Here is a 72,089-nt window from a genome sequence, read left to right as displayed (position 1 = left end):
GCAAGACCACAATCTCACAGTTCCCCATATAGTATTTCTCATGGGGGTCTTCATTTTAGGCCCATGAGGTATGGACGAATGTGAGCTGTACTCGCTTATACTGTACCTTGGGCTTGAGACTTAGGCTACGGCCCCGCTGCCTGCGCTGCGCGCGCTTCTGCGAGGCTGGCGGTGCGTGCAGCCGTGTCCCCCGGACTGCAGTGAGCTGCAGGGGAAAAGACAGGGGGGGGACGTGACGGGGGAGTGACGGGGGCACGGCCGTGACATCACCCGGCAGGTTCACCCTCATTGGTTGAATTGCCGGGGGGTGTGGCCTAGCGCTCCGTCGCGACTCCTGATCTCAATTTTCTTGAGAGCAGGAGTTTCCCCGCGCAGCGCGGCGGCCCCCCCTCCCAGCGGGCCCGGTCCCATTGTGGGGCGACTCTTGTCCCTGCAGCGTCCGCCACAGCGGGTGCTGCAGTAGCCAGAGGGGACCTGGCCTAATGGAGTCATATATGAATATATACTTACCAAGCTACAGGGCAAAAATCTTGCTAAAATCCATATATATCTCAGTCTTTCTAAATGCATGAGGACCTGCCGGAGATCAGTGTTCACTGTCTTGCAGGCCAGCCAGGTTGGCACTGAAAGGGTTGATTCACTGAGCCTGCTGAATAATGCGCTTCTCGTCGAATACCACAATGCTGTTGAAACGTTTTAACAATACACGCAGAGGAAATTCAGAAACAGCGGATGGAGCGGCATCGGCTTTTCAAGTGGGTTTCCGTACCAGTATGACTGGGGCCAATTCCCGTTTCTTCTCTGTGCCTCCTGCGCCAACAAATAGATTGCGAGCTCTATGGGGCAGGGACTTGTTCCTGAAACGTTCCCTGTACAGAGATATATTACGGTCATTTTTATATGAACTTGTTGTTTGTAAGTATAAAATCATGTACTGACCTTTGCTTTAAAAAAAAGAAGAAGAAAAGAACGTATTATGCTTTATTAATGTCAATATTTGCTTGTGGTATTCGACCTTGTGCAAACGTGTTTGCGTTCCTAGATCAAGGCAGGTATTGTAATGACGTGATAAAGCAAACACGGACAATCTGCAAAGCAGTAACGAAGACAGAGAAAAGAGGGTGTTGGTGGCCAGGAGTGTTTTGATTGGCTAAGCCTGCGGATGTAGTGTTTCCCTTTTGTGTCTTGTAATGTTGGATGCCAGGTTCTTATGTGCCAGACCGCAGCGCTTACTTTCCAAGACACTTAGTCACGCAGAGGGAGCCAACATTTCTACAACCGCTGGCAGGGCTGCAACGGGACTTAGGCTGCGTCCATAGAAGCACCGACAGCACTCCTCTGCGCTGAAGCTGAGGCTCGCCTGCTCAATCAGGAGCGATTGTATGGACTTGCAGGCGAGCCAGTGTGTGCGATCGGGAGGCGGAGCACTGATGTCATGGGGCCAATAGCCCGCGAAGCGTCAATGTCGCGGCACCGACGTCGTGACGCTGTGATTGGAGGTTTCAGCCGACAGCGCGCTCAGATACAATTGAAAATCCCTGCGCCTCAGCACGCCTGCGGAAGCTCGCGGGAGCCCCCTCTCAAGACATCCTCATTGAGGATGACGGGGCTCATCGCGGAGCGTCCGCACGGCTCAGCGCTGACTGTCCTTCTATGGACTCAGCCTTACACAATGAGCCAGTTGGAGAAGCGGCCATTGTATTGCTACAGCCGCGTGAGACAAGGGGATGGAGCTACTGCGCTATTTCAGCCGCGAGAATGCCCCAGTGGGTGCAATAATGTCGGCTACATCTGTATTCATGCGTTCTGCAGATTTCTTTCAGTTCTGTTATATCTTTCGATCCTTTACACAACTGGTCTCCACATACAATGAGTGCCACGTCTTGTTCCTACAGGGGGGTGAAGGGCAGGGGGTGGGGGGGTGAAAGGCAGGGGGTTGGGGGGGTGAAGGGCAGGGGGTGGGGGGGTGATGGGCAGGGGGTGAAAGGCAGGGGTAGGGGGGGTGAAGGGCAGGGGTAGGTGAAGGGCAGGGGTAGGTGAAGAGCAGGGGTAGAGGGGGGTGAAGGGCAGGGGTAGGGGGGGTGAGGGGTAGGGGGTGAAGGGCAGGGGTAGGGGGGGCAGGGGTTGGGGGGGTAGGGGTGAAGGGCAGGCGTGGGGGGGGTGAAGGGTAGGGGGGGTGAGGGGCAGGGATAGGGGTGAAGGGCAGGGGTAGGGGGGGTGAAGGACAGGGGTAGGGAGGGTGAAGGGCAGGGGTGGGGGGGTGAAGGGCAGGGGTATGGAGGGGTGTGAAGGGCAGGGGTGGGGGGTTAAGGGCAGGGGTAGGGAGGGGTGAAGAGCAGGGATAGGGAGGGGTGAAGGGCAGGGGTAGGGGGGGTGAAGGGCAGGGGTGGGGGGGGTGAAGGGCAGGGGGTGGGGGGGTGAAGGGCAGGGGGTGGGGGGGTGATGGGCAGGGGGTGAAGGGCAGGGATAGGGGGGCAGGGGTAGGTGAAGGGCAGGGGTAGGTGAAGGGCAGGGGTGGGGGGGGTGAAGGGCAGGGGTAGGGAGGGGTGAAGAGCAGGGATAGGGAGGGGTGAAGGGCAGGGGTAGGGGGGGTGAAGGGCAGGGGTGGGGGGGGTGAAGGGCAGGGGGTGGGGGGGTGAAGGGCAGGGGGTGGGGGTGATGGGCAGGGGGTGAAGGGCAGGGGTAGGGGGGGTGAAGGGCAGGGGTAGGTGAAGGGCAGGGGTAGGTGAAGGGCAGGGGTGGGGGGGGTGAAGGGCAGGGGTAGGGAGGGGTGAAGGGCAGGGGTAGGGGGGGTTAAGGGCAGGGGCAAGGGGGGGTGAAGGGCAGGGGTAGGGGTGAAAGTGAGGCACAAATTGTTGGCAGGAGTAAAATGTCCCTCTTCACACACACACACACGACGGGAGTGAGGGGTGGTGGAGAGTGGGACTAGCGCAGATCCGAGGAGACTGCTTGGCCCCCCAGCGGCCGGGGAGGTAGCGCTGGGGAGGTAAGGGAGCACCGGGGAGGTAAGGGAGTGCCGGGGAGGTAAGTGAGCATTGGCGGCTGGGTTAGGAGGGCCATGCCGCGGATCCCCTCCGTCCGGGAGCCGGTTGAGAGCGAGGGGGGAGGAGCCTGAAGTTGGCGGCTGTGGCAGGAGGGCCGCGCCGCGCTTCCCCTCCATCCGGGAGCCGGTGCAGGGCGGCGCACGTGATGGGGGGGAAGGGACAGAGGGGGGGAGAGAGAGTGAGAGTGTGTGTGTGTGTGTCCCTTTTGGCCCATCACTCCGTCCCAGGCCAATGAGAGGTGTGCGGGGGAGGGCAGGCCAAGAGAGCCATCTCATTGGCCTGAGGCGGAGTGACGGGCCAAAGGTCCAATGTGATTGCCCCTAGGGACAGGGAGACACAGGACAGACAGACAGGAATACAACGGTTTGAGAAAAATATATATAGATTCACAACCATCCTCACTCTTTTATTTACTGTACTCTGTTGCTTTTTATAGAGCTTTGGAGACCTCCTTGTTCTGCAGATGTTGTTCTCCGTTCATCTCAGTCATCGCTCGATTGATAAAGCCGGGTCGCCACCGTCAGCAAAGCAGCATATTTCTATGCCAGTGACAATGGGAAAAAGATGTCACCTGTCTGGAACTTATTCTACCCTGCACCCAGGCAACAAATACATGGCTTATATGCAGCGTGTGCAAGTGCAAAGTCAGCAGAGGCAGCAAACTCAATCACTTTGGGACTTCCCCGGTGCTATGCTACATGCAAAGATGTCATCCCGTTAATAGCCAGTGAGACCAAAAAGGGCCATAAACAGGTAGTACGGTAGTAGTGGCATTTCCAATTACTTTACATCATCATCATCATAATCCTCTACTAGAGACCAACCCACTGATTCTATAAAACAGGGGTGCTCAACTCCAGTCCTCAAGCCCCCCCCCCTCCCAACAGCAGGTTTCCAGAAAATCCCAGCTTCAGCACAGGTGCCTCAATCAGTCCATGCTTCAGCACAGCTGGTTCAATGAATCCCTGCTTCAGCACAGGTGGCTCAATCAGAGGCTCAGTCTTCATCCTCTGACTGAACCATCTGTGCTGATGCTGGGATATCCTAAAACATGACCTGTGGGGGGTGGGGGGTGGGGGGGGAGGTTTGAGGATTGAAGTTGAGCACCCCGGCCATAGAGAATGCTGTATACTCTCCTAGAGTTCATACTCATCTCTTTTAGACTCCTCGTCTCCTTAATAATGATACATTTCAAGAGATGGTAAAGAGAGAGCGTTTCCCTGGCCCATTGCACAAGCAGGTAACTGTCAGGGATCCCACACACCTTGTGTGCACAGGATATAACAAAGGCTATCACAGGTATGTAGTGTTCGATATGCGTCCTTATCTGTTATACGGATTCACTGGTTCAATAGCAACTCTATGCCCACACCACCAAATGACATCCGCAAGAAGTTTCTGCAGATAATCCATGTCAGAGCTATACAGGGAGATGTGTATCAAGGCCGTGAAGACTTCCATCTGTGCACTTCATCACAGATATTTGGGTAAATGAGCCCTGGCCAAAGTAAATACGACATGACCAGACAGTCACTGCCCATTTGGCTTTGTACTCAGAGTCTTGGTCAGAATACAATGTGGTTCCTGCTCCCAGGCAAACTGGTGTGTTTATCACTAGCTTCACCTGGTGTCAATCTCTTGGAATAAAAAAGAAAAATCGGTTGAAAAATGGCTGACCCACCCCCACATGGTCTTTCCCCAGGTTTTATCGGCGCCAACACTGGTCTTGGTGACTTTGTGAACACAACTTGTTTCACACGCACCATCAACCTGATTGAACAGAGTTTTCTAAACAAATACAGTTTAAGGTGGGCAAAGCCAATAAGGATCTGTGGCATCTTCCATCATTCTACGTCGGCATGCAGCAAGCCGAGGGACCCTCCAGAGACCCATTATTTGCCCTGTCAACAGCTCAAGCAAGAGCTTGCAACCAGGTGAAATTCAACTTTCAACTTTTTTAAGTGGTTTCTACAGCAGACGCAAGTAATATCTAGCAACGCTGCATCTCATGACGTAGGGAGAGGAAGGATAGCTTTCCTCACTCCATCACAATGGAAACTTATGACCCATGTGTGTTATTCCAACCATTTGAAGTAGCCACAAGGGAAGTGAGTTGTGAAAATGCTACCGTATGTCAAGTCATATCTCCACCCCCCTGCCACCCCCCTGCCACCCCCATCAAGATACTGCAAAAGAAAAGCTAACAGAGCAGATGGAGCATTTCCAACATGAATCTATAAGCTTTGTCAGCCTTGTCAACAACCTGTCAGCTGCTGCAGTATTCAGGAAGAACGAAGGGTCACTTGTATTTTAAAGTCTGAACACTATGTTATAGCTACAATCCTAGAGCCATAATTTAAAAAAAAAAAAGCTATTCTACTCTCCCCCAGAAGGCACAGGCATCAATGCCTAGAAAGAATGACTAAAATGCCTACTCAGCTTCCAGTATAGTGTAGGGCTATTTTAAAGGCAACAGAAGCCTTACCATCAGGAACAGGTCTTATCAATTCTAGCTTGAAAAGGGACTATCTGGAATTCTCTTTTCAGAATTAGTGTGTGCCGTTTAAGCTGCCCACTTACCAGAACACCAAATATCTGGGTTGAACTGAACGAGGCTTAGATATAATACAATATATTTATTCCTTAAAAAAGGTGAACACAGCAATATAGTACAATTAACAGGCAAGAAGGTAACACTTACTTAGGGTTGGGGGATGGAGAAGTATCAGCTAGCAATTCTCCAGCAATCCGGTGACATCCCAGGTGGAATCAGAAGAAGAACTAAAAACTGTAGGGTTGACACAGTTTATATACCTGTGTAACCCTATTCTTAACATTGAATATTATAGCTAGATTCTTGGACTCGTGCAAACTTCCGGAACTCACGGAAAGTAATCTCCTAGAACTAAATAAAGAAATCTCACAAGACGAACAATTAGAAGCCATCTCCCAACTAAAACCGAGCAAAACGCCAGGCCCGGATGGGTTCTCCAACCAGTACTATAAAAATTTAAACTGGTCCTAGCCCCATATCTTCTGGATATGTTTAATGAGTTTCTGAAGGGAACAGCCATCCCACCGTCCATGTCAAAAGCCAACCTAGCAGTCATTCCAAAGGAAGGGAGAGACCCACTCCAGTGTGGTAATTACCGCCCCATAGCCCTCCTTAATTCGGACTTAAAACTATTCAGTAAAATTCTGGCCAATAGACTAACCCCCATACTCCCAAGTCTAATACACATAGATCAAGTTGGGTTCATTTCCGACAGACAAGTCTCGGATAACACCAGGAAAATTATAAACATAATCGACCATGTACATCTCTCATCCACGAAGGCCATCCTGTTGAGTCTAGATGCGGAAAAAGCACTTGACAGGATCAGGTGGGATTTTTTAGATCAAACACTAGTTAAATTCGGATTTAGGGGCCAATACCTGGAGGGGATCAGAGCCCTGTATAAAACTCCCACGGCTGTAGTGAAGCTCCCAGGGGGAGACTCGAACCCTATAAACATAAGGAATGGTACCCGACAGGGATGCCCCTTGTCTCCGCTTCTATTTGCGCTCTCCATTGAACCCTTGGCATCGACAATTAGAGAGGACAAAAACATAAGTGGTATTGAAATTGGAGAGACAAAATACAAAATATCCCTCTTTGCTGACGACATTATCCTAACTCTAGCCAACCCCTTGACTTCACTCCCAAACTTACACTCACAATTAGACAAATTTAGTCAAATTTCGGGATACAAAACCAACATGGATAAGTCAGAAGCATTGAATATATCTTTACCTAATCCCGAGGTTAAATTGTTACAAGCAAACTTTAATTACAAATGGAGTTCCACAAAAATCAAATACTTGGGAATCCAGATAACAAGGGAGTATAAATCGTTGTTCCGACATAATTACCCGCCCCTATTCGAGAGGCTAAAAAAAGATCTCCAGAGCTGGAATGGATATCAGATATCTTGGTTGGGAAGAATAGCCACGGTCAAAATGAATATCCTACCAAGACTTCTATATTACTTCCAGACTCTCCCAATAGATATCCCAATGTCCGAACTGAAAAATATGCAAAATAGAATTTTCCAGTTTATCTGGCAAAATAAAAGACCAAGGATAGCTAGATCTATTCTACTAGCACCAAAAGAATGCGGAGGATTGGCAGTCCCGGATATCATTAAATACTATTTAGCGGCCCAACTCAAACAAGTGATAATGTGGAACACCGACCCAACTACAAGCTGTTGGATTGGGATAGAGTCTACCTACACGAGACCTCTCTCTCTACCGGCCATACTTTGGACTGAGAGGGGCAGAGAGACATTCTCAGAAGTACTAAAACTGGGAGCAATGAAATGTACATGGAGAGTATGGACTAAAAACAAAGAGAAATATGGCTTGACGGCTAGGCCCACACGATTAATGCCCATATTTAACAACCCAGAGTTCCCCCCAGGCTGGCTCCCACAGAGACTTAATAAATTTAAAAAGCTAGAGATGATGAGGGCAGATGATTTTATCGGAAAGGATAAGATCCTGTCGATTCAAGACCTAGAGAAGAAATATCAAACAGTAAACCTGCCAGTATTTGGCTTCCTCCAGATCAGACACTACTTACAAAAAATCTCTAAAGAAATGGCATTTCAGCCGTTAACAAATTTTGAAAGAATGTGTAGGAGAGGGTATTACTGCAAAGGACTGATTTCGGAGATATATCTGGGCCTGGCGAAGTTAGCAGGTTGTACCCATCACAATTATATGCTCAAATGGGCAGAGGATTTAAATATAGAAATTGATAGGGAAGACTGGGAGGATATCTGGGAGGCAGCTTCAAAAACATCAATTTGCACCACGATCAAAGAAAACATCTATAAAATCTTGTTTCACTGGTATCTTACCCCGAACAGGTTGAGCCAGATCTTCCCCGGGACCCCAGATTTGTGTTGGAGGGGATGCGGGCAAAGAGGAGATATGGTCCTCATCTGGTGGAATTGCCCGAAGATTCAGGTGTTCTGGATCATGATTCAAACATTGATCCGTGAATACCTGGGGGTAGGAATCGAGGTAGACCCACTGACCATGATGCTGGCTAAACCAATTGATGACCTGGACACTCCAGTAAGCAGAATGATAATATATGTTCTAACGGCAGCACGTTGCTCTATAGCTGCTGCCTGGAAAAAAATAAACGCTCCATCCAAACAGACAGTACTACGCAGGCTCCGAGAAATAAAAACCATGGAACTTCTTTCGGCAACACTGGCTCAAAAAATGGACAAATTTCATAAAATATGGGAAATATGGCCTGGCATATAACAGACTCAGTAAGACATAGATTGATAAACTACACAGGTGGATTACCCTCCCCCCCCCCCCCCGCTCCCCTCCCCTTCCCCCCTCTCCTCTTCTTTTCTGCCCTTCTCTTTCCTTTTCTATCATTAAGAGAGAAGCACGAGGGAGCGGCTGCTCCCCTGCAAAAAATCAAGCTGTAGGAACATTTGAAAAGATAAACGATTGATGATGTCTAATGTATCTGCTGTAAATGTTAATGTTTCTCCAGCACATGTCCAACAAAGTCCATGATATGTTGTTTATCTCTCTAAAAACAATAAAAAAATTGAAACAAAAAAAAAGATACCGATGCGACCGGCGCAGCACAGACGTGTATATTTAGAATATATTGAAATGATCTCAACGTGGGCATACACATGTTAATTATCACTGCCTTGTTTTAGCATGCAATTTAAAATTGAAAATAACGGCTTTTCCTCATTTAAGACCAACTTCTTGCGTTTGCAAATATAGGGATGAAGTGCTAATCAGACAACACTATTTATTTATGTAGCCCCCATTTCCCGTGACTAATGGGAACTACCCGTGCTGCCGTTACCTGTGGCTCACAGGAGGCCTAAGCCTCCGACGCTGGGAGTCTGGGCCGGTCTCGCTTCTCCGGTTTCAGCGCCTCCACCTGAGTGGGATCCTAGTGTAGCAGGATAACCCCTCACAGGAACCAATAGTCAGAAAGTACACACACGGAGTATATATATATAACAAGCGTATTTACTGACCACACGCAACAATATATAACACCACACAGTATAACACAGTAATACAGACTGAATAACCCCAAAGTGTTTAGGGTGCGGTGGCACCAATATCCCTGGTGTCTTTCCCCAATGAGTGTCAGTCCCACCAAAGTGTAGGGAGTAGCCCCTGTGGACCGTTGGTGCACTTTACTTCCCTGGGCACTCCTGTAACCAGGTACCACTGAATGAACAAAAGGATCCGTCTGATCCCACGACGTGGATACTCTAAATGTCCATCCGGTCCTCGTGTGTCCGGCCCACCTCTTGAGGGAGCTCCATCCAGAGTTTCTCCCTTAATGTCTCTTTAGAAGGCTGCTCATCGCGTGGCGTCTCGTCACTGGTGCTACGCCTGTCACTATAAGGCTATAGGGTAGCGTCCCTATCTGGGGCCTTCCCTTTAGCACCACAACCTGATACTGTCAGGGGCCTAGCTGGGACCTGGGGGGGGGAGTATCTGTTTTAGTCCAGGAGCCACTTGCACCCGGACACTACCTACTCCCTTGCAGTCCCTGCTCCGACTGGCGCGCAGTCCCAAATGTGCCAAAAGTATCTTTCTCCTGCTCCGAGAATACTAAGGCCCTATTGGCTATGCGTGCCCATGTGGTAGCAGCCGCAGAGGCTGCTGGGACTTGTAGTCCCATGCAGAGCAGCTTGTAATGGCTGCCACACTCTATAACTCCTGCGCATGCGCATCATGGCCATAGCGCATGCATGCCTATCTAAGATGGCGGCCCCTGCTTGCCGGGTGCGCCACTGAGCTCCGGCGATCCGGTCGCCAGCCTGCAGCCCTATCGCCACGCTCCCTGCTTCCTGCCGGGTCTGTCCGCAACTCCGGCGGCACCCGTGCGCCTCTGCAGCCATCCCCTCCCCACGGACCGGGAGGTAAGGGGATCTGGCTACATCTATAAAATGTTTCACCAGGAAGTAATACATCGAGCGTTAACTCTCGTTTTCAAGTATGTCCAGGACACAGATGATAACAATACATGGTTACATTAAATGAACAGGATTATACAGTACCTTATATTTAAAGGCATTTTATGAACAGTTATAGATCATGTATGTTATGGGTGTATGTAACAGTTACAGATATTAAAATGTGAGACAGCTGAAGTCTTGAAAGGACTTAAACTGGTTGAGTCTCTGGTGAAAATAAATGAGACGAATCTCACGTGTGTGCTCTAATATGGTGCAGAGTGTGTGAGTCCAGTGAATGAAATAGAGTATATTGGGAACTGATAAGGTATGTTGGTGGACAATCTTGAGCAGCCTGTATCTGTGTGTGGTGCCGACAACCTATATATGATAGCAAATCCAAGAAGCATATATGTGGGAGACGTGTGCAGTTGACCTGAACGAAGTGGAACTGAGCTCCGTATCTCTGATATCCTCCGCGTCGACTTCACGGTCTTAACCCGTCTTACGTGGGGCTTGTTGAACTCACCACAACCCGGAATCAAGGTAAGAGCATCCGTTCTCTCAGTCGAATATGGAAAGAGGTTCATAGCTACCAGGTCTCCCACGCTGTACCGCTACTCCCCACACTCCTGGGATACCAGCATATCACTGTACATCACTTTTACCTCTGTAAGAGGGGAAGAACCATTATAGGAGTGGCACCTCCCCCCAGAGCCACTCCTCCTCCATCACCTTTTTAACATGGGAGGTCTTTCCTTTTGCTGCAAGAACGGGACCTATAATGGTTTTTCCACTCTTACAGAGGTAAAAGGAAGGGTTCACAGTGTAGTGTAGGACCTGCATTCGTTTGGTTATACCTTGGCGTGGTATGCAGGCTTATGACGCTTTGGCCAAAGGGTTAACTAAATAACCAAGTATTTATTATTATTATTGAAGTATTTTACTTGATACTTTTTACCATATATGTTTTGTCAATGGGATGTAGCATTGGGCACCCCTCCCTCCTTAATTCGGACTTAAAACTATTCAGTAAAATTCTGGCCAATAGACTAACCCCCATACTCCCAAGTCTAATACACATAGATCAAGTTGGGTTCATTTCCGGCAGACAAGCCTCGGATAACACCAGGAAAATTATAAACATAATCGACCATGTACATCTCTCATCCACGAAGGCCATCCTGTTGAGTCTAGATGCGGAAAAAGCATTTGACAGGATCAGGTGGGATTTTTTAGATCAAACACTAGTTAAATTCGGATTTAGGGGCCAATACCTGGAGGGGATCAGAGCCCTGTATAAAACTCCCATGGCCGTAGTGAAGCTCCCAGGGGGAGACTCGAACCCTATAAACATAAAGAATGGTACCCGACAGGGATGCCCCTTGTCTCCGCTTCTATTTGCGCTCTCCATTGAACCTTTGGCATCGACAATTAGAGAGGACAAAAACATAAGTGGTATTGAAATTGGAGAGACAAAATACAAAATATCCCTCTTTGCTGACGACATTATCCTAACTCTAGCCAACCCCTTGACTTCACTCCCAAACTTACACTCACAATTAGACAAATTTAGTCAAATTTCGGGATACAAAACCAACATGGATAAGTCGGAAGCATTGAATATATCTTTACCTAATCCCGAGGTTAAATTGTTACAAGCAAACTTTCATTACAAATGGAGTTCCACAAAAATCAAATACTTGGGAATCCAGATAACAAGGGAGTATAAATCGTTGTTCCGACATAATTACCTGCCCCTATTCGAGAGGCTAAAAAAAGATCTCCAGAGCTGGAATGGATATCAGATATCTTGGTTGGGAAGAATAGCCACGGTCAAAATGAATATCCTACCAAGACTTCTATATTACTTCCAGACTCTCCCAATAGATATCCCAATGTCCGAACTGAAAAATATGCAAAATAGAATTTTCCAGTTTATCTGGCAAAATAAAAGACCAAGGATAGCTAGATCTATTCTACTAGCACCAAAAGAATGCGGAGGATTGGCAGTCCCGGATATCATTAAATACTATTTAGCGGCCCAACTCAAACAAGTGATAATGTGGAACACCGACCCAACTACAAGCTGTTGGATTGGGATAGAGTCTACCTACACGAGACCTCTCTCTCTCCCGGCCATACTTTGGACTGAGAGGGGCAGAGAGACATTCTCGGAAGTACTAAAACTGGGAGCAATGAAATGTACATGGAGAGTATGGACTAAAAACAAAGAGAAATATGGCTTGACGGCTAGGCCCACACGATTAACGTCCATATTTAACAACCCAGAGTTCCCCCCAGGCTGGCTCCCACAGAGACTTAATAAATTTAAAAAGCTAGAGATGATGAGGGCAGATGATTTTATCGGAAAGGATAAGATCCTGTCGATTCAAGACCTAGAGAAGAAATATCAAACAGTAAACCTGCCAGTATTTGGCTTCCTCCAGATCAGACACTACTTACAAAAAATCTCTAAAGAAATGGCATTTCAGCCGTTAACAAATTTTGAAAGAATGTGTAGGAGAGGGTATTACTGCAAAGGACTGATTTCGGAGATATATCTGGGCCTGGCGAAGTTAGCAGGTTGTACCCATCACAATTATATGCTCAAATGGGCAGAGGATTTAAACATAGAAATTGATAGGGAAGACTGGGAGGATATCTGGGAGGCAGCTTCAAAAACATCAATTTGCACCACGATCAAAGAAAACATCTATAAAATCTTGTTTCACTGGTACCTTACCCCGAACAGGTTGAGCCAGATCTTCCCCGGGACCCCAGATTTGTGTTGGAGGATATGCGGGCAAAGAGGAGATATGGTCCACATCTGGTGGAATTGCCCGAAGATTCAGGTGTTCTGGATCATGATTCAAACATTGATCCGTGAATACCTGGGGGTAGGAATCGAGGTAGACCCACTGACCATGATGCTGGCTAAACCAATTGATGACCTGGACACTCCAGTAAGCAGAATGATAATATATGTTCTAACGGCAGCACGTTGCTCTATAGCTGCTGCCTGGAAAAAAATAAACGCTCCATCCAAACAGACAGTACTACGCAGGCTCCGAGAAATAAAAACCATGGAACTTCTTTCGGCAACACTGGCTCAAAAAATGGACAAATTTCATAAAATATGGGAAATATGGCCTGGCATATAACAGACTCAGTAAGACATAGATTGATAAACTACACAGGTGGATTACCCCCCCCCCCCCCGCTCCCCTCCCCTTCCCCCCTCTCCTCTTCTTTTCTGCCCTTCTCTTTCCTTTTCTATCATTAAGAGAGAAGCACGAGGGAGCGGCTGCTCCCCTGCAAAAAAATCAAGCTGTAGGAACATTTGAAAAGATAAACGATTGATGATGTCTAATGTATCTGCTGTAAATGTTAATGTTTCTCCAGCACATGTCCAACAAAGTCCATGATATGTTGTTTATCTCTCTAAAAACAATAAAAAAATTGAAACAAAAAGAAAGATACCGATGCGACCGGCGCAGCACAGACGTGTATATTTAGAATATATTGAAATTGTCTCAACGTGGGCATACACATGTTAATCATCACTGCCTTGTTTTAGCATGCAATTTAAAATTGAAAATAACGGCTTTTCCTCATTTAAGACCAACTTCTTGCGTTTGCAAATATAGGGATGAAGTGCTAATCAGACAACACTATTTATTTATGTAGCCCCCATTTCCCGTGACTAATGGGAACTACCCGTGCTGCCGTTACCTGTGGCTCACAGGAGGCCTAAGCCTCCGACGCTGGGAGTCTGGGCAGGTCTCGCTTCTCCGGTTTCAGCGCCTCCACCTGAGTGGGATCCTAGTGTAGCAGGATAACCCCTCACAGGAAGCAATAGTCAGAAAGTACACACACGGAGTATATATATATAACAAGCGTATTTACTGACCACACGCAACAATATATAACACCACACAGTATAACACAGTAATACAGACTGAATAACCCCACAGCGTTTAAGGTGCGGTGGCACCAATATCCCTGGTGTCTTTCCCCAATGAGTGTCAGTCCCACCAAAGTGTAGGGAGTAGCCCCTGTGGACCGTTGGTGCACTTTACTTCCCTGGGCACTCCTGTAACCAGGTACCACTGAATGAACAAAAGGATCCGTCTGATCCCACGACGTGGATCCTCTAAGTGTCCATCCGGTCCTCGTGTGTCCGGCCCACCTCTTGAGGGAGCTCCATCCAGAGTATCTCCCTTAATGTCTCTTTAGAAGGCTGCTCATCGCGTGGCGTCTCGTCACTGGTGCTACGCCCGTTACTATAAGGCTATAGGGTAGCGTCCCTATCTGGGGCCTTCCCTTTAGCACCACAACCTGATACTGTCAGGGGCCTAGCTGGGATCTGGGGGGGGGTATCTGTTTTAGTCCAGGAGCCACTTGCACCCGGACACTACCTACTCCCTTGCAGTCCCTGCTCCGACTGGCGCGCAGTCCCAAATGTGCCAAAAGTATCTTTCTCCTGCTCCGAGAATACTAAGGCCCTATTGGCTATGCGTGCCCATGTGGTAGCAGCCGCAGAGGCTGCTGGGACTTGTAGTCCCATGCAGAGCAGCTTGTAATGGCTGCCACACTCTATAACTCCTGCGCATGCGCATCATGGCCATAGCGCATGCATGTCTATCTAAGATGGCGGCCCCCGCTTGCCGGGTGCGCCACTGAGCTCCGGCGATCCGGTCGCCAGCCTGCAGCCCTATCGCCGCGCTCCCTGCTTCCTGCTGGGTCTGTCCGCAACTCCGGCGGCACCCATGCGCCTCTGCAGCCATCCCCTCCCCACGGACCGGGAGGTAAGGGGATCTGGCTACATCTATAAAATGTTTCACCAGGAAGTAATACATCGAGCGTTAACTCTCGTTTTCAAGTATGTCCAGGACACAGATGATAACAATACATGGTTACATTAAATGAACAGGATTATACAGTACCTTATATTTAAAGGCATTTCATGAACAGTTAAAGATCATGTATGTTATGGGTGTATGTAACAGTTACAGATATTAAAATGTGAGACAGCTGAAGTCTTGAAAGGACTTAAACCGGTTGAGTCTCTGTTGAAAATAAATGAGACGAATCTCACGTGTGTGCTCTAATATGGTGCAGAGTGTGTGAGTCCAGTGAATGAAATAGAGTATATTGGGAACTGATAAGGTATGTTGGTGGACAATCTTGAGCAGCCTGTATCTGTGTGTGGTGCCGACAACCTATATATGATAGCAAATCCAAGAAGCATATATGTGGGAGACGTGTGCAGTTGACCTGAACGAAGTGGAACTGAGCTCCGTATCTCTGATATCCTCCGCGTCGACTTCACGGTCTTAACCCGTCTTACGTGGGGCTTGTTGAACTCACCACAACCTGGAATCAAGGTAAGAGCATCCGTTCTCTCAGTCGAATATGGAAAGAGGTTCATAGCTACCAGGTCTCCCACGCTGTACCGCTACTCCCCACACTCCTGGGATACTAGCATATCACTGTACATCACTTTTACCTCTGTAAGAGGGGAAGAACCATTATAGGAGTGGCACCTCCCCCCAGAGCCACTCCTCCTCCATCACCTTTTTAACTTGGGAGGTCTTTCCTTTTGCTGCAAGAACGGGACCTATAATGGTTTTTCCCCTCTTACAGAGGTAAAAGGAAGGGTTCACAGTGTAGTGTAGGACCTGCATTCGTTTGGTTATACCTTGGCGTTGGTATGCAGGCTTATGACGCTTTGGCCAAAGGGTTAACTAAATAACCAAGTATTTATTATTATTATTGAAGTATTTTACTTGATACTTTTTACCATATATGTTTTGTCAATGGGATGTAGCATTGGGCACCCCTGTCTCTTGTTATATACTATTGCCACGCTCAGTAGCTCTCTTCTTGACATAAACATATATTCATGATGTGGTGGGTGTGGGAGTTTGATCTAGCTGGGAATGTGTGTGGATTCTTTGTTGAACCTTGGAACCGTGAACAGTCTTTTGGAGTCAGATCTCAGGTGATAAGAGCAGTGTTTGGTAGGGGTGAGGAGCTTGTTCAGATAGATGGGTAGCTTGCCCAGAAAGTACTTGAAGGCAAGACAGGAGAGATGAACTTTGCGCCTAGACTCAAGTGATGACCAATCTAGTCCTTTGAGCATTTTGCAGTGATGTGTGTTGTAGTTACATTGTAGGACAAATCGGCATATTGAGTTGCAGAGGGTGTGTAGTTTGCCAAGGTGAGTTTGGGGTGCTATGCCATATACTATATCCCCATAGTCTATAATTGTCAATTGCATCTGCTGTGCGATGCGCTTTCTGACCAGCAGACTTAGGGAGGATTTGTTCCTATAAAGTACACCTAGTTTGGCATAGGTTTTGGATGTCAGAGTATCAAAATGCAACCCAAGTGTTAAGCGGGAGTGAAATGATATGCCCAGATATATAAAACTAGTAACAGGGGCTAGGGTGGTGTTAGAGTTGGTTTTGATCTGTAGCTCCGTCATAGGTAGCTTTAGAAATGCAGCCTTAATCCAAATACCACCGTTATAGTGTTGTCAGTGTTTTAAAACAGTTTGTTTTGGGAAATCCAGTTGTCAAGTCTTGAAAAATCAGATTGAAGTACGTGTCCAAGGTCAGAGAGGTTAGGGCTGTGAGCATATAAGGTTGTGTCAGCCGCATACATGTGCAATGAAGATCCCTTACAAGCTGTAGGAAGATCATTAATGAAGACTGAAAAGAGTCTGCTATAAAACTATCAAACCTATCATTTACAACATACATTTTCTGGAGCCATGGCTCTATTAAGGCACAGACTTTACCTGGCAATGTTTGCTATTCTTGTGAATAGACCAGTACGACAGAGAAGAAAGAAATAATTGATAGGGCTATAACTAATGTATTTGGCATGCCTGATGATAATGTACCCCAGAGGTACTGTACACCGAACACCTCACATCATCATGAACATTGTGACGCCAATTCAGACTGACTTAGAGCCTCAGCTATAGAGTACATTAAACTAGCTCTCTCTCCAATGATTGCCCCTACTGCATTTTTGTGCTGCAAGGTTATTTCAGGGTACAATACCTGTTTCTGTAGGCATTTTCCAATTTGCTTTTTCCCACGTTGTGAAGCAGGTTACTGAGGACTTTGCTCTCTAGAATTAAAATATTTATCAAATTCACTCAGGATCAACGGGCATCAAACACAAATGTTACCAGTTAGCTCACTTTTCACATGTTCTGGGAGCTGTGTACTGTATTAACATCGATCTGGGGCCTACACAGAGGGAAGAACATCTCCCATTCTATAAATGTCCTGATCATTTGTGATGATTTATTTATAATCACCAATTTAGTTGCTATATACGCTGGCTGCACCCATGACACGCGAAAGATGTTAAAATTAAGCATAGCCAATGGTGGTAATCTAAGATCTCATTATCATATTTTAAGACTAGCTGCTAATTACTCTATAACGCCTACGTGTAAATCAGCTCCTAATCCCAGAGAGAGCTAAAATGTTAACTCCATCGCTATTTTTGCAATTACAATACAGTATGTCTAAACTTTTAATCGGACCCAAAGAATGATATCCTGTATTTATGTCGCCATTTGTCCCATCTTTCAAGCTACGCTCGTGGAAACAAGAGTACTACATTTCTGAATTTTTGGTTTGGCTTATTGTTAGTTGCTTAGTTTACCCAACGGGGATAAGAGATATTAAGAAAGTACTGTAGGTGCGCATTTCAAGCAAAGTGTGAGGGGGGAGAATTACAGAACTTGTGAGCTCAGGTTCAGGTTCCTCAACAAAACATGCAGGGATGGATGCTGTACCAGCGCTAGCAGTTTTAGGTATTGCACGTGTAGCGGTCATGTAAAATGCCTACAGTCATCTCTCCTGCTGGCAGAAAGGCCTGGTAAGTGTGGGCATGCCAGCAGTAATCATGGAGGTTTCCCCTCACACCCTGGTGGGGTGCCCTGTGTATGGATGGGACTGGTCACATGCTCTGACTCCATGGTTAGTGATGTCAGAGGTGTGTCAGCCTCAGAAGTTACATAAGGCACAGCACTGTGTCTAAAAGTTAGTTGCTGGAAAGTTCTAGTTCAAGGCTAGTATAGTGGATGATTATGTTATAGTGGCTGATAGGAGTCTGTGTCCAGGGACCTGGCACAGAGGAGTGAATCCCTGATCAAGGAGACGTACCTGTCAAAGGGAAGCACGGGCACGATGACCGGCTAAAGATACCCCATTGTGGAGGGCAGCTATGCCCACCGTGGCAATAAAGATGGAGCTGATCAGAAAGACCCCTGTGTGTGAGAGTCAAATGATTACACAGGGAGTTGCACCACCGAGGAGTTCCTCACCAGGATCATCCCCATGCGGACGCAGGGACCCTGATGAGGTGGAGGCGCTGCACTGGAACTAGGTGAGACTCAGCACACTACCTCAGCTGCCTGTCTGACGGGTCCTCCCCATACACCATCATGTGGGAGACTCAGGAGTCCTGTAGCCAACAGGTGCACCACCCGACACTACCACACTGTAATGGGGACCGGTTAGACCACAGGGGCCAATGTGAGATTGGGTGGGTCAGGCCGGGCCAGAAATACCGTTACATTTGGAGGCGAGCTGCTGAGATCAGATCTGTCATCAGGACAGGCTCTAGCTAGGCACACTGGGAAACAGGGATAGAGTCTGCTGCCACTCTGTGCTGCGTAGGGACGGACCTAGGGGTGGTCAGGGGCTGACGGGATATTGTCAGTTCGCAGGGACAACCTAGGGGCCTGAAAGGAGTGAGGGGTTTGGAGCCGGGCTATAGCTGACCGAGTCACCTTGAGGCAGTGCTAGTTGGTAGGATGCCAGAAGGGATAGCCTGTTAACTTGGTCAGGAATCCTGTAGAGGGTCTGCGCTAGGCTGACCAAGAGAGGTAGACGCCCCAAGTACTGCATGGCAGAGCCAGAGTACCTAGCCCATTCCAGACACTCACCGTAGGGAGCACAGACTGGGAGGAAGGAGTCACAGCAGACACTGAGAGAGTGAGCCTAGCCTGAGGTAGTGCAACACTGGGTCACACCTAGATAAGGTACACATGTGGTGGTGCATCTGAAGCTAATCTTTATTGTACCGGTGTGGTGGCTGCCCCGCAGAGCGGAGCCCCATGTACGATAATTGGTACGAGAGTGAGACAACCCAAAGAATGGAGGATCCGCGTGGTGCGGAGAACCCAAAATGGCGACCAGAGGCTGATGGGGAGGGCACCCGTGGCGTGCACCCCACTGAAGAGCAAACAGTCGCCGAGTTATCGTTAACCAGTCTGCTCTGGAGCGGAGCGAAGGCTGTGGCTGCCCCGTTTTTATCCTGTTTGGGACAGCGAGGGGCCACCCTTGAAGAGTGTGAGGAAATTGTAATAATTGGGGGAGAACCCCGTGAGGAGAACAAACAAACGGACTTTTTGGGCTTAAAAGTCAATCAAAATGGCGGTTCCCGCTTGCTAGGGACACCGCATGGGACAGTCACAGAAAATGTGGCTGGTGCAGGACTTGCAAAAAGCTGGCCGGGAATGGCGCGAACAGCAGAGCCCCGCCCTGATGGGGGGCATGGCGCGAAAGCTATGGCTGCGCCTGCATGGACAGTGCCCCATGGGGGGCATGGCGCGAAAGCTATGGCTGCGCCTGCATGGACAGTGACTCACTCAGCCCCTGTGCTGAGTCAACCGCTTAGTCTATGGGACCCTCCCCTGATTTCTACCAGGGGGAGTGAATTTCAACTATGGCCTGTGGGAATGCACCCACTGGGCCCAGGGACTGATATCCAGACAGCGCCACTACAAAAAGTAGTTCCGGCCATGGAAGAGCCGTGCAAAAAGGATGGTTATCTTGCACGGAGGGCGGCTGCCAGGAGAAGGCGGGAACTAGCCGCGGGAAAAGACCCCCACCCTTGTGGGGAAATTGGCGCGAAAACGCTAACCGCGCCCACCAGGACTGAGAGAGGTGCGGCCTTAATTAAGGGGCATGATATTCCCCTGTGGGACCCGCCCATAATTGCAACCCCTGGGGGCGGGTTCCAGTTCTGTCAGAGAAGGGAGGAGCCGAAGCAGGGAGTGGCGGATCCAGCAACTTCCACCAGTCAGTTGCGAGGAACCACTGAGAAGAAGAGACCTGTACAGGAAGTGGCTCCTGTGCAAAGAATGGCCTGCTCCTCCACTGTGGGCACGATGGTTTCCACCCAGCCCTACTCAGTACCCGGCGGGTTGCTAGTAGTGAGGGTGGCCAACACCGAGACGGTGGTCGGGCTCTGCCTACAATGTGGGCTGCCCGGAGGCACGGTCAACACGGCGGCACGTTGCCCTCATTGCGGGACTTTATACCTGTGGCCTATGCCCACATTTATTCCAATCCAGCCTGCTGACCCCCCGGTGGACATGGCAAGGCGCTCCGCCGAGTCCCCGGGCGCGCTATGGATCAACCGCGCGAGTCCAGGAGACAAGGGACTGGAGCCGGTCAAGTCGGCTGGGTCAGTGGCGATCGAGGCGGTTGAATCACCCCCCGCAACCGGGGAAAAGAGACTTTCACTCCGCTCGGAGACCCCTAAGTCAGGGAAAGGGGATTACTCGGACGAGGACCTCCGTGAGCTGGCGGTGTTAAAAGCGGAGCCAAAAAGGCAGACCGGAAGGGCGACACCCCGTGGGGTGAGTGGTGGCCTTGAGAACAGGGCGTCCCCGCAGATCGGCGCGCCGACAGATGGAGTCCCGCCATCCCAGGACCTGATCTAGGAGACGGGAGAGAGACGCCTATACCCCTGCGGATGGGTAAGCCAAGCAGCCCTATTACTTACTTGGTTGCAGCAGACGGCGAAGCGCTTGAAGGGCCGCGCCAGGCCCCGAGCGCACGTGGAGTGGCGGCATCACTTCCGGCGGCGACGGCGGAGCAACCGGATGTCGTCGTGGAAGAAGAGATCCCGCATGGGGGTCCCACACAAGATGGCGACGCTTCCGGTTCCGGGGAAGACATCGCTTCCGGTGGTGACGGCGGAACCCATGGAGAAGATGCAGCGACGCTTCGGCGATTGGGGGAAGGTCTCCAATCACCTCAACGGCTCAGAAGCTGGACGGGCGATCTGAGGACTGAGGAGGGTGAAGTATCATCCTTTGAAATATCTACGGACAGCCAGGAACGGGTCGCAGCCCCGTGGCAATCACTGCCCCGTCCGTATGCCCAACCCCATGCCCTAGCTAAGACCCCTACCCCTGTCACACGGTCCCCGGGTTCCCCGCCTAGCCTGGAATCAGTGGACATTCCCTCAGAAGAGGAGGGGAGACGGACTGGGGAAAGACAGCGCAGTGGCGCTACGGAAGGTATCTCCAGGGGAGGGGGAGAATTGAGAGTGGCTGCGGCAGGCCGTTGGTTGCCCCCTGCAGTTCCGGCGCCGGTAAAAAAGGCCCCGGGGTCGTCTAGGTGGTCTGTACCGCGATCTGAGCGGTCATCAGGGGTATTTTCCATGGACGATGATAGGGAGTCAGGGAGGTTAAACAGGTTTCGGGAGAACCGTTGGTGGGCCCCATTATTTGAAGGGTACTCGGCCTGGATGGACCGCACTCGGTTCCTCATCCGACGAGAGGATGTAGTGGACTATTGGTGGGCGGTGGGAGAGTTTACCCCAGAACAGAGAGACAGGGAATTGCAGGAGCGCTGGCTTCAAATAGAGCATAGGGAAATAGAACCTATGGGTCCCAGCATCTTGTCAGACCCCGTGGACCCTGACGAACCCCTATCATGGGTGCTACCTGGGAGGGCAGGTAAGGCTGACCTGACTAGGATCAGTGGGGCCGAACGGGCCATAATGGCTCGTTACAAGTCATCCCACGGGTTGGAGTACCCGTATGTCCCTGAGCCATTAATGGACGAAATAGAGGAGAACAGGGATAGGTGGCTCCGGGAAAATATTGAGATGCACTTAGTCAGTAAGGGGAATGATGTGGTGGGGAAGAAGGCCGAGGAACGGATAGAGCATCTGATCCGTATATGGGCCATTGGTAGAAACATCCACAAACACAAGGTGACATATAGGCCCGAGAGGGGATTACCACGGCATTACTCAGTTACCGTTCTAGATATGGGGGGTAGGGAAGTAAAGAAACCGGACCCCTATCACTATTTTTAGGTGGTACTGCGCATTACGCGGGTCCGTGGCTGCTGGTCGGGGCGGGCTTGGCGGAATGACTGTATTCATGTGTACTGCATAATGAGGAAATTTGTGTGATGTTAATTATGTTTTCCGTTACAGTGCTTCCTGGAAAAAGGTATACAAATTTAGGTCCCAGCGAAGACGATGGGATTCACCAGGGGGAGAATGTAGCGGTCATGTAAAATGCCTACAGTCATCTCTCCTGCTGGCAGAAAGGCCTGGTAAGTGTGGGCATGCCAGCAGTAATCATGGAGGTTTCCCCTCACACCCTGGTGGGGTGCCCTGTGTATGGATGGGACTGGTCACATGCTCTGACTCCATGGTTAGTGATGTCAGAGGTGTGTCAGCCTCAGAAGTTACATAAGGCACAGCACTGTGTCTAAAAGTTAGTTGCTGGAAAGTTCTAGTTCAAGGCTAGTATAGTGGATGATTATGTTATAGTGGCTGATAGGAGTCTGTGTCCAGGGACCTGGCACAGAGGAGTGAATCCCTGATCAAGGAGACGTACCTGTCAAAGGGAAGCACGGGCACGATGACCGGCTAAAGATACCCCATTGTGGAGGGCAGCTATGCCCACCGTGGCAATAAAGATGGAGCTGATCAGAAAGACCCCTGTGTGTGAGAGTCAAATGATTACACAGGGAGTTGCACCACCGAGGAGTTCCTCACCAGGATCATCCCCATGCGGACGCAGGGACCCTGATGAGGTGGAGGCGCTGCACTGGAACTAGGTGAGACTCAGCACACTACCTCAGCTGCCTGTCTGACGGGTCCTCCCCATACACCATCATGCGGGAGACTCAGGAGTCCTGTAGCCAACAGGTGCACCACCCGACACTACCACACTGTAATGGGGACCGGTTAGACCACAGGGGCCAATGTGAGATTGGGTGGGTCAGGCCGGGCCAGAAATACCGTTACACACGTGTAGGAGGAGGAGATAGCGGAGGGATTGTTTGGTGCAATATTATATAATATATCACATTTAGCATCTGCAAGTGCTGATGTTTTTCATTTTCTTTCTTAGTTGTTGAGCATTGAGGGGGAATGGCAGGGCGCCATGTCTTTGAAGAAGTCCCACCAGTGTCCAACCATAGGGACTCCTAGTAACTCAGGCCTATGAGAGACCGAGGCCTACCTCAACATTAGAAACCAGTTGCTTTCCTTTGCTTCCCCATGGGACTAAGCCTTTGGATTGTTGGTCCATAGCTTATGAGCATTACTTGATGGTGGGTCCCAGGACTCAGCAATTGTTTGTGTGCTTGTGAGTTGTGAAATGGATATATGGGTGGGAATGGTGGAATCCAGTAATCAGCCCTAAACACTGTGACCAGTGGACTCTCCACAAGGAGAAGCACTATTTCTACAGGATGCATGGGCATACAATAACTCTGTAGTGATAAGATCAGGCTGTGGGGGTGGGAGAGTTCAGGGAGGGGTGAAAAGTGAAGAGTGAAGGGTGCTTAATGTTGGTTCTGTTTGGGGCTTCACCTTTAATTCTCAAGTTGCATGTCTCCCAATTCTCACCTTTTTAATATCTAAATTTAGTTACTCATTTGTCCTGATCCAAAATAAATGTGTGGAACTGAAGATAAGACTGCAGACCCATAAAATATTATACAACAGAGAAGTCAGTGCTGCCCTTGGGATTCCATTATTATCTTCACATTGCAGCTGCACAAAGTGAATGGCTCTCACACATTGGAAAGGAAAGCTGTGGATTATTAGCCTACGGTGCCACTTGTTTACGGACTAGAATCTTGAGAGCGGACATACATATGTAACGGATTTTCTGAACTGGCCTGACCCACCCAATCTGATATTGGCCCCTGTGGTCTAACCAGTCCCCATTACAGTGTAATGTCTGGTGGTGCACCTGTTGGCAACAGAATTCCTGAGTCTCCCGCATGATGGTGTTTGGGGATTGCCAACCCAGACAGGCAGCTGAGGTAGTGTCCTTGAGTCCTACCTAGATCCAGTGCAGCGCCTCCACCTCATCAGGATCCCAGCGTCCGCTTGTGGATGGTCCTGGTGAGGAACTCCTCTGTGGTGCAGCCCCCTGCGTAATCACTCCACACTTACACACGAGGGTATCTTTTATCAGAGTCATCTTTATTGGTACGGTGGGCCAGCTGCCCTCCACAATGGGTGAATTTAGCCCTCCATTGTTCACCGTACTTCCCTTTGAAAGGTATTGTCCTCCTAATGTAGGGATTCCCTATCCCCGTAGGGATATCTACTCTGCGCCAGGTCCCTGGTCACAGTCTCATTAATTCTGCAGTGTACCAACTCTGAACTCCTCCAACTACTTAGCAACAATCTCTGAACTAGCTTTTGATCAGTGCTGTGCCTTATGTATCCTCTGGGGGCTGACACAACTCTGACATCACTAACCGTGGAGTCAGGGCCTGTGACCACTCCCATCCATATATAGGGCACCTCACCAGGGTGTGAGGGCAAACCTCCATGATTACTGCTGGCATGCCCATAACTTACCAGGCCTTACTGTCAGCAGGAGAAATGACTGCAGCCATTTTACAGCATGGCTACACATACATGGAAACACTTGAAAGTGATGACCTTGCGATTGGATCCTTCTTAACCTGACACTTTAGTGAGGATGTTGGATCAATGTATCAATGTCTCCAAGCTTCAAAACAGGAGCAAACCCAGTGAATTTTATTTTTTACCAGCTTTTTCAAAGAAATAAATTATATTCATTTTATTGGGGATTATTTCATTTGATCAATCTGGCTGCTTCTTGTACTGGTTTTGGTCAAATTTTGGAGCCAGAAACCCTTTATAAATATATTCCATAGAGCCCCCAAGTGACAAATAAATTCTGGAGCAGAAATGGGTAAAAAAAAATTAGAACTTTCGCTTTGTCTCTATCTGTCAAAGTTTCCCTGGGGCAAAGGATAACATACCATTCCCTCAAGCCTCTGAGTAAGGGAACTCTTTGGCCCCAAAATATGCATTGCAGTATAGTTCCTCCTCACTCCAACAACTCCCGGACGACAAGCGGCTGATACGGATCCCAAGAAAGCCCTTTCTTGCACAGTGGCTTGTGAACGTTCCTATGTATTTACACACCTACCTTGCAAGGTTTGATTAGCAGGTTTTCCTCCCATATTCAGTCTCTTCTACTCTATGACCTCATAAACAAGATTTCCTTGTATTATTAGGATGTACCTCTACTACCCATACAGTGTGTGGATTGCACGTTGACTATTATTCCAGTGACTCTACTGAGTGCCTCTGCCTATGTCAAAATTGGGACTAACCTTATTTGTATACAGTACCATGATTTTTTTTTTATATTCGTTTTTTGTATGAAACACTTTATTAACTTTGTCAAGTAAAATCTTGGCCACTTTGATTTCACCTTTTTTTGTCTTTCATGTTTATTCAAGTTCTGGAGTATTCAAGTTCTTCATATTACCATTTTCACCTATAAGGGCTATTATTTTAACATTTTGTACTTATCCTTTTTTTGTAGTGCAGGCCTGTAACTATTGTTGCCCATAGTAGAAGGTTACAATAGTCAAGATGGGAGAAGATACGGGCATGTGTTAGAGTTATTATCAGCAGAGCAACAGAGCAAATGGTGTATCTTTACAATGTTACGGAGGTAAACCAACAGCTTTTAGAAACATTGTGAATGTATGAGGAAAATTAAATGTGACACTAAGGCAGTGTGCTTGTAATCCTTGGTGTATGATAGTGCTGCCAACACTAACGTAGAAGGATGCAGTAGGGTCAGGTTTAGGAGTATGTGGTGATCTGTCTTTGATATGTTAAATTTGAGTCAGCGGAGGGCCATCCAAGATAGATAAATACATTCCACAAGATAGTAGAGATACATTCAGAGACCTTGGTCTGGACAGCAGGGGTTGAACATTAAATGTGTGTCCGCCTAGAGATTATATTTTAACCCAAAAGACATGATAAGATAGCCAAGAGATGATGTGTGTAGGGAAGAAGAGAGGAGGTCCCAGGACTCTGCCCACAGAGAGAAGAGGAGGTGTTAGCGAACGAGACACTGAAAGTACCATGGGAGAGGTATGAGGATATCCAGGATATTGCTTTGTTATAGATACCAAGAGTATGTAGAATGTGAAGGGGAATCCTGGTTTTCCTCCATTCTCTCCTCTGACTCTCCTATCCTTTTACTCAGGATTTCAACTGTCCTATTGATAATCCCTCAGTCTCCTGTAATCTCGCCTTCTCTCTTTAACTTCCTCTTTTGGTCTCCACCAGCCCAGCTCTCTTCCCTGCTTTGGGAGCTCGGGAAAATCTCTCGGAACCCTTATGATGCTCTCACGGAAGCCCAGGGTGCTGCAGAACCCCAGTTGGGAAACACTTTTATAGACAGTTTGTAACAGGGATGTATCCTTGTTAAAGAAACTTGCCTCTGATTCAGCAGTGTGCTGGTTAATTGCTGGTGTGCAATCAACCAACTCCACCTGCCTAATCACAGCTCTGTGAAATAGTGTCATGTGAGACACAGGAAGAGGATTCCTTAGTCTCACAATTGGGGGCTGAACCAAGGAAGGACAGACAGATTTTTCCTTAGTCCACACTGGACTGACCAGAGGAACAGATGTCTTGAGCTGCAGAAGGACTGGACTGTATGGACTGGACTGTATGGACTTGACTGTACAAGGTGACCAGACCTCTATACCTGGACAGACATTGCCTTAGCTCACAAAGATGCTGACCCAGGAGAGCAGAGAGTTACATACATAGTTACATAGTAGATGAGGTTGAAAAAAGACGTAGGTCCATCAAGTTCAACCTATGCTAAATTTAGACAACAGATACTTTATCAGATATCTATACTTACTTATTGAGAGGCTTCCCCTACAGCTACAAGAGACAGATAAGACTTTGTTTTGGGACTGTTATAAATCTGTATATATGTTTATATATTTGGGCTGGTAAATAGCTTAGCTAACCACCCAGTTAGAGAGGGCTGGACTACATGTGTAGATATTCTTCAAAGTGGAGTAGGTTTTCTTTTGCTTCATTTAAATATTTTGCTGTGTTAAAGGGATAGGCACAATAAAGTCTCATTTTAGTTTCACTTTAAACGGTCTCCATTGCGTACCTCTGAACACGTCTCTTATACGGTTCCTTGTATTAAACATTGTTACTAATAAGGGAATTCGGAGAGGATCCCTAGCACAGAGAGGTATCATGTGATACAGCCAGAAAGTTGTGCTTCACAAGCAACATGTTTTTTGCTTGTCATAAAATAGTTGTCTCTCATTCCAACGATTACCTGCTTTATAAAGAGCATTAGACCCACTTTCTGTACACAGTATTAATCCCATTAAAAATAAAACGAGTTGATTTAAAATAATTTTAAAAGCTTTTAAAGCTGACATTACATTTGTACTTGAATATGGTTAAAATGCCTCACTTCCTCGCTGTATATTTTCCCCAACATAATGTATATGTTCCCTTATCTGTGACCTGATAATAGGAAAAGATAAGCTCCAGAAAGCTTGTCAATATAACATTGTGTTCGCCCATTAAAAATGTGTCTCAAACAACGGAGATGCATTCACTGGGAAAGTAATTATCACCTCATCATTTGTGGAACAATGCATTGGGGGAGAACAAAAAGAGATGGACACGAGAATCACAGAGTTCTGCTGAACATAAAGTCATACAGACTTTTCACAGGTCACAACACAGTGACATTTGTAGTACAGTATACAGTGTGTAATCTATTGATCAAAGTTTCCTGACTGCCAAATTGGAAATATGACTGATACAAATAACCATAACAACACACAGAACCCCAAGAAGGTCATTGTGGGAACCCCTGAGCCCCCACAAAAATATATATGTATATAAGTGTCAAAAAGGAGTGCTACTCAGCGCGGCGGATGCATAAAACAAAGAACAAAAAAGCCCAATGTCACTTCCAATATGACAAAAATACACAGTAAAATACTTATATATTCTCTTGAAAAGGGGTCATTTAGTTAAACCAGTGGTTCCCAATCTGTGCGCCGTGGCGCCCTGGTGCGCCGTGGCTTGCCTAGAAGGGCGCCGCGATTATCCTCCCCACCATCCCTCCGATTATCACTCCCCACCATCACTCCTTCATGCCGGCCGGGCCGCAGGGGATTGGCTGAAGGTCAGAGGAAGCCGGGGGCGGGGCTTCAGCTTTGTGCAGAGCACACGGTGAGTGTGTGTGTCTGCCTTCCCACTCCTGGCTCCTCTGTCTGCTGGTGGCTGCGCGGTGTCTGAGAGAGAGTGAGTGTGTGTCTGAGAGAGAGTGAGTGTGTGTCTGAGAGAGTGAGAGTGTGTGTCTGAGAGAGTGAGAGTGTGTGTCTGAGAGAGTGAGTGTGTGTCTGAGAGAGTGAAAGTGTGTCTGAGAGAGTGAGAGAGTGTGTCTGAGAGAGTGAGAGTGTGTCTGAGAGAGTGAGAGAGTGTGTCTGAGAGAGTGAGTGTGAGAGTGTCTGAGAGAGTGTCTGAGAGAGTGAGAGAGTGTCTGAGAGAGTGTCTGAGAGAGTGAGAGAGTGTCTGAGAGAGTGAGAGTGTCTAAGAGAGTGAGAGTGTCTGAGAGAGTGAGAGAGTGTCTGAGAGAGTGTGTGAGAGAGTGAGTGTGTGAGAGTGAGTGAGTGTGTGAGAGTGTGTGAGTGTGTGAGTGTGTGAGAGTGAGTGTGTGTGAGAGTGTGTGTCTGAGAGAGAGTGTGTGTCTGAGAGAGAGTGTGTGTGTCTGAGAGAGTGTGTCTGTGTCTGAGAGAGTGTGTCTGTGTCTGAGAGAGTGTGTGTGTCTGAGTGTGTGTGTCTGAGAGAGTGCGTGTGTCTGACAGAGTGAGAGAGTGTGTGTGTGTCTGAGAGAGTGAGAGAGTGTGTGTCTGAGAGAGTGAGTATGTGTCTGAGAGAGTGAGAGTGTGTGTCTGAGAGAGTGTGTGCCTGAGAGAGACACCAACTGCGCACTGCAACTGTTAGGTATGTATGTACACCTTTGTTTTTACTTTGGGCGCCGCAGAAAAATCCTGATCGCCTTGGGGAGCCTTGAAAAAATCCTGATCGCCTTGGGGAGCCTTGAACCGAAAAAGTTTGGGAACCACTGAGTTAAACCCTTTGGCCAAAGCGTCGTAAGCCTGTGAGCCACATCAAGGCATGACCCTGTGCGCAAGTCCTAACACTACCAGATCTGCTTGATGTGGCTCACAGGCTTACGACACTTTGGCCAAAGGGTTAAACAAATAAACATAACCGGATCCAGTATCACAGAAATAATGCCATCGCTCTCAATGGATTGCTTTTCTTTGCTAAACCTAGAACCTTAAAACCTGTTGGTTTATAATCCAATTGTGCGGTCATTTTTTTATTAAATAAACCTCTTTGAGTCATTATTATTTTGTAGGCAGCCAATTACATTGGTGAGTTGTTATTTTTTGGGGGGTGGAGGGGTTGCTAGGTGGGAGTTCCTCACTCAGTTCCCCGTTATGGGCAGTTTGTTAATCGGGACGTTTATATGAAACTTGGGCTAATAAAAATTAATCAAAAACACAGAGAAATGTGCATGTCTATGGTCCTGAGACTGATACATCGTTAATATATTGCACTGGCATTTTCCCAAGGAGGCAAAATACTGTATATTGTAGATGACCGGATATTATGAGATGACCGGATACAACTATTGCACCATTGGTAGCTTGTAGCTTTAGGGCACAATTAAATACATTAGCTTTTTCTAATCCACACTGAAATGTTTTGCACAGACAGCAGTTTCCTCTCGTCTCTATGCAAATTTAAATACAAATAGCCTGCGGTATTTACACAGAGCCTCCGATGTGGCTCTGAGCGGCTCTTCCTGCGATTAGCACGCTGGGTGCAGCAGTGGTTTCAATGGAGAGAAGTATTTGTTGTAACAATAAAATAGTCCGTGTCGGCAACCTGTGCACAAATCCCGTGTACAGAGTAATTTCTAGTGCCTGGAATAGTAGCAGACACTGCAGTGTGTTCCTGTGACCCAAATGCAAGCGGGTCTCCACAGGGCTTATAATAAGGGGAAATAAGTACAGTATAAATCAGAACTGTAGCCTGCTGCCCTCCCTTATCACATAGAGGTTTTTCCATCTCTTTTCCTATATTTGGATTGTATTAGTATGTGTGCTTTAAGAATTTGACTAATAAAATGTACAACTATCTGACACAGAAGATATTTGTGGTCTTGATACTTTAGTATAAACGTCTGGCTCTTTGGGCCCTTGAATACTCATTTAGGGAAGGGATTTCCCTCTATGCATAATTCCATTGCATAAAGATAGCCGGTATTGGGTGCATTAAAGAAGGGGCTTAGGCCGCGCTTATAGTGCTGGCGACACGACTGATGACGTCGCCGTCGCCACCAGTGCTGGCGACTGTCTCTAAAAAAAATCAAAGTTACCTGGCTTCCAAATTTTTAAGCGCTTGCGACGGAGTCAATGGGTTTGTTTCGGAGCGTCGCCGTCGCAAGGCACTATAAGCGCAGCGTCAGTCTTACGTGCACGTACCTGGCTTATATAGGTTGAGCGAGAGGATATATCGGCGCTCATAGAGGCCCCGCACTATTCCCCACAATTGAAATAAAATACCGGGGGAGCGCGCGAGGCTTTTAAAACTGCCTCTAACCTGCTCTCCGCGGCTTCTGGCGACACGTCGCCATGACAACACGGCACGGGAATGTGACATCACATGACGTTTTGACATCAAATGACGCAGCCGATGCCAGAGAGAAGGTAGGGGGGAGGGGCGCACGAGCAAGGAGGCACACAGAAATTTTTTTGCGTCCCCCCCCGGGTAATGTATACAGAAGGAGGACTCCGGCCCCCGCCTCAGCGGTAGGTGTTAGTCTGAGTTAAAATCGAGGGGTTACATTGGAGGCACTGCTGAGATTGTTTGTTTTGTCCACAGTTTTGCTTCTGGGAGATAATGGTTGCGACTATTAGATTCCGGAATGTTTATGTGGTCTATATATTATACTGTACAAAAGTGTAGGTACCATTATTTTGAAGCCCCTTTATAGGATGTTTTTGTTAAAGTTTGCTTTATTAGGGGTATGTAAAATCAAAAAAAAAAAATTGTGTTTTTGTTGTTAACGTTGCCGGTTATTTGGGAGGCGGGTTCGTACTAGGTGGGAAGAAAAGGGTCTTCAGAGCTGAACTATGGTAATTTCTGTACCGGGGACCCTCTCCTCCCTGATGTACTTGTCACGGGAGACCGGCACGTTTAACACCGGGATCACTGTCACCAGACGGGACAGAAGAAGTTGAAATAAACAGAGTTTATTCTGGCAAGCCAGCAAACATACAAAAGACACAATTACAGCATACGCTCACCAGCTGGGGGCCGGGGGGGGGGGGAAGACTCTAGCCTCGACTTGGTGCAGGGGCTGCTTCAGGTAGGCTTGCCCTGTCCGCTTCTCGTCCTGGCATAACAAAGTGCTATTCTCGCAATAGCAACTAAGAATATCCCGCCAGTTGAATCACCGTCAAACTCAAGATGTTCTGGTACTCTGATCGGCAGCGCTCCGTACATAGCCCTCAGTGGCTATCTTTTACATGGAGAAGGAGCCGCCGACCAATCAGAGCACGGATTGAGATGTTGCAGCCAATCCCCGGCCGGGGGGCTCGCCAGACTACACCAGTCAGAGGAGGGGGCATGCTACAGTGCTCAAGACCGCCCAGTGATAACGGGGCTGCTGGCGAGCGGGAAATTCGAACTGGCCAATGGAAACCGCGCATACGAGCTCCGTCTCGACAACAGCCTCCCCTGGCCAGCCCTATACCTCCTGCTGGGTAGGCGCCACAGAGTATGCGGGGAACAAAGGCTCTCCCTGCTGAGAGACCATCCCTGGACCTGATACACAGCCCTTCCCCGCTCAACCAAATGTCTTAACACCTCACCGCTCCCAGCCTTTGTCTCAATCCCTCATTTCTCTGCAGGCGCCTCGGCTGATCTAATCACCCGAGTCTGCCTCCATAGAAATTAATCCATATTAACCGCAATACAAGTGTGCTAGCTGGGGGAAACTACAGCTGAATAAAGTGCTTTACAATATATATGTAACAGTGTTTCCTCCTCCCCCTCCCCCTCAATCGCAGATAGGGGCCATTACAGGGTGTGTGTGGTGCATACCTGCTGATAACAAGAGGACTGAGTCGACCGCAATGACTTTGGGACACAGGATCAGGCTTCTGGGGTCCATACCCCAGAAAGTACTTAGCAGTGCAGCGCCTCCATCTGCCGTAGTCTCCAGTGAAATGGAGATGATCTCCCACGGTAAACTGATTACCTCTCCCCCCAGTTAGATCCCACACCAGGCCGGAGGTATATTGCAAACAGGAATGGTTTATTACTACTGTCTTGCAGTAATACACAACTACTCTGCAGTCTTCTGCCGGTTACAGTCTCTTTAGATCAGATCTCACTGGAGATGGTCCCAGGACCGTCACTACAGGCCAAGGGCACCCACAGCTGTCCTAGCTCTTCCCCACCTACCTAGCAAAGACAGAAGTATAATCACACTCACTCCTCCCCGCAGGGAAGAGCACATGGGAAGGCCCCAATCTCAGGCTCCCCGACGTGTGACCTGCCTTCCACAGAGGGAAGAAACAACCTCCAAATTTAGGGCGGTCCTGCCCTTAAGTACAGCCAGAAGGCGGGCACCCCGTTGTCCCAGCTACAACAGGATGTGCCAGCCTCTGCTGTCACTCAAGTTCCGTGCCAAAGGTGAAGGGGAAAACCATTGTTTGAGTTTGACGGGCCTGCTTTATAACATACATCTGGTGCAGGTTATCTTTCTCTAGTTTTGCACCCACGACACGATCGTCCATTATTTTGAATTTCTTAACACTGTTACATACCCATCTAAATATTTGTACAACTAATTATCAAAAAAATTCTTACAGTGTCCGGTGTATGAGATCATCATGGAGCTTTTTGGTGCAAGATTAATGGGTGGATTGATTTTTCCCTCTTTTGCCCCATAGCTTGTGATTTGGGGGAGTGGTTGCAGGACGATTCACCAGACACATGTTTATATTATAACGAGATGTGTAATACTCTGCCTTGGTGTGTCATTGTTCTACTTGTCATGTGCATCAAAACGCAAACACGCTGCATCTAGTTACACTCATTACCTTTATACATATTCCCTATCTTTTCCTGGTGCCTTGGCACATACAATCCCTATACTCTCTTTACAAACCACACTCTGGACCACGTATAAGTTGGTGACTAGGTAGATAATAGTTGGTGGAATGAGGTTGAAAATGTAAAAGTCACATGGTCAGAAAAGCATGTCATAAAACAAAGACCCGTGAGCACTATTCTGTCCCTCTTCGCGGGGTATACTCAGATCGGGAGTGCGGTGTACACAGAGAGAATGTTTCTGGTTTAAGTTGCAGAAACCATTTTGCACCAACAAGACTGTGACACGCTGGCAACTTGCATTAGACTTTAGGTTAAGGGTAAATCTTATGAGGTTTCACCTAGTTTGACCCCTCTCCTTGAAGCATCCGAACATAAGGAAACGTTCACGAGGGACCCAGCTTCTAAACCTGAACTCACAACACTGACTGTTATTTGCAGAATCTTTCTATGAATACGTTACCTTATTCTGTGGATTGCTACACCCTTTTGGCATGGTTACTTAACAAACACACCTCATATAATTTTAGTATACTGCCATGTACGTCTAGCAGCTAATATTTTATACCGAGAGCCAAAACCTAAAGCAAGACTGAGCGCTGAAAGGTCACGCCAGGATACATACATTACAGTAACACATATTTGACAGCTTAACACAGATGTAAGTACAGCCAAAGCACGCAGAGAACTCAATAGCTAAGATATTTTGAAGCTGACTGTAAGAGGAACTTACTGTAATATGGATACTATGGCGAATGCTTGTAAAGGTCTCCAGGTTACAAAAATGGTGCTAATAAATGCAGTACCACACTTAAAAAAATATATATATATATCGCATTCAAAGCAGTGGGATTTTTCTATTCCTAAATCTGGTGCTTTCTTGCATTGGGTTTGGCTCAGATTCACAGCTGGTAGACTTTGATACATCCCCTCTATAGGAACTTTTTATTACAGTCTCCTGACTAAAAACAGTGTTACAGAAAAACCCAGTAACCGCATGCGTGCCAGTTAACTCCCGAGAGTATTATAAAGCCAAGAACCAGAGAGGGTCTGAGTTTGTTCAGCAGGTAGGAAAGTGGGTAGACGTTTTCCTAGCCTACCTATCTTTTGGAAATGCTTGATTTATCTCGCCAGCGGTGATCCAATTATTCTGCTTTTATCCCAGTTCCTACCAGGTGGTAGAAACCAACTAAAACAGTTTAAACAATAAAGTTTCCCCTCCCCCTCTATGACAGAGAAACCTTCAATGCATTGGCAGAGCAGAGATCCCATAGCAAAAAGATTAACGTTTCTGTGCAGTAGTTAGGCCCGGTCTGAAAAGTTTCTAAAGCTTTCACTTTATCCAGCTGGAGAGTTCTGTAACTGTGCATGGCCCTTATTCTATATAGTGACACGGGATCAGCGCTATCGCACTTTATACAATAAGGCCCTATATCCAAAACGAGGGAAAAACCTGGTAGGAAAATTTGCAGTGCAAGGCACTTGTATCAGGGAGAAAGTAGGAATAGGATGCACGAGAATAAGGAAGAATTGAGCATTATGATGGTCAGTATTGCAGTATGCTGGGCCAAAGGATGCAGACACCAGCATGTACACCAGGGAAGCTGCAGCAGAGTAACACATATTCCATGGTCCTTATACACACAGTATGCTGCGAAGCCATTTCTCTGTCAGAGTCCATTCCGACACTGAAGCATCACAGACTCAGGGCTCCTGTGTGAGACATGCAGAGGCAAGCGGGAGTGTTTTATGTCTAACATTTAATAAAACAGGGAGTAAACACATGCCGGAAATGTATTGATTTAACATTAATTACGATTAAAGCTAGGAGAAATAGGAGAGTTCTCCTACACTGGTGCTACTAGGTATGCCAACACAGACAAAATGTTGATTGTAGAACCGAGACAATATAACCATAAAGAATTGAAAGCCCCCGACGTTGCACAATAACTGCGTGTATGCGTAATCAAAACAGTCCTGCTCACAATAAAAGCCCCATAACAGCCGACATTGGGAGACTAGCACTGCGCAATGAAGGGTAAGTGATGAATACAGCAGCACTCACCCAATTGTATGCACAGGCATCAACCCAGCGGCATAGGCGGCTAGAGCGATGTGTTGATACGCTGGCTGTCGGGGAGAGTAGATAAGAGAGTAAGTTAACACTCACAATGGCGGCGTCTCTGCGGTCTCGCCATGGCGTGCTTCAGTCCAGGATAAGTGAGATGTAGAAGTGGAAGACTGATCACTGCGGAAAGATAGGGCTGGAGGCTCGCATCCAATACAAAAATATTTATTTATTTAATGTTGCAAAACAGCAGTAAGGCAAAAAAAGAGCGGTCCTCTGACGCGTTTCTCACCCGGTGGGTGCTTTATCAAATTAATTAATTTATCAAATTAATTAATTAATTATTAATTACAAGCCATATTTTTAATCTTCACTCACCTACAGATGTCTCTTATAACTATAATTTGGTTGATAAAGGCTTTCTTTTCTTTCTGTTTATAGGTAATACTTAAGAAGAGGGTAATTATTGTGTCTGAAATGAGAGGTTATTATATGGATTGCAATCAGGTTTCAAAGCCTTTTTGGAGGTGCTAGGATGCTCCCCCCTAAAGAACTACATGTGAAACTGCAGGAAGCTTACTTTGTCATGGAACAAGAATCACATCTCTGTTACACCCCCCCCCCCTTTCCTTTGCAGCTTCTGCTTGTCAATTCCTCATTTCGAGGTGCATGTATTTTGCTCTGTACACACACACAGTGCATGTGTGTTAGACACAGTGTTGCAATCCCTGTCTCTGCATTATGCCAGTGAGTTGCTACTGCTGCCTCTGAGATCCTTCTCAGAATGGGCTATTCTGCCCTCCCCCCTGTTTTGTTCACAGATAGTCTGTCCCAAGACTATTCCCTTTACCCACATTACCCCTCACTTCCTTTTCCACCTTTGGAGACCGTGAGTACAGCACCCATCTCTGTTACACCCCTATGGCAAGGCCAATTCTTTTCACCTGCCCTTACTACAAAGCACCCACAGAGATACACCTTTCCAACACAAACATCTTATCCACAAGTGCCTGTTTTTATTGCTGCTTTCCTAAATAAAGTGAAGAAAATATACAGGACTTGGTGTGCTTTGGAAAGAGGGCTGAGTTGAAGCTATCTGTGTTCATTCATACCCTAGACATGACCCTGGGTCCAGAATATACTTACTGCTTCTTCTGGCCACAGTACCAAAATAGCATGTGTCACATATCTGCAGTGCTACAGGGCTGCTTTGTTCATCATGGGTGACATACTGTACTTGTAATGGGCCACATCTAGCATGCACTGCAGACTGGAGCAATGCATTTGAGTCCGTGTCACATTGTATCAATGTTTCAAGGAGTTACTTTATGTTACTTCCGCTATGCTTACGCGAGTACAGTTACTGTTTGAGAAGGAGTTATGGGAAGAGCCACTCAGCTCAATAATATATCAAAGTTTGTATCTAGAGCTAGAGCTGCTTATTTAGGCTGGTGTTTGGGTTTTGTTTCTTGTTTTGGATTACAGCGGAAAATAACTTTATTTTTATACATACACTAGCTGATATACCCGGCGTTGCGGAATATTATTTCATTAATATTTATAAATAGTTCGTTCAATCATTCAATATTAATCAAATAAAATTACATTTTCCACAAACATCTGTTATTGAGTTAACAAGGCATTAACAATGATATATTCAAAGCTTACTAAAGCAGAATCCCTCCAAGCTCCAGAAGCCCCCAAAAATACCTCAGTGTGTGTGTGTGTGTGTGTGTGTGTGTGTGTGTGTGTGTGTGTGTGTGTGTGTGTGTGTGTGTGTGTGTGTGTGTGTGTGTGTGTGTGTGTGTGTGTGTGTGTGTGTGTGTGTGTGTGTGTGTGTGTCAAAAGAGTGCTACTTGGCGTGGTTAAATGTATACAACAAAAGACAGAAAATCCCAAAGCTACATCCAATATGACAAAAATACACAGTGGAATGTCTATGTACTGTATTCCCTTGAAAAAGGGTAATTTAGTTAAACCCTTTGGCCAAAGCATTATAAGCCTGCAAGCCACATCAAGGCATGACCACATTTTGCAGGCCCTAGCACTACCTGATTAAAATTCTTATTTACCTCTATAATTAGAGGAAGGATGATCACATTGGATCTGTCCAAACCCAGCAACATGACAAAGACCCTGGCACCGGAATGCAGGTGACCATGCCTAGGGTGACCAGATTTACAAAAGTAAAAATCGAGACACATTAAAAAAAATATTTATAAAACAAATGACATCACCATCTGCGCCTCTTCGCGCCACTCTTTCACACACACACACACACACACACACACACACACACACACACACACACACACACACACACACACACACACACACACACACACACACACACACACACACACACACACACACACACACACATTCCTTTTAAGACAAACACACAAATCTTCACAATTACACTTAATAAACACTTACTGGGATGGGGAAACTAAATAAAATGTCCATGGAACGAATGACTTGAAAACAAAGTCTCTGGGCACCCCTGCACGCATGCAAGTAGGTGCGCGATTTGTGCCGTGCGACAATCCTTGGCTAGGGGCGCAAGTTGCCACCCCTGTATCTCTGCCGAAAGGAATCTTTTCGTTGGGTCCTTACAGGATTCGTTCGGGAATCCTTAGCTCAAACGAATTCTGGAAGAGGGGCACGATCCTTGGTTACGATGTTGTTAACCCCTCAAACTCCGGAACCGCTGACGCTGTAACTTGGATGAGTCTTCAATGGAACTCAGATGGATCCAACTAGAACTGGGCTGCAGGTATTTTTATAGGGTTAAGGGTCCTATCTCTAACATACCCAGCCAATCCTCCCGTGGGAACAACTTTTCCCACCTATCCCAGACTTGCCAGTAGCTCACAAAAAGGGCAGAAGTTGCTTCCCGGTTTGCTCAGAGCATGTGCTAACTTGACACCTAAGCTGCTTAGCATACCGGGCCCAACCCCTTACCTGGCAACAGTAAGTCTGGGGTTTGGCTACCAAGTGTTGATAGCCCATAATTCGCACAGATATCTGGTGCTTTGCAATAATCCGGCCGCCCTGACACCTAGGGTCTCTGAGGCTTTTCATCTCCGGACTTCTCTAGACACTGGGGCACCAACTCAGCAGGGTGCCCATTGAAGTATGGAGATGAAAAATGCCTCAGTTCATCCACCCTTAACACATTGACATGCTGATGGATTCATTGCCAGACTGACAGGAAAGGGTTCCTGCCTTTACATTTTAAAACATAACTGAAACACATTTTATTTTTATATGTACTTTCTATATGTGTCGGTGACATAAAAACTACATGTATATGAATGTTACATTCTCAAATATGTATTGTTAGTGGTGGTGGTGGGTGCCGCAGATATTGAGATATATCACTAGTGCAATGTCTTACCATTTGTGGGGACCCAAACAGACCAGCACTTATGGCATTACCAGCCACAGACATCCCATCCATGTTAGCACAGTCCTCAGATTATAAAAGCAACACTCAGGTTGTTCTATGTATATCCTCCTGATTTATCTGCGACGCAGGGTGGAAGGGAAGCCCCTCTGACATAATCCTTTTTTTTAAATATTTTTCCTGTGAAAAACTCATACAGTACAGGTTACAGAACAGCTGTTGTGTGTGATTCCTGCCAGAGCAGCAGGGCCTGGTAACAGAAATTGAGTGAGAAGGGAAAGACAGGCAGAGACTTACAAGTTTTGTTTTATGAGTAGATAGGGGATGGATGGCTTGGTATCACAGTTTGCGTATGTGCAGCTGTTTTACATTTTCTTTGAGTCAGGTGTTGAGCATTGAGGGGGAAATACTATGGCTACAGGAGTTGCGGAGAGGCTGGGAGAGGTGAGGTACAGGACTCAGCCATAGCTGCTTCAGTTGGATTTTCTGGTGCAACTATTGGCTTTCTAAAGGGTCCCTTTTAGGCTTTGAAGAAGCCCCCTCAGTGCCCAGGCATACAGTAGGGTCTTCCAGCAACATAGGGCCGAGAGAAAATGCTGGAGTAGCTCTATTACCAAGACTGGTGCCAGTTGCTTCCATCTGCCTCCCTCATCCAACTAAGCTTTTGAATGAATAGACCACATCTTCTGGCCATGACTGTATAAAGTCACTTGAGGGAGAAATGAATGATGCTTTTATGCCACTGTCATGACCTGGGCCCGGCTATTTGTTAAGTTAAGGAGGGAGGATGGTGTGGCACGGGACTCCACAATGGCCTCAACCATGGCTAGTTCTAGAAGGAAGGAGGCCCGTGGAGACATATGGAATGAGTGGATGGCAGGGCCCAGGACTCGCCTCTGCTTTGATCAAGGCTTCCCGTGAGCAGCCAAATCCTTTGTCCCCATCTTTTTCCTATGGTGGGGACCAGGACGTAGTCAGGGTCTGTGCCAATGGCGAGTGGTGTAGTGGATGAAGGGGAAATGATGGGGGCTCTGAACTCCACTAAGACTGCATCAGGCTTTAAGAGTTCTCTCTCAATCAGAGACTGGAGTAGAACCTGGTGCCAATTGCTTCCCTTTGGCCTCCATCATGTGACTAAACCTTCAGATGGATGGTCCACACATTATGCCAAGACTCTAGGTAGTATACGGTCACTTAAGAGAGGAATGAATGATTGAGGAGGGGGCATGGCCAGACCCAGGACTCGGCCATAGCCTGGGCCATGGCTAGCCCTGGAGTGAAGGAGAAAGAGATGGCGGGGCCCAAACAGATTTTGATTTGTTTGAAGTATAAATATTTTCAGAGAAAGCTTCTATCCGCAGTTCATGATAAACGTTAGTTAAAACGTGACATTTTCATTAAATGTTGCTTCTTCTGATGCATTTCTAGATGGTAACAATGCATGACTACACTAAGACTTTGTGAGATATGTTTTCAGGGCCACATATGGGCTATATGCTGACTTTAGTTGAGTGATATTTTCATGTAGCCTCTGTTTGCCTCAATGTATACAACAACTTTGCTTCACTTGGCTCAATTGGTTTGGAGAATTTAAATGATAAAGGAGCAGGAAGAGAGTTAGAGACAATTTATAGGAGGAGTTGGTGAGGAGATATATGCAATGATTGTAGGTAGAGGAGGATTGCTTAATATAATAGTATATCATGTCTTACAGTTTGCATCTGTAAGTACAGTTAGTTTCCAGGAGTTTTAATGCAGTTGTAAAATAAAAGTTTGCTTTTACCACACAGACTCTGCAGCAGCATACAGTATTACACAAGCTAAAACTGTTGAAGAGGAAGAGAAGTATATTTAATAAAGCACTAGTGTCCACTATCCACAACCATCTTGCCCACCAGTAGTACAACCGGAGACATGTCATCAAACTTATAGCAATTTAACCAACCTATACACATGTCTGCGACAGAATGAGACCATCACTGACAAGCACAGCTGAGCTCAGCTGACCTCTACTAGCATCACACAAGCAACACCAGTGGCCAACATCCAGGCCCTGACCACCACCATCAGTAGTAACACCTGAGACTTGACAACCCTATACATATGGGGATGAGACCCTGGCTGAAGCAAGAGAACTGGTATTAGAAATAGAGCTGGGCTGAGCTCAGCAGTGCCACCTCTACTAGTACACTCCACCAACAACATTGGTGCCCACCTCCAGGGCCTCACACGCCATCAGTGGTAACACCCAAGACCTGCATGCAAATGTATACAAACAAGTTTATGACCCACCTCCTCCACTAAGATACCGAGAAAACGGAAGGTGCTGGTTAAGCCAGGCTTAATGGAAAGGTGTGCACCATCCCCCACTTCTTCCACTCTTTTTCCCCTGTTGTGGTTGCTGCTGCCAACATGGTGACACTAACTAATAGTTGTGGTGGCAGTGGTAATAAAGGAGGTCGTAGTGGTGGTAGTATCAGTGGTTTGGGCTTCCCAGGCCCGCCTAATTTCAAACGTGACAGTTCTTGCTGCCATGGTCCACTTGCCTCAGTCCTCTTTTCACACACCTCTCTATATTAAAATAAAGAAAACATACAATATAAAAATAAACTAATAACACAGAGTAACCCCCACCACCAAACCCTATGTGGTCAATACACAATACCTCACTATGTGGTCTTCCAGAATGAGAACTCTTGCTTCATTCATGAGCTCACCCGACAGTTCTCTTACAGAATAGGCACGGTATCCTAAACTATGCCCGCTCAATCCCTGCAACTCCACGTCTTCTCACTCACTCAGCCCTTTCTGTGATTGTGGTAGTACTGGTGGTGGTAATGAGGAATGTGTATATAGCACTGGTTGAGGATGACTAGCCTTGGGCTGGTGGTGGTTGCTCTCCTCTTATGAGGTGGGTATAGTGCTCTTGAGGAAGTGGCATATCCAGGTACAGGTGGCTGTGCAGGGCATGGTCCCAAAGTGAGCCCCATCCTTGCCCTCTATGCATGGTGGCACTACTGATCGGACATGGGCCACTGTTGAAACCTGCAGTTCCCTGGGGGTGGCAAATAAAAATAATTCCCTCAGGATGATAGTTTTTTTACGAGGGGGAGGGTGGTCCCCTCCAGACAGTCTCCCATCCTCATCATGACCAGAATCATGTCTTAACACTACTGCCCACCTCAGTAGTGACCTTGTTCCCCCCTCCTCAGCTGCACCCTGGCTGTGCCTTCCTTCTACTCAACAGGTACAATATCACAAGCAGCAGAAGAAAGAATGCAAAATAGTGCTACCATGCGGAGGTCCTACCAGTGCGGTGTACACTGCCTTACTCAGTACCCAACTCTGGTGGCTGTCACTTAGATACTGTACTGGCTCGAACAATGAGGGAGAGGTAAACCTCCTTCAGCTCCTGAACCGCCTCCTTCATAGCAGCATTCCTACTCCTATTGGTATTGGTGGTTTGAGGCTCCAAGGCCTACCTAATTTTAAACCATGGTATGCCACCTCTATGTCCTGTTCTGTTCTATCCTCACACTACTCCCCATTAATGCAATAGAAACGGAAAATAAAAAACAGGAAAAAAATAAAACCTATACAACTATAAACCTTAATGAACTAACTAAACCAAGTAACCGACGATAAAGTATAACGAATTTAGCCATTAACTAACTTAACAATATAACTTCCCAACTAAAACTACTAAACATTTATTTATATTTTAAAGTATATTTTTTGTGTATATACACACACAATTCAGCAAACGTTGTTATGCTGCCTTGTCTGGAGAAATTTTGCTGGAAACTGGCAAAAAGGCCGATTTTAAGTCTCTTTCCGCTAAATTATAGGAGTCGTGCAAAATTACGCAAAACTGAAAATGATAAAAATGTGGCAAAAACATTTTAGGCACGTTCACCCATTTCTACTACTGGCTCTTTTTGGCAATGGCCCTAAAGTCTGCCACATTCCCAGTGCTGGATTTAAATAAACAAATATGATTTTATTCAAGATATTTTATTAAAGTCATTCAAGCATCACCTGTTATAACTGAAAAAAAAATATGAAAATAATTGCCATGCCTTTCAATTATAAAAATATTGCATATAAATCGGTACCAAAATGTATACACCAGTTCATAGCATTCTAAAGTGGGATGGGACCTTACGACATACATGCATAGGTGAGATGTTACCACATCACTACAGTACCATGCTGAAATATATTCTGTCCGTGAAGACCTTTAGATTATCAGCAAAATGGAGACATTACTATATTATCCATATTGGTAATTGTGACGTGAAGTTTGCTATTCCTTTTATTGGACCATTATTATACACAGATTTTGCATGAGATAAAGTGATTTTAAACGTCCTTTCTCCAGATGACAGCAAGATTTAAAAAAAGCATGCATTCTATATCCAAATTCACATTATTAATATAAAAGCATTTGTACAGCAAAGCACATCTGACATGCATGTCATATACTGAAAGCATCTTCAAATAAAGAACAAAACACAGAGTTACCTCAAGGTGCTTCATGGAGAGGTGTCAGCCAACCACCAAAATCTACCACAGAAGAACCCAGAGCACACGATGGGTCCAGGTGCTTGAATACATTCTACATTGTTATATTTTTGCCAATTTGGAGTGTGCTCTGGATTCTCGGTTTTGATACGTTATTTATATAAGCCATCAGTGGAGCTCGCGTGTGACTTAGAAAAATCTAATAAATACACAAAGATGATAGATACTGAAAACTCAAAAGTGTTGGTTAAACACCAGAGTGGGGATCAAATATGTGTAAGAGACCAGGATTGTGTACAAATGAAAGCACATTCGGTCATTGTGCTACTGTAATTGGTGGTAAATGCACCAATCAAAATAATGTCACAACCCTGTATAAAGCCAAATTATTTTATTGCAGTTTAAATGATTAAATCCATCCACTTTATTACATAGACCACAGCACTGTTTTATGAAGTTCAAGTAGAATTGTGAATCGACTCAAGTATTCACTTATCAAGTGTGGGGCTTTTAATCATTTGTTGCAGGAACAACAAAACGTGCTTCGAGTTCGAACCAAACATTAATTTAATAACACGCATTGCTGAAAGTACTTGTTCTACATTACGATGGGTGGGGGGGGATATTCACCAAAACGCCGCCATCTTTTAAATAGACGTATCCACAGATTAAAACAACTCACTGAAACATATGGCTGCCATTTTAGGTTCATCTTCGTAACAGTGAAAGGGTACAATGCAGACAAGCTGCTGCCCAGTGTTTTTAAAGGAGCAATTCAAGATTATTTTTTAGAGAGAATTGAAGCACGGTATCTCCAGAGCTGAAATTAATGGGGTTCAGCTCCGGTGACCCCCTACTTCCGGAGATACTTGCCTCCGAACTAGGGTGCTAGAAGCTGCTCCGGCTCAGCAAGCAGAGCTTTCAGGTTTGCAGCTCTTGCGCCTCATGGGCCAATAGGAAGCCGCACTGATGACATCACGGCTTCCTATTGGCCCGCAGGGCCTGAGATCTCGGTACAGAGGACATATTGTGAACCCTGGTAGCCGAGGAGAGTGGCTACCGGCACCGAATTCGCAAGTAAATCACCCCCCAAAAAAAGGGGGGTGGTCCCCAGAGCGGAAGTTAACAGGTTTCAGCACTGGAGACACCCACTTCAAATATATTATATGAAAAAATAATAAAATAAAAATAAACTTATTCAAGATGATTCAAAGCTATTTTAATATCCAACTCCTTTAATGTCAGTTATTTTCCTTTTAAACTGCCCGCCTAGCGTCAACAGGACAGTTATAATTTTTTTTTCTTTAAAAAGCGCAATCTCTCTCCCCTCCCCCTTTTCCCACAAATTCAAGTATTATTTTTTTATTTATTTCCCCCCCTTCCCCCCCCTTCTATTAAGCAGAGGGTGCTCTGGAGCAGAATCGCAGCACCCCAAGCTCTTGGAACCCCCAGACGGCAGAAATATATATATTTTTTTTGTTTTCTTTTGCACGTACTTGCAAGAGAAATAAAAACAGCTGCGAGTCCATCCAGGAGGTGGCAATTATATCACAACACTGCTGGCGGCCATACGAGGCGGCCCCAGGGTGACCAGAGGGTTTTGCTCAGAAGGTCATTTCAAAATGAGATATTTTAGGAATTGGGGGCGACCGTTCCACTCCCTTGTATCCTCCGGTATAAAGTAAAAATAAATAAATGGAGAAACACAGGATTGCCACTTGTAAAAAATGCAGGTAATTAAAAATACAAAATTATTCCCGGTATCCAGTTACGAAAAACAAACGAACCAAAAAAAAAAGTTTGAGGCAGTAAAAAAAAAAGTTACTCAAACTGATCAAAATGTGCCTTTTGTTTTTTAACACACATGATATTAAGTGTAAACAGCTGGTATTGCAGTAAAATCACCTGATACATTTGAGATTAAAAAAAAAAATGTATTCCACTATTTGATTAAAACCTTGAATGAAAATACTTCCTTTATAACATTTCAAATGTCAGCCTGTCCCCAGATCTTTTTATTATATGGTCTACACAAGTTATACTGTAGTATCTACGTTTGACCGCCGCGAACACATTTTAAACCCTTCAGTACCAGAAGAGCGACATCAATTTATATTAGACAAAGAAAATTCTCAGGTACTTTTTTTTATTCAACACGGTTTAAGAAGAATGAGAAGATTTTAGCTGTACATTTTTATTACCCTGGGTTTTATTATGTCACAAGCACTATTCATGTTACAGCAAGAAACATCTGGTCCTGAATTTTAAGTATTCAAAAAACATACGTGGCTGCTGGATGACTGACAGGAAGAAAAGTGGGTGTTAGAATATTTAGTAGAGATGTGCAAAACTATAAAATTGCAAGCACAAAAATTAAGCGTTTCCCCCAAAATTCAATTCAGTGGAAAACATTTTGCCAAACCTTCAAGTGTTAATGTTGCAAAATTAGTCTTGGTTTAGACACAAAATAAGTTATGGGGAGTAAATAAAAGTGACCAAACCCCTCCACCGTACAGCAAATAATAGCTGTCTGAGTAGGGTTACTAGCTATGCACTTCTGTAACCCAGGCTGTGCTGAATAAACTGTAATGCGGTAGGCATAAGCTTATAGGGTACCATGTATATATATATATATATATATATATATATATATATATATATATATATATATATATATATATATATATATATATATATATATATATATATATATATATATATATATATATATATATATATATATATATATATATATATTTATATTTATATTTATATTAAAAAAAAAACGACAAGCAGCAAAAAAAAGTGACAGTGCTCATTACCCAGAATCCCTGGCTGCATTGGAGCATTGTATGCCAAGAGATAATGGGGAAAGGCTGGGGTTGCAGACCTGCCAGTGACGTGAATAAGCTCACAAGAGGTAGTCTTTGATTTAACCATTTCACAAGCTTTCAGCGAAATAGCGACAGATATTTTTCTTTGAGAAATGTGGCGCTCTTTTTGCACCAGTTGTGCCCTACATGTACATCTCCGCGAAACCACAAAGTAGGAGGTTGTCTGTACGTAGAAACTATTCTAGGTACTTACTCCAGGTGCTGCCCAGTAAATGGTTTGTGAAACGACTACATTCCGATAGGACAACATTACTATACATTCTTATCGTCTACGGTGATGGTCTTCGAGCAAGAAAAAGAAGCACATGACAAAATCCTACAGTACAGTTTTTTCCCCGGCCCTTTAAACCACATTTTCAAGTAATATGAAGATAATAACATATCGGTTCGTACAGCATGCTCACTTGAGGAATGTTTTTTGTTTTTTTATTAACTTTGAGTTGCATCATTAGAGTGAAAGATTCTTTCCATTTGATGAACTAAAAAGCTTTGATATTGGCCATTACAAAGGCTTGTTCCACTCTTAAGTCCCCAGATATGTACATGATTGTACACGGTTGTCCTGCTTGCAACAAAACAAAAAAAAAAAAAAAAAAGGTGTACATGCTATTAAGACATGTATGAATATCTAAAAGTCATTTGTTGATCTTCACTGCAGATGGACTCAGTTTGCCTGGACGGCCAGGGTTTCAGAGCCCAAGAGGCTCAGCATGGTCGTTACCAGCTCGGGCAGATCATACTCTTGCTTCCAGCCCCAATCCTTGCGAGCATTGCCATCATCGAAGTTCATTGGCCAGCTGTCCGCTAGAAAAACACAGAGGCAGAGGTTAGACAAAACAGACTGAAAGAAAGACACTGCTAGAAGTGCAAGGGGGTCTCCTACTACACGACCGGCGCTTCTAATTATACCTGAACCCAATGCTACAAATTAAATTAGGTTTGAAGATCATGCTTCTGCAGAACATTATAAGTACAGATGTAACAGGCTTCATTGTTCTCTGATGGGACAATCTGATATTATATCCTGCATGGACACTGAATCCTAAGGAAACTCTGCGATATTCAGAGTTTTACTAGGACAGGGGTTTCCAACCTTTTTTGGATACGGAACCTTATGTGAAATTCTGAGGAACCCAAACCCTCTCCAACATCAAATACATTGTACATTCTTCTATATTTGGTACAATTTTAAAAATGACCTGAACATTTAGGGATGCCTGGGGAACCCAAGTGTTCCTAGGAACCATGGTTGAAAAAAACACTGTACTAGGATATGTTATGTTATCTGGGGAGCAATATCACATGCTACATCTGTAGGTGTAATTTATACGACTGCACAAATTAAAGGGGTCGTATTTACTAATAAGGGTTACTCCAGAAGACGTCTTCCACACTGGAAGACACCTTACAGTCCTATGCACGAGACTGGACTATAAAAAAGGGGCCACATTTATGAAGCAGTATTACTCCATAAAGCACATTCTGGGACGGAAGACGCCATACACGGCATTCACTTAAAGGGGGCCAAAAGGGCCACTTGCTAAGCTATGCTGGAAGGTTCAGTATATATGGCCGGTGGCATCAACCATGCATGTAGCAGAACAATTAAATTGCTAGTCCAAAATATTACAAACTAGAATAGCATACAGTAGGGCCCCGCTAATACGGCAATTTTCAATAATGTTTGATCCGCGTCATAGCGGGGATGTCATGCTGAGCACTAGGCAACCTTCACCAGCGGTAGCACCACAAATATCTTCCGCCAGGAAACATTCAGGTCTAGTTACAGTATACCCCGGAGCTCCAGCTTCCGCAAACGGAACCCCAAAACCAACTTCCAGTGAGTGTTAGCGCATAAAGGCTTTCACAGCGAGCCGCGAGTCTGGGACTCAAAAGGCTGCGTTCCGAGTTTCAGCGGGGGTCTGGAACCTAACCCGCCGTATGATTGGGGCCCCACTTTATTTAAAAAAGGTTTTCTAGGAGAACTCCAGGTCAATGTTATAATGATCATGGCTGATCTAGGACAGGCATGGACCGGTCGTTCTACGCTTTTACACATAGCAAATGTTTTTCTATTACTTTGTGCTTTTTTTTTTAAATCTGTGCTTTTTTTTTTAAATCTCAGTACAACCATGTTTGAAAGAAACTTCAGATGGTCTTGAAATTTTTAAAAATGTAAAAAAGATAAACTGCAGGTTAGTCCAATTAAAAAAAAAACAAAAAAAAACAAAGTACTGTATATGTGTAACCTGCAGAGAAACAAGTAGATATTTCCCATACTCACCGATAGTCTGCCTGACACCATCCACGTTGTAAACAACCTCAAATTCAGACATGTGCTTCTTAAGTTCCTGTGCCAACTCCTCGGGTGAGAAGCTCATTGCATTGATGTTGTAAGTCCTCATAGTAAGTTCCTTAGCAGGGGCCTCCAAGACCTCCACTGTGGCCCTCACACAATCATCAATGTACATCATTGGCAGACGTGTGTCTGGTCTCAAGTTGCACTCAAATTTCCCAGTCTTGATAGCATCATGGAAGATCTGGACCGCATAATCTAGGTGGAAAGAATATGGAGACGTCAAAATCAGCGAGAGAAAAAATAAACGGACCACCGATTTGCATTGAAGTCAATAAGATAGTTATGCTGAAAAGAAGAGACTGCAAACAGTCAGTGAGTTGACGTGTCTGAGAAAAGAGGGGTAAGAGGTAGAGTCTGAGAAAAAGTGCTTCAGCCACAAGGATAAAATCACTCATCAACTTTCAATGTTGGGTAGAGTGGCCGCTTCTCCCATGGAAGAGTCTGCCACTGCTGCTAAAGGGAGAGTCGTGTCTTTTTAGGCATTACAACCCTATATTGGGCCTTTAAACCAAGCTTCAAGTTCCCCCCGCAAGGGCCCTTGATATACCAGTGCAAATTGGAGCTTTCCCTTTTAATATTTAGTTTGGATGAGGGCAACGTAATTAGTGGAATGTCTTGGAGAGAACCAGATAACATTAGAATTATAGCAGCAATCCCCATATTTTACATGAACTGGGGCATAGCCCCCAGAGCAAACCTGCAGTCCCCCGACTCCCAGAGACAACATCCCAAGTACTGAAATATTTTAGGATGTTTGTGCTAGTTTCTGACACAAGAAAATCCAAATACGGCTACAGGGTCACCACGTGCAAGCCAGGAATTTATCTCCTGACAACGTGCGGTTTTCTGTTGGCGACATTTGATCTCCCCTGGGATAGTATTCTTGCCCAAGGAGAACACTACAAATACCGCAGGAATATGGGCACCCAGAGGTCAGTGGGCTGTAGTTTAGGTAATAAGAAGTCTGCTACTTTGAGGGACTTTAAGAAAATAGGAATTGATTCTTTTACATAAGCAGCAAATGAATAAATCTTGACTGGTAGGCTTAAACTTGATTGTACCATGCCACGGCTGCCCCTACCTGGCAAGATGGCCACCCAGTCTAAAGTTTTAACTGGCCACCCTCAGGGCTGTAAAATGGCTAACAGCCCGGGTAATAGTTAATCCAATTTAGAGATCTGCGTTTCACTGTGTATTCTGTAATTTATGGGCTGTTTGGGGTTTCCCCAACCAAATCTGGGTGACCCATCGTATGCTTGGACCAGTAATAATGCCTACGTGGCCAGCATACAATGAGTCAGGGGGCTAGCCTTTGTGTGGGGCCAGGTGCAGTGCTTGTGGACAATGGTGAGGTGGGGAAGGGGGCGAGCCCACTGACGGGTAGTGTCCACACTCCAACTGTGAGGCATTTTTCTCTCCCTGGTACCGAGGCGTCTACCCCATGCAGGAGGTATGTAGCTGAAATCAGGAAACAGCGCTTGGGACCTAGACCCAATGGCTCGGTTCCTACTGATCAGTTGCAATTTCCCACGTTCCCAAGTCCCGCCCCTCGGGGTTGACATTCGGCACCACTTCCAACCACAGCCCTGATTGGCCTAATCCAGACGCACCCCTGGCTTCTTATTGGTTGGTTGGCACCTGGTTCTCTGTGTTTCCCAATGCAGGCTGGGAAACGATAGAAGCCGACGCGAGTTCCACAGTTATTCATGGTTAGTTTCGGTGTCTATAGTCCAACAGTAGCATGAACTGTGGAACCAGGCGTTCATCCCCTGGTTACTGGGATAGTATGGAATGGAAGGATCAATGTGGCAACCATGGTAAGCTAGCTTCGGCTCCATCCCGCACCTAGTGAGCTAGGAGTTCCCCGTAAGCCACCGTTCTAGCGAGTTCTTGTCGTGATTCTGTATTGTATTGCTCCCTGTTGGAACCGGCCCAAATAACCTCAGGTTTGCTTTATGCTTACGTGCTGCCTGGTTTTTTTTCGATTCCGAGAAGTCTAGTCAAACCCCCCCTATTGTGACATCAATAATAAAGAAAATAAAATAAAATTTCAAGACATTTTACCTGTAGTTCCTCCTCCCGGTTGGGAATCAGCAGAAATGATACCAGGGTACCGAAGACATCGGAAGTCCAGCCCATATCTGTAGTGATAATACTGCAGAAACACCAAACAAAAACAGCAACAAAAAAAAAAAGATGTTTTAGTCACAGTATACCTTAGGGAGAATGAACTGAAATAACCTGTATAAAACAAGTGTTCATCTGAAGAAATCACTTTGTGTATTTACTTTTAGGATCGCTTATCTTTTTGGCTGACCCGAGAACTTGAGTCAACAGCTGTAAGCTAACATTAGGCGTCTGCTACGTGCAGAATCAGCATTAAGATACGACTCAGTTAGAAATATAAATAACACATTCTCTTGTGATAAGCAGACTGTGTTGGCAGCTCAAAAAGTTGCTTTCCAAATTGAAAAAAGTCTTAGTTTATGATATAAATATAGACAGATATATACACACACACACACACACACACACACACACACACACAAAAAAAGTTTGTGAACCCCAATGATAATTACAGAAATTCTATAGTTCTTCCATAACCTTCTTGAATTAAAACCAGTCTTTTCTTAAATAGCCAATAGGGTTTATATTAAGCAATTCCATGTCTTTTGAAACAAAATGATGTATGAATTAGACAATGAGTAATTAAGAGTCAGGGTACGTGCAAAAGTAAGTGAAACCCTGGTTTTATCAGCTAAATAAAAGGGGATATGTGGAATAAGGTGTTTAAATAATTAGGTAGATCGTTGGGGGCGAGTTTGGGCCCCACCCCAATTAAAGATGATAAACTTTGTAAGTTTGGTCTTCACCATACAGGTGTGGTCTTCACCATACAGGTGTGGTCTTCACCATACAGGTGTGGAAACCAGTCATAGCACGATCAAAAGGAAACTATGAACCTCAGAAAAGCAGTTATTGATGCGCAGTATAAATAAAGGGTTACAAAATAATTTAAGGATTTGGGGTTCCACCAATCCATGGTCAGACAAATGGAGAAAGTTGAAGACCAGTCACTCTACCCAGGAGCAGTAGTCTTACCGAAACTGAAGCTAAAGTAGGTCATGCAGCAAGACAATGATCCTAAACATACAAGCAGATCTACAAAAGAATGGCTGCAGAAGAAGAAATTCTACATTTTAGAATGGCCTAGTCAAAGTCCGGACCTAAACCCAATCGAAATTCAGGACCTGAAGCGAGCTGTCCATACAAGGAAGCCCTTAAATGTCACCGAGTTGAAGCAGTTCTGTAAGGAGGAATGGGCCAAAATTCCTCAAAACCGATGTGAGAGACTGACCAGCAGTTACAGGAAACGCTTACACTGGTGGCCGCTTTTATTCTTCTTCTGTGGCCTTTTCCCCGCGATTTTTAAAATCGCGGGCAAATCACGGTATGATGCGGCCTGTTCCTCGGCCGTTTTGTGCGCCTGCTGGCATTGCCATTGTTTAGCACTAAGCGCTTTGTCTAGCGCTATTAGCGCTATCAGCTGTTCCCGGGCCGCGCGGAGAAGGCCCGTGACCATCGGAAAACATGCCCGAAAATTTTCGGGTATGTTGTAGGATAAACGTGGTCGCAGCAGTAGTTGAAGTCATTGCTGCTCAAGGGGACGCCACCAGGTACTGAATCTAAAGGGTCACACACGGATACTGAATCATGTGTTTGATCAGGTTATCTATTATTAGGACTTGGATTAAGATCTAACAACATTTTAGGTTTGTACTATGTGAAAATCCTAAGGGATAAAAAAATAAATAAAAAAAATATATATCTATATCATAGATATTTAATATCATGTAAAATATATTAACCCAACAAGGGTTGATATAACCTCATTCAAGGAGAAAAAAAAATTGTTTTTAAAATGGGGCCATTAAAAAACAAAAAAATTTTTAAAAAAACACCGTAAAATTTACAGAGTTAATTTTTTTTTTAATTTACATTTTTTTTATCCAAGTGGTGGAGTCAGTGTTACAAAGTAAAAATTATAGATTTTCTTACAGTGGTTTGGTAGAAATGATCCTTTCATTGGCTACTCCATTGCTGCTTACATTGTTCTATAGTGTATTGTTCTATAGTGTATTGTATAGAATTGAAAAACGAATGTTTTTCTCACTTGAACTCCGGCTTTAGAAACCAGAAACTAGCACCTACATCAACTAGATCAGGGATGTGAAACATGCAGCCCCCCCCAGGACCCATCTGTCCAGCCCGCAATTAACTGTACTGGGGCGTGAGGGGAGGGCGCGGGTGTGGGGGGAGGGGAGAGCGCGGGTGTGGGGGGAGGGGAGAGCGCGGGTGTGGGGGGAGGGGAGAGCGCGGGTGTGGGGGAGGGGAGAGCGCGGGTGTGGGGGAGGGGAGAGCGCGGGTGTGGGGGAGGGGAGAGCGCGGGTGTGGGGGAGGGGAGAGCGCGGGTGTGGGGGAGGGGAGAGCGCGGGTGTGGGGGAGGGGAGAGCGCGGGTGTGGGGGAGGGGAGAGCGCGGGTGTGGGGGAGGGGAGAGCGCGGGAGTGGGGGAGGGGAGAGCGCGGGAGTGGGGGAGGGGAGAGCGCGGGAGTGGGGGAGGGGAGAGCGCGGGAGTGGGGGAGGGGAGAGCGCGGGAGTGGGGGAGGGGAGAGCGCGGGAGTGGGGGAGGGGAGAGCGCGGGTGTGGGGGAGGGGAGAGCGCGGGTGTGGGGGAGGGGAGAGCGCGGGTGTGGGGAGGGGAGAGCGCGGGAGTGGGGGAGGGGAGAGCGCGGGAGTGGGGGAGGGGAGAGCGCGGGAGTGGGGGAGGGGAGAGCGCGGGTGTGGGGGAGGGGAGAGCGCGGGTGTGGGGGAGGGGAGAGCGCGGGTGTGGGGGAGGGGAGAGCGCGGGTGTGGGGGAGGGGAGAGCGCGGGTGTGGGGGAGGGGAGAGCGCGGGTGTGGGGGAGGGGAGAGCGCGGGTGTGGGGGAGGGGAGAGCGCGGGTGTGGGGGAGGGGAGAGCGCGGGTGTGGGGGAGGGGAGAGCGCGGGTGTGGGGGAGGGGAGAGCGCGGGTGTGGGGGAGGGGAGAGCGCGGGTGTGGGGGAGGGGAGAGCGCGGGTGTGGGGGAGGGGAGAGCGCGGGTGTGGGGGAGGGGAGAGCGCGGGTGTGGGGGAGGGGAGAGCGCGGGTGTGGGGGAGGGCCTGTGCTGCCTCAGTCATGCTGCTACCACACTGACTGCAGGAGGAACTGCTGCGAGGCTTGCCGGGCCAATAGGAATGCCCGGTTACGCTTTCTGTGGGGTCCTGCTGCAGTCAGATGCGGGAGCAGCATGGAAGAGGCAGCACAGGCTTCTCCTCCCCAGCACAGGCCCCTCCCCTAGCTCTCCTCATGGTGATGGGGAGAGTGATGGATGGGGAGAGTGATGGATGGGGAGAGTGATGGATGGGGAGAGTGATGGATGGGGAGAGTGATGGATGGGGAGAGTGATGGATGGGGAGAGTGATGGATGGGGAGAGTGATGGATGGGGAGAGTGATGGATGGGGAGAGTGATGGATGGGGAGAGTGATGGATGGGGAGAGTGATGGATGGGGAGAGTGATGGATGGGGAGAGTGATGGATGGGGAGAGTGATGGATGGGGAGAGTGATGGATGGGGAGAGTGATGGATGGGGAGAGTGATGGATGGGGAGAGTGATGGATGGGGAGAGTGATGGATGGGGAGAGTGATGGATGGGGAGAGTGATGGATGGGGAGAGTGATTTTAATAGTGTGTGTGGGGGGAGGGGGGGTTAATATTCAGCGTGTGTGTGGTTAATATTCTGTGTGTGAGATGTGAGGGGTTAATATTCAATGTGCGCGCGAGGGGAAGGGGGATTAATATTAAATTTGTGTAAGGGGGGGGATATTAAGTCTGTGTAAGGATATTAAGAGTGTGTGAGGGGGGTAGAAATGGGGAGAAGTGAGAAAGACAGGGGGGGGGGGGGGAGAGCGAGATTGAGCTTAAGGCTGACATCTAGCATACAGCTGCACTGCTGTGTTTTATATGCGTATTTAGAATGTATGGTACATACAGTAGGGCCTGAATCTAATCAGAACTCTTCATATGAAAGGAGGAGTTCAACATCCCTGAACGAGGTGACCTGGGCCTCTCAGGTGGGGTATCCGCTTACATTTTAGTGACGGGTGGTCATTACCAGTTACCACTGTATACGGCCATCTAGACAAAGCGTGATAACCTCTGCAATACATTCGTACCTCTCCCATGAGCTCTGCATGGACTTTGGAAACTCCATAGATGGTCCTTGGCCTCTGTATACACAAATCAGGGGTGGGGTTTCTGGGAGAGGTAGGACCAAAAGCCCCTATCGTGCTGGGGACGAACAGGCGCAAGCCGTGCTCGGCGGCAATATCCAGGATATTGTGCAGTCCTGAAGGAAATAAAAAAAAAATGTAGCTCAATGCAAAAATAAATAAAAATCAGCATCTTGCTTGCAAGAAAAAGTAGGCCAACGTGGGTTGCAGTTGGGTCATCTTACCAGTAATATTGACGGCTCTTGCCAAAGGAACATTCGCCTCCCCCACCGCGCTGAGCAAAGCGCTGTAATGGATCAGCCAAGTTATCCGATTGTTCACCACTATTTCACGGAGATTCTTGTAGTCCAAAATATCGGAATAAATGAATGGTCCTGCAGAAACAGAAGACCACAACAATGTAACAATTCAGGTCATCTCGTGAAGATACGGAGGACTTAACATTCCAAGTCAAACGGCCTCATTGCTGAAACGAGTAGGAAGTTTGATGTGCAGCTATACGAGGGGAGGGAGGCTGAAATGGACCACCAATGTAGGACCTTCCCTCATTTTATTTGGCTATTCTTTCAACGGGGCCACTTTGTTTCCTGTAGAGGATTTATTTTACTTGGCGGTTATTTCGTCCCGCATCAAACTGGTTTCTCATTAATCCTTCAGCGCTGCAAGGGTACAACAGCCTCCAAATGGAGTGGTGTGGAAAAACAGTGTGAAATAAACGTCTTGACCAAACGGTACTTCGCTGTTGTATTCGGGATAGTCACATTCGCAAGGACCCTGGTATTTGCAAAGCTACATCCCAGTGTTCGTTTATCTCTACATCTGTGATTGTAGAAGTACTTCAGATGTAGTAGGAGATAAATATAGGTCCACAGAGGAACCCTTGAAAGGGGGGCAAGGGGAAGCAACTCCATTCCTCAAGGGCCAACCAACTAGTCAAGTTTTAAGGATATCCCAGCTTCAGCACAGGTGACTCAATGAGTCAAAGACTGAGCCTCTGATTGAGCCACCTGTGCTGAAGCTGGGATATCCTAATAACTAATAACCTGACCTGTTGGGGGGAGGGGGGTCTTGAGGACATGAGTTGAGCAACCCTGGCCTAAACAGCACTGCGAGGAATAACCTGAATACACCACAAATGTACTGTACTTTCAATACTTTTTGCATCGAAATGTAGATCCATGCAATAAATGGGTTTAAAAACAGCATGAACTTGTAAGGAAACCGACATGGCCATTATATATGTAAATACGTCCGTATCCTATGTAATTAAGGACTGTGAACAAGAACATTCCAGACCAACACTTGGTTCATGAGCCATGTTGGAATCTCTTGGTTTCCAAGTTCGACACTGTATGCTGGGAGGGTAAGGATGCCTCACACCAGGTCACACCTTTCATAGGACCTCCCTGTGATCCACTGCCATGCACAGCACCGTGCAAACTGGAAACTCTACACAGAGGGACGTAGGAAGGGTAATAACCGATTCTCCTTACCACTATAGAAGACACTGTCTGGTGGTTTCCGGATGTCAGATAGGATGACATTGTTCTTTCCATAGCGTTTCCTGGGAGAAGAAAAAACATCTTTGTTGGCATTTGCTAGGACAAGCCGTTCCTGATCCCCTGGAGCAGCCAACTCCCGTCCCCAAGTGCCATCAACAGTCAGGTTTTCAGGATATCCCTGCTTCTGCACAGGTGGCTCGATCAGCGGCTCAGTCGTGCTGAAGCAGGGATATCCTTAAAAACCTTCACCTCTTGGTGACCCTCGAGGACTGGGGGTTGCTCATTCCTACCCTGGAGACTAATTATGCCATAAAAGCCACCGGCAAAAGCAGAGAGAGAAAGCCAGGCTTTGAGGGATTTTAGAAGATTGCCAAGCACAGAACAAGTCTGACAAAGGGAAGTAGGAGCACATTTTGTTGTCAGGGACGCGCTGTACTATTCAGTTTAAGTCTTTGTAAATTGCAAGAAGGACACACATGGCCAGGAAGGTTCATGCCAACTCAGAGCTGGTGGAGTTTTTGGATAGGGAAGTAAAAAATGGGGCTCGCATTAGGACAATGGTCATTCCTCATATTGCAATATGAGCATCATGTGCCCGGCTGCCCGACACTTCCTATTAACTCCTATTAGAGCAAAGTGCCCTAATGCATTAATGAAAAGATTACAGAATGACATCTGTATCAATTTTATCTCCACAGCTGCGTAAAATTCTACAAGAAATGATCCACCAACTTTACAATGCAGTTTAAGGGGGAAAAAAAAGTTTATATATTTTTTTCCTCCTTGTGATGTGAGGAAACGTGTTAAATTCATTTGAAGACCTGTGCTAATCTTGTCACAAATGAGGTTAGATGACCCATATTATCATTTTACAAGTAGACAGTGGGTGAAGTGCTATTGGAAAAGGAGTGAAGGGGTTAAGTATAAAGAAATTGGGCAATTCTTAGCCTTTTCTGCAATATTGATGACATTTCTATATGGAAACGTAGAGAGTTTTGATATAAAATAATTATTTGCATTTGCAAATAGAAAGGCAAATGGTATCCAGTAAATCTTGATTAGTGCGTGTGCCTAGAAGCACACAGTAATTACAGTTTGTAATACATAGCTCCTGCTAGTCATACCTCAACAGTTTCGCAAGTCCAACTCCAAGCTGACCCAATCCTCCTATAGTAAAAAACAGATATATATTTAAAATGCTGGACATGAATCACAGAAACACACACACGACTGATGTGTTTGTACAATTCATTTGACGTCAATAACTTTTTAATTTTATTTGTGAAGTCAGAACTTGTTCTTTCACACCACACTGTACATGAATGCAGTCGTTACAATATAACAATGTGTATAAACAAGATGCAAGTACATACACTGTACATTTGTGTGGACCCGCAGTTATTTTACTCTACACTAGGAAAAACACTGATGCATTTTTGTTGAATTAAAGTAGCAGTTCAAGCAATATCCTATGTGACTGCGTAATGCTAAAGACCCCAACAGTAGGATAAATGAATTAATGAATGACCAGATACTTGTAGGGGGGACCCCCAAACATAAACTTGATAGAAGACAGGTACTTGGTTGCAGCCCCGGATGGTAAGCTCACTAATAAGTGACACTGTTGTTAACAATAACACCAGGAATATTGAGCATAATAACACCCTATAACGTACCAATTGTCTAAATAAAGTCCTGAACAGGAAAACATGTAGCAAGCGATTGACTCACTGAGTGCTGCACAGTCCATGCGATACAAAGGCGAGGGGTCCCCAGGTGTGCCTCCGTCCGAAGGTGAGGGGTCCCCAGGTGTGCTTCCATCCAAGGGGTAGGCTAGTAGAGAAGGAGAAAAACTGGAGGAACACTACTGTAGGTATCAAAAAAGTAGAAAGGAGAGTGCGTATCCCATAAAAAGATTATTTATTGGTCATGGAAAAACAGGGCACTGGAGAGCCCTACCAACGCAGCACGCTTCACAGAGCGCTTTCTCAAGGTATGAGAAGGTACCTTGAGAAAGCGCTCTGTGAAGCGTGCAGCGTTGGTAGGGCTCTCCAGTGCCCTGTTTTTCCATGACCAATAAATAATCTTTTTATGGGATACGCACCCTCCTTTCTACTTTTTTGATACCTACAGTAGTGCTCGTCCAGGTTTTCTCCTTCTCTACAAGCAATATCCTAACCTGTTTTTTTATAAATCAGTTCTGTACTATGAGAAAATACTTGTAGCATTTAAAAAAAATCAATGTTTCTAATGTAGGAAGCATTTCCAAAGTGACAGCCCCCTTCCCCTTCTGATTGGCTCTGGCTCTTAAGCCAATGCCCTCTCTCTAGCAGTGCACCAATTATATCTAGTAACTGCCCAGTCAGTCATATTCCAGGACTACATTGCCCACAAAGCTGTGCAAGAACTGAATGAAATAACCCTGAGCAAGCGATTGATTACAGAACAATGGATCAATCTGCAGCTTAGCTAATCACTTGTCAGTGTGCAGATTGTATTGATGCACATATTGAATGGGGAAATAAAAAAAATATATATATATATTTTTTTTAAAACAGCAGCTTGAACTGCAGCTTTAAATAGTGGAGATTTTTGTGTTCTTGTGTTTCAGGGAAAATAGTGTTATTTATTGGTGTGTGGAGTGGTGAATGCAATATATCTCCTTTTTTGTAACAATTTGTTTGGAGATTGTTAACCAATATAATAGCCATCTCCTCTAAAATACTAGCTGACCATGTCAGTATATTAATACTCTTCATACAGTGGTAAAAAGGGGAACAGGAGAGAAAGCATCCTGAGGGAAAAAAAACCCTAACCTGCGACGAGCACGCGAGGATGATCCGTCTCGGAGAAGGACACGGAGTGAAAGCTGGCATCCGATGTTACTTGGCGAGGAGAGACGCCAATAAACCCACCAGGCATGACTGTGGTCTGGCACCCACAGATAGGGCATGGCAGCTCTGTGTTCGTTGTGACTGTGTAACCAGGCTCAAAGGTTAAGCCCGTTTGGTTACCTGTGATCCTTGTTTTGGGGTTGAAGAGCCCAACTGTATATGCACGCTGTGTAATTATGCAACAAAGATTTTGTTTGTGTTTTTACCTTTCCAGGGATGCCAGCAAGCAGGGATTGCTAGGGTTTGAGTTTCAAGGGGGGGTTGCGGAGAAAGGGTCAGAATGTAGTAGTTGGGGTCCAGAGTTGCTGGATACCCCAAAAATGTACCCGAGAATCATGCTAGATTCCCGGATACATATAGGCACATTGTCCCGCCAATATCTCCCCTTGAAAACGCTTGTGCGACTCACCGCTAGGGTTCCCTGTTTCAGCATAGCCCACAAAGGTAAATGGTGCAAAGGGATGCAAAGGGTCCCTGTAACTATGATGCGTCTCTAGGTTAAAGGGGATACCCAGTTACTGCCCAGGTCACCCAAAACCTATATAGGGGTTCATGGGTTCTCCAACCGTAGATAAGGTTGTGAGAAGATTTGTTTTAAAGTCCAGTCCTAAGTCTATTCTATAGCGTGTGGGAAATATAGGCTAATAGAAGTGCAGCTTTGTATTCTATTCCCCATACCCAGAGACTCAGGACATAAAAATACTGTTATTAACATTTGTTTAATAGTATGTATTGTTGTGCATGGTATTATGAGCTGGGCCTTTCAGAACCAATGTTCTGAGTGAGCCACTAGGCTACCAACTTGGTGCCAGCAAGTCTGCTCAGACATCGGACATGAAAGCCACAGAGGATGCCAGAGGTGTGAAGAACATTTGGGCAGGAGGGCTAGGCACAAGTACCCACGTCCTGGGATGAATGGAAGTCCTCCAGACTACCATTTGCCCCACCAGCCTTGGAGGAGCCTGACCCAGCGGGTGGCTTCTGGATAGCAAGTGGCTAAGGTGGCAAACTTGCGCATGTCCCTTGGCTGATTCAGAATCCCCGCTTGCCCAGCTTCAGAAGACTGGCATCGCTCTGATTGGCTGGTCAGAAAGTTCCCACGTGGTGATTGGCTGTAGTATTTTGTGAATGAACTCCAAAATACTATAAGAAACCTTGCAGCCAATCAGCCGAGAGATTCTCAAGCGCCAAAACAGCGGTGGGGTTTTTGAATGTGGAAATAGATGCCTCTGCACTTATAGGAGAGCATCGGCTTCAGAAAAAACAGCTTTTTGGGACCAAGTCCTCAAAAAAGGAACGTAGCAGTCGCAGCTGGGATTTCAAGACGATTTAAGTTCCTGGACATTTGGAGCCAAGTCCCGGTCAACGAAAAGCAGGTCCTCCGGAGAGAAGGGAGCGGTGGCGCCTGGAATCGCATGCCATTTTGCGTTCCAGGACATTTCGGGCGAAGTCTCTGTCAACTAAAGACCTAAAGTGCCATTTAGCCAGGAAAGTCTAGTTTTTACCCCAGTTCCCAAGTAAGTGTGTCTTTTCTTATGTAGTTTGTGTATCATTGTGTGTATGCCTTTTCCTGCGAATAAATGTACAATTTATTTCACTTGATCCGTTTTGTTCAATGAATGATCCTGGTAAAAAGGTGTAAATACCTGGTCGCTCGTGACAGAGAGAAAGCATCATGAGGCCAAAAAATAAATAAAAAAAACTAACCTGTGATGAGCACGCGAGGATGATCCGTCTCGGAGAAGGATACGGAGTGAAAGCTGGCATCCGATGTTACTTGGCGAGGAGAGACGCCAATAAACCTGACAGGCAAGACTGTGGTCTGGCACCCACAGATAGGGCTTTGCAGCACCTGCTTGGCAGCTCTCGTCAGCGCTCGTACAACAGGCATCTTTAGACTGGAAGACTGAAAGAAGGGGAGAACAGTATGAATAGCCCATACAGAACACATGAGTAAAGCCAGTCAAACAATGAAGAGAACTGAAAACACACCCAGAGAGATTTGAACAGAAACGGGGCTAGTCACTTAACTAGTAGTATTATAAGCCACTTATTTTATGGCCTGATAAGGGTGTCTACAGCCCCCTCTATAATTCACAAAGAGGACATGTGCAAATGTTGTATCCAAGGAAAATCCTGTAAAGAACAATGTTTTGGTCCTAACTAAACCAGAACAGGCTGGAATGTTCATTGTTGTGGTTAGATTTTTCAGCTCTTGTCTTGAGATTTACACTTATTCTACAAGGCTGAAGCTGCAATAAAAGTCCCAGGCAGAATAATGCAATGATTAATACACCAGGGCTGATATTAACCCTGCATGTTCAGATTAATACAATAGTTTGATCTACCGGGTCTCATATCCAGAAAAGAACATATGTTAAAACACCAAAAGGTTATATACTTTGGGAACCATGTGGTTGCAAACAGGTAATACAACGTTACTAAGTATGTATTTCAGACTAAACAAGAAACAATTGACGTTGTTGTGTCTGTAGGGTTCAGATTGGCTTCAGATCATTTGCAAAACGGATTAGGGTGACTGATTTTAATGCTAGGAGGCAAATGACATATTGGGTAATAACAATAATTAGGATCCACCTTTCTCCATTCATACTGCTGTTCCTATACAATTAGCATTACTCACGGCTTTAATTTAAAAAAAAATTATTTTTGTTATACGCAAAGACTTGTACGAAATTAAAAATACATTCATTGTGACTATTTATCCTAGTGGTCTCATTAATTTAGCAGCTGTGCAAGGTAAATCAGTCATGGGCCAGGCAATCCCTGCTGACCTCAGGTGGCTTGCATTGCAAAGGCAGAGATAGGGCAGGAGTGGCCAACTCCAGTCCTCAAGGGCCACCAGCAGGTCAGGTTGTCAGGATATCGCTGCTTCAGCACAGGTGGCTCAGTCGTTGACTAAGCCGATAATTGAGCAACCTGTGCTGAAGCAGGGATATCCTGAAAACCGGACCTGCTGGTGGCCCTTGGGGACTGGATTTGGCCACTCCTGAGATAGGGCATTCTACGGATGCTCATGTAATCCTAGACCCAAGAAGTGACGGCTGTGCCAGTTTTATTGCCCAGCACCACCCTGCATAATTACAGTAGAAAGACCCAGATCACAGAAATGGGGTAGCTAAGCACTCAAGTGTATATGCCAATCGACTTGTAGGGGGGGGGGGGGGGGGAGCATTGTATTTGTCTTGAGGATAAACTCTGATAATGTAGCTTCATGTCCTTATTGTATCCTTGATGTTGCAGACCTTTTATTTCCTTGTCTTCGTATATATTAAATATTTAAAAAAAAAAAAAAAAATATTCTGTTAATTTCTGCATTTGTTAAAATTCCTGTTTAACTTCTATACGGCGAAAAGAAAATGTTTGCACTTTATTTCATTTGACCATTGGATTACAAGACCACTACCCCCTGGATGATCCCCCATGCCTATCAAATACCCATACTCCTCGGTCCAGGTTATATTCATAATAATCAACTGCATGCATGTTATTTTCCCAGTAGCATTTTATTTATTCTCCTCTAATTTCCAAGGTTCAGAGGTTTACCGTTGGGGTCTTCCAAGAAAAGGAAAACCCTCACCTCATATTCAGTGTTATTGAATACAGAAAATCGTTGTTTAAAAAACAAAACAAAAACAAAACCACCATTTATCCGCAATTTCCAGACAGCTTTCTTTTCATGTTGAAAAATACCGTATAGGAATCCCTGCATAGATTTGTTTAGGGCAAATAGAAATTCTTAATGTTTCAGTACATGCTTTTACTTTATTTATTTTTTTAATTTCTTTTTGCTGTGTGAAGCTCGTGCGAGTTAGTATTGCTACAGCTCCCCCAACGACTACATGAAATCCCATCACGCACATACCCGTAGCACGCTATTCTCTGTGCAACGCGCTCACATCATATCCGATTGATCTGCGTTGCCTGATCGTTAGAAAAGCAACATGAGCTAAAAAGCCAAATCATTATTTTACTAGAAAGCAGATGAAAATGTAGCAATAAAAAATAAATTTAAAAAAAAAGTGGTATATAAATCATACAGATTGAAACTAAAAAAAAAATCCTTACTAGGAATGATGAGTCACACTTGTATACAAGAGCAGCTATAAGAAAGTGTTGACAAAAAAAATAAAATAAACAATGGGGAGTCCCTATAACATGCAAATGTAATATATCCTGATAACTACAAAGGAAAGACCATCTCCTTATCGCTCTTTATATCTTAAAGCACTGGAAATGCAATCATGGTCGGGGTAGTAACCTCAATCCCTGATAGATCTTCATATAATGGTCACTGGAAAATGCAGTGTTAATCTGAAAGGGAGGAACAGAGGCTTTCAGAAGGTACTTAACCGCTGACCAAGCTATAAAATCAAACATTAGATTTTTTTTTTCCCCCTTGTCTTCCTTTCCTTAAATTCATTCCAAAATTCAACCTTGCGTGCGAGCACCATCCTGCACTCCCAACACCTTCATAAAGTGCAGAAACATGCAACATAGCCGTATAATCCCAATCCCCAAGAACGGGAGATCAGCGAGAAGGAAAAGGAATTGATGGCTCGCCCACTGGCTCAGTGCCTCTTACCTCGCTTGCTGCCTGTATGTTTTAGCAAAATTAACCGTGTGTGCTTGGCTTTTATAGGACACTGCCCCCAAAGTCTGCCAATCGCACTGTGCGAGCAGTGTGGGAGTTGTCCCACACGAGGGCTAAAGGGTGGTGAGAAATCAGGCAGTAACGTCACCGCTCCACAAGCCTGGGTTCCTGGCATAGCTTCCCAGGCGTCTCTGCACTGTGGGGCAGCTGACGGGGACATGTTGCTTGCGACATTCTGTTTGCTCCCGCCTCACAAATTAGCAACGTGTTGCTGCAGCAGCTGAAGGCTGCAAGGAGAATCAGGGAATAGCTCAAATCCTATTAATCCCCATCTGTGCCAGAGCGGTGAGCAATACCTAGTGCAAGGTGACGTACCTGCCATTTTCCACGCCAAATCCAAATGAACCCTTTGGTGGTATGAGGGGGAACAAGATACCACAAATGTATATCTCATTTACAAAGCAGAGCGTGCAGTTTTAATGATAACATTTATTTAGATATAGAAGGGGGGGAGGGCTCCCCCATTCTGTTCTTGCAGCCTAGATAGGTACCAAACATGTAAAAATGGGGTTCAAGAAGTGTTGCCCCTTTAGTTAAACAACAAGCAGTAGACTTGTGCCTTGGACACTGGTTCCGAAAGTGCTAACCGCGGTTTCAAGACCAGGAGGTTGTTTTTTCTTCCATGTAATCGCTTTCACGCAAGAAAAATGAACAAACGCCACCTGGGACAGGGATTAAATGTACCAGTTTATTTCTCCCAACATGCGTCAGCAGCGTCGCACTCTACTTGTATCCTGCACAGAACTCCCACAGAGCGGCTGAGCTAGGATGCAATACCTAACCGAGGGAATTAAATTATATTTATGCCGACAAGCAGGATTAACAAGTAACTACAGGAGCATTACCAGAAATTGATCAGGACAAACCACACCCCATGTGTTCGTATAGGACATAACATGTGTACACTTTGTGCATTCAGTGCTGTCAAACAGGAAACAAACATGGATTTTAGCCAAGTGTAGGTGTATTTTAGGACAATTTTCACATGTCCCCATACAATCCCATCCGTAGCTACTGAAGTACAATCTCTGCCTCAAATGTCTAATCTCCGATACACAATATGCGTGGGCCTTTTAAAAAAGGCATGCTTACATTACATGTAACTAAATCATGTGAGGTTACATCTACTGCGCTGCTTCACCTGAATGGTGCTATAGCATCTTATGATTTAGCAGCGCTTAGAAGAATGGGCCTTAATCTTTACCCTCCTGCCAATATTATCCATAAAACTAATGAATTATGCAACATTAACCACTGTTTGGAGATTACCTCACACGTCAAAACTCAGTTTTCCCAATCTAGACACTGGTGACTCGAACCTATAAACTGCTTCATATGTTAAGAAACATCACCAGAGTATTCTGGAAATACAGCAATAGATACCAAAACATACCTATGTATGCAATGTTACTATTTAATGCCCCATTTCAAAGACTAAAAAGAGCTCACACCCCTGTCAAGAAAAAAAAAAATAGAAAAATTGGAGTCTTTCAAATGTTTCATATCACATCTATGAACCAAATCCAAAGGACTATTGCATTGTTCCATTGCTTTTTCATGCTCTGAAAAATGTTTGTACTGTGGAATAGAAGAAAAATAGCCTGCCAGACACCGGTTTGCAAGTTATAAAACAAGCAGCAGGATTGAGGCTCGGTGGAAAGGAAAGACACAGACCTGGGAACAAGAGACAGAGAGGCAAGCAAGATAAGCAGCAAAGAACGGCAACATCTCGCACACACTGTGTGGGGAACGGAGCATTGTAACCATGGTCCCGATGAAAATCCACAAGGCAGGAAAGCAACAAATGACCATACCGTGAAATAAGTAGAAGTTAGTGATAGTGCAGAGTAAATGAGTGCAGAGTAAATGAGTACCTCAGTATTCGGCAATACCTTTTTTTATTTAGACTAACAATTGATATAAGATAAGCTTTCTAGAGTTATCCTCTCTTCCTCGGGTCAAGCAATTCTGAAGAATAAGAAACAACCAGCTAATAAACCAGGCTTCATCTAGAGCGATGATAAAAGGGGTTAAGTGTCGGGAATTTGCTCCTCCTTTTACAGACTTTGCAGGCATAGAAATTGTAGTGACAACTGCGTTCCAGTGCTAGATCATAATGAAATTGGCAAAATGGAATATGGCTGGTGAGAAATAACCGTCTCTGTGGGGCCAAATAATCATTGAGGTTGGGGTAAAGGATGAGGCCCCTGTGACTCCTCAAAGGGATGGTCCCCCTCCAACAGAATAAAAAATACCCACATACCGCCTTGTTCCAAAGTCCTGTGGGATGTGCAGCCACGTAGTGGTACTCAACTGTAGGAGAGAGAACTGGCGCACAATCCAATGAAGTGGGTCCCAGGGTGAAGGAAAATACTTTATTGATAAAATTCCATATAACAAACACAGGAGAGCACCCTCCTACGCGTTTCAGGTACGGTTGTACACTTTATCAAGGAGTATGGCAATAGCTCACAAACAGTTCTTTTTATACCCTACCTGTGTTTCTTATTTTCGCGCCACAACCGGCGGCCAGCAGGCGCTTCAAAGGAGCGTCATCATCCCCATAATGCCTCCCTCATCTCAGGAATGGAGCCGACAACGCAGACGGGCAGAGAACCTCCCCGTTCCGCCCCTCTGTGGAGCATCAGACCCCGCATCACAAATGTGAGCGTCCGTGACGCAACAGGAGCAGACCCCCTCCACAAATCTCCTCCCGCATGAGCGAGAGGGGCAGACAGAAGTAATCTACCCTCGACGCGCCTATCTCCACAGATGGCGCAACGGATGGTATTGGAACTAAACAAACCCGTCTACGGCAATCATCCAAACACGAGAGGGGACGGCACATAAGAGACTTATGTTCCGCCACAGTTTCGGCGAAAATAAAGATGTGACTAACAAATAAACATAGTGCATTACAGTATAGACAGAAATTTTTTTAAATAAAAAACACACAATTTATTATATCATTAATTAAAAACTAACTTAATAGTAAAAATAAAAATATAAAAACAATGAGATGAACTTATTGATCCTCCTAAGAGAGAAGACAGACGACGTTGAGGAGAGGGAAAGGGGGGGGGGGGGCAGGCAAACTGAGACATTGCCAGTTTAGAACTAATAGTTTTACAAATAGCACTGATCACATATTCATTTACACACAATGGGGGCAACATCAGGGGATTATAGCTTGCCACTAGCATTAAATGGGCGATTCACTACATGACAATAGTGGTCATTAATGGCCACTCAGTTGAATGAATGTAAAATGATTGCTACACTACCATCACCCTTTGTCATGGACTTCACTTTATCCTGATTTATGCAAGTGCAAAGATTGCCCTACCTAATGCATGTGTTCAACAGAACCTCATATGGCATAGGAGCCAAGGAAAGGGCGTTGGACTAAATGTTTACCACATCGTCACTGCAGAAATGCTCTACAACCCAATGGAGAGAGAGGGAAATAAAAAAATAAAAAAGAAAGAAAGAAGCAATATGACCTATACCGAGAACCTGCCACTAACAATTTATTCCAAAAATCAAACCTGCTTATTTCACCAACTTCTAAGAAGAATGAGTCATGCAGACAGATCCGTGTAATCAGTCACGTAATACACCTTGTTAACAGCCTAAATTGAACTTAAAGACTAATCGGTGCTTAGCGGTGAGGCTGCGTTCATACGGCCTTCGCCCGCGTGGAGGTGTGCACGTCCGTGACGTCACCCGCGTGATGCGGGTGCGGTTTTTGGACACGCTAGATGCGCCGTCGGGGGCTTGTCTGTGACGTCATGAAGCTGGTTCACCCTCATTGGGCAGTTCACATGAGCGGTTCACCCGTCACGCCGTGAAACCAGTTTCAACCGATTCAACGCACGCCCCCTGTGATCGCGCAGCGCGCAAACTCCTCCGCGCGGTCTTCGGCAGCATGGACTATGCCCAAGGCCAGGTCCCTGCTCCGGGGGACATAGCCGCCCTTCAATGGGGCCGCAACGGAACACAAGGACATGCCCACGGCAATTCAGCCAATGAGGGCGAACCTGCCGGGTGACGTCATGTTCGCGCCCCCCTGCAGACCTGTGAACTCGGCTGCACGCGCCGCCAGCCTGGCAGGCAGCGCAACTGTAGCCTAAGGGCTCGTTCAGGGAGGCAGCTGAGGACTCGGAGGGGGGGCGTGCGGGAGGCAGTGCTGGGAGTTTGCTGGCGACATGTGATTATCCCCCAGCTGACTTTTCAGCGTTGGGGAGGGGGCGGGGCTACAGGCTGCAGGGTTAAAGTATCCAAGCTGCAGCCATGAAATCAATCTGAAGAATGATTTCATTGGCTGCCTTGGTCCCTGTGATGCGGCTTCAGCTCCAAGAAACGAAATTTTCGTTTACTGAGCTGTCGTCAGCGGCAACGCCTGGCTTCGGAGGCAGGGTAGTAGCTACCTTGAAAACAAGTATTCAAATTGAATACTTTGTTTCTCACTGCAGCAAGCACGTCAGCACGCCCTCCCTCCGAAGCCAGCACCCTGAACGAGGCCTAAAGCTGCGGTCCCAGTCCTGTCTGTGACACGCGCGCCCGGCGGGGGGGAGGGGGGGCGGCGCGTGCACAGCGCTAACCGCTATCTGCGGGGAGAGAGGGAGCTTGCGACGGGAGGGGGCATGGTCGGGGATTTGCGGGGGCGTGCCCATTACATCACGCGGCTGGTTCGCCCTCATCGCAAGTTTTAAACTCAATTTCATCGAGTTTAAAAAATCATGCAGTACGGCGCGGTTGCACCTTCAGCGTGAAGGTGAGTACTGGGCCCTTCCCCATTGAGGGGCGGTGCTTACACGCACAGCGCATGCTGTGCGTTGTGGCAGTGATCGCAGCCTAAGGCACCTTACTGAACTTTTGTTTAAATGGGTCAGAAGAAAAAAAAAAAAAAAAGTACCATATGGCTTAGCAACAATTTAATACATCTGGACCTCTACATTCCAGACTAACAGAAATGTCAAGAAAACTCCATGCAGTCCTTGGACATCCCGTGTCTCATAGGATTTAGTTCCTTTCTAGGACTGGAGAAATAAAAACAATAACCTCTTCAATTCTGGAAAAGGGAGTACACATGACGAGAAATTAAGTGGGTAAGGATTGAGCTTCATTGTGTTGTGTGTCGTGTCCAACCACAGTTGTGCAATTCCTGAAGATAGAGATATACTCTGCTTCACTGAAGTCACACTATATGCGTCTCAAGCCAGGTTTATCAAGATCTGTTTTCAAGTGGACAAACATACATAGTAAAAAATATAAATATATTACATACATACATAAAGCACAAAATAAAAAACATTTAAAGTACTTCCATTTGTCACCTAAATTTACCCGGATTTGGACTGGTTCGTCCATCTCTGATCTGCACCCCCCCACATGTCCAGATTTTTAACAACCTGGCTACGGATTTGCCTTTTTGAGACTGATCCCCAGACCAACAGAACCGGACGATGCCCCTCGGGCAGCGAAAGAGTTAAACATATCAAAGTGAGGTACTGTGCGACTCCGTAACATATTATGGATGTATTGATCTACGTTCCAGTGCAGCAGCACCTTTGTCAAGATGTGACCTTGACTGCGAGGCAAAGGCGAGCCACGATCACGGGAAGCATCCGCAGCAGGGACCTCTTTATAATGAAACGGAATAGGAGCATCTCCCACGTCAAGGACTAAACGCATCACAGCCATGAGGTCACTTGGGTCTTTAGGGAGACCTTGAAGTGGGGAAATAAAAGCCAACCATTGCCCCCAAACTAAACATTTTATGGTCACACTGAATTAATCTTTGTTCTCAATCGCAGTAAAATTACTTCAAATACTCAAGCGAGTTATCCAATTTACAATGAGCCCTCCACAGGTTTCATTGTACATTTGATTACCATAATTATCCAGCTCATACATCAGTGTACTCTGCAGTATGGATTACCCCTACCAGAAGACTGCCCCCGCTTTTAATCATTTACAAATGCAGGACACCACAATGTACACACGCAAGAGTTTGACTTTTTTAAAGACAATGGGATAAAAAAAAATTATATATATGGCACCCCCTTGAGAAAGGTCCTATTCCAGGACCGAAACGTCGGATTGGGTGACTTATCTTTTCTATTCAGATGCCCAATACAGTTTTTCATGATTACTGAACCGAGTGCAGTCTTTCTTTACCGGACGAGAGAATGGTAATGAGATGTGTGTGTGTGTGTGTGTGTGTGTGTATGTGTGTATGTGTGTGTATGTGTGTATGTGTGTATGTGTGTGTGTGTGTGTGTGTGTGTATATATATATTTTTTTTTAATAATCAGTTACTCTACCACTACAGTACATTAAAGTCACCAATCCATACAAGTAATCCCAAAATGTTACTATTCAGTGCCTTGGGACTGCATCACTTCTGTTCTGACACACAGGAGTCACAACCACCCCATCGATCACCTTCACGTGGTTCATGTCCCCGGGGTGCTGCGTATCTCTAGATCATGGGATCAGAGGCTCAGTTTACATCATAAGGGAGATAGGAGTGCATTGCATTTAGGAGGAGGAGACTGAGCCAAGCCGCCAGCCGCCAGTAACCGGTACCAAGCTCTGAGCAACAATTCCTTGGGAACCAGACGAGGCTGCATCATACCTGCCAAGACCATTACCCAACCACACCAAGGGCAGATCTATTCACACAGTCACATCAACACTACCCAAATCAATCCCCTTCCCCTGAAATAGGCGGTCTCTGAAGAAGCCCCAGGACATGGCACAACCGTAACTATGTTATGGTTTCAGGGACATGGTTACACAATTAATAAACTGATGGAGAGAGGATGGAGAGAGGATAGAGATAGGCAAATGGGAAAAAAAGATGTCACTGCCCACGACTGCACGCTGCTTATTTATATGTATTTGCTGCACTGGGATTGAGCATTTATTAAATGGGGGAACAAACAATTTCAGCGAAAGTCAGTAAATGAATAGTTAATGCAACATTCCTCAGTGGTCAGCAGGGACACAGAAACCTCCTTGGTCTCTTTAGTGCCACAGGGTGAACATTTCAGTACCGACTTTCTAATGCCCAAATCCAGGCGCTATTATTGAATACCGGTTTCACTTTATTTCTACGCTGATGAAACAGTACATTTATAACAGATCAGGGTGCATGGAAGGAAAGCCCAGCCATGGTCATACAGGAGATATTATATACATTGCTGCCTAAAGTCAGGAGGAAAAAATTGGGGGGCATAGAAAATCAGTAACATACATGTAATAGAAACGACTACCATGTAAAGACGTATATACCCGGGCGGAGGAGGCAGGGCGCTGCAGGGCGCTGCAGCCCCCCCCCCCCCCCCTAGCCCCAGCGCCTATAGATATGGTCATGTTACTCTGCCTGTAAATGATGCAACATGCAGAGATAGTAACTAATAGCGCCCGGACCCTGCTCACTCGGGTGGGGGGCTGGTCACTTGCACGTATAATCCACGTGGACAAGCAAGATATTTTAACGCCCGGACTAGTCACCCAACCATGCTCTGCGCTGGCTGAACACAGCCATGAGACCGGTAACGCCAACGCCGGATCCAGCGCGGATAGTCAGACCCAGGCATAATTAGGCGCAATTGTAAGCGCTGCATTTGCCCTGGAATTGCTACTCACCGCTGCCACGTGGTGTAACCCCCTCGTGTATCCTCCCTGCACAGGCGGCTGCCAGGCGCTGAACCTTTCCCCCCTCTGCGTGGATCTGGCCGGGTAGTGACTGCTCCGGGTGTGCGGGGAACACCTTAATAATCCCCCCCTCCGAGACCACGATGTGATATATATTATAACCCGGCTTTCCAAGCACACCCCTCCCCAGCCCCGCGCGTGCGGCGCTCCGGATTGGCCGGGCGGGGAGGGGGAGGTGTCAGCTCCTTTATGACATAAATGTCTCCAGAACCACAGAACGCCGCGCTGCTAAAGTGTAACCCCGCCCCCTGGAATGCGTAACCACGCCCCCCAGCTAGGGAGGAGGCGCAGCTGATGCAGGAGCGCGGCTTCTCATGGGGGGCGCGTCGGGGGTGT

The 72,089-nt window shown here is 46.1% G+C and overlaps 1 protein-coding gene across 2 annotated transcripts; it reads right to left on the bottom strand.

Annotated features, from left to right (window-relative positions):
• Positions 1-46,686: 46,686 nt before the first annotated feature.
• On the bottom strand, positions 46,687-71,818 carry LOC142493937 (L-threonine 3-dehydrogenase, mitochondrial-like). 2 transcript variants are annotated; one of them, XM_075598702.1, is made up of 9 exons: positions 71,685-71,818; positions 61,058-61,256; positions 57,581-57,623; positions 56,448-56,518; positions 55,179-55,328; positions 54,898-55,070; positions 50,710-50,800; positions 48,571-48,840; positions 46,687-47,090 (listed from the first exon to the last, which is right to left on the bottom strand). In XM_075598702.1, exons 2-9 carry the CDS (start codon positions 61,239-61,241, stop codon positions 46,951-46,953), a joined length of 1,122 nt encoding a protein of 373 aa, XP_075454817.1. In that variant the 5' UTR covers positions 61,242-61,256; positions 71,685-71,818; the 3' UTR covers positions 46,687-46,950. The 2 variants fall into 2 exon arrangements, with proteins under 2 accessions (XP_075454817.1, XP_075454818.1); XM_075598703.1 differs by lacking the exon at positions 71,685-71,818 and adding an exon at positions 63,957-64,105.
• Between the last annotated feature and the right edge of the window lie 271 nt (positions 71,819-72,089).

This window comes from Ascaphus truei, chromosome 4, assembly GCF_040206685.1.
Source record: "Ascaphus truei isolate aAscTru1 chromosome 4, aAscTru1.hap1, whole genome shotgun sequence".
Lineage (NCBI taxonomy): Eukaryota > Metazoa > Chordata > Amphibia > Anura > Ascaphidae > Ascaphus > Ascaphus truei.
Note: the sequence above shows the minus strand (reverse complement) of the source record. Positions and strands in the feature narration are given on the sequence as shown.

What these genes read in the sequence shown, in the direction of transcription:
- LOC142493937 (XM_075598702.1), bottom strand. Translation starts at nt 61,241, where the DNA reads ATGCCTGTTGTACGAGCGCTGACGAGAGCTGCCAAGCAGGTGCTGCAA. An exon ending in ATGCAGAGCTCATGGGAGAG is followed by an intron (nt 50,801 to 54,897) that starts GTACGAATGTAT and finishes GTGTTTCTGCAG; the next exon opens with TATTATCACTACAGATATGG. An exon ending in ACCGGGAGGAGGAACTACAG is followed by an intron (nt 48,841 to 50,709) that starts GTAAAATGTCTT and finishes CTTTCCACCTAG; the next exon opens with ATTATGCGGTCCAGATCTTC.